The sequence below is a fragment of the Molothrus aeneus genome, chromosome 1 (assembly GCF_037042795.1).
Source record: "Molothrus aeneus isolate 106 chromosome 1, BPBGC_Maene_1.0, whole genome shotgun sequence".
Classification (NCBI taxonomy): domain Eukaryota; kingdom Metazoa; phylum Chordata; class Aves; order Passeriformes; family Icteridae; genus Molothrus; species Molothrus aeneus.
In genome coordinates, this window is record NC_089646.1 from 55,304,641 (window position 1) to 55,376,729 (window position 72,089).

The 72,089-nt window shown below is 37.3% G+C and overlaps 1 protein-coding gene across 1 annotated transcript; it reads left to right on the plus strand.

Moving 5' to 3' along the window:
* Window positions 1-7,465: 7,465 nt before the first annotated feature.
* SLC9A3 (solute carrier family 9 member A3) lies at window positions 7,466-56,991 on the plus strand. Its single transcript, XM_066544778.1, has 16 exons — window positions 7,466-7,655; window positions 32,169-32,471; window positions 37,150-37,310; window positions 39,251-39,329; window positions 40,152-40,329; window positions 41,198-41,418; window positions 43,312-43,514; window positions 44,306-44,395; window positions 46,210-46,280; window positions 48,469-48,598; window positions 51,738-51,853; window positions 52,456-52,585; window positions 53,096-53,272; window positions 53,846-53,921; window positions 55,285-55,398; window positions 56,744-56,991. Exons 1-16 carry the CDS (start codon window positions 7,466-7,468, stop codon window positions 56,989-56,991), a joined length of 2,487 nt encoding a protein of 828 aa, XP_066400875.1.
* Window positions 56,992-72,089: the final 15,098 nt, after the last annotated feature.

Consider the following 72,089-nt stretch of genomic DNA (forward strand, 5'->3'; position numbering starts at 1 on the left):
GTGTCCTGGTTGGCTCTGTTCAAGAAGGATTAATTAATACTTCTTTTCAAGTGTATTTTTACCCTTTTAAAGGGTAAAAAACAACAGAAGAAGAAACAGTGTTAAAGGACAATACTCAAGAATAAATAAGTTATGAACTTTCTGATTAAGTTTATGCTAGAAATTATATGAATATGCTTAAGCAGCAGAAATTATTTGAGATAAGGTTTCCAACACAATGTGTGACAAACGTGTGCAGGAAATATGCAATGTGGTGCCTGTAGTCCCAGGAGACTGGATTTAGTGACCAGGGCAGTCCTCATAGTCTCATCCTTTATCTCTCTTCATAGCATCATCATGTACCTCTCTTCAGTATTACCTACATTGCTATGAGGTTTCTTCCCACATTTTAAGATGAGAGTACGGTCCATAAAGCTTGATGATGTCCTGAACCAAGATTAAGCTAGTGAGGGCCCTTGAGAACAATTACCTCTGATTTTAATGTCACCTCACTTCAGCACTGCAGTGAGAAATGGCTTATCAAAAGGTCCAAAAAGGAAATAGGAGGAAAACTGTAAGAATGTGCACCCAGGGGACTAGTGATAGGATTGAATTCTTGGTCCCAGGAACAAGGTTTCCAGCAGCTCCCAAAACTGGATACATGCCTGTGTCATCATATCAAACACAGTCAACGAGGTGGTACAATAGTTAAATTTTAGAAAGGTTTCCCTAAGTATGCTTTTACTATATGGATTCTTATTTTCATCTAGGAGATGAAAATAATACTACTTCTCTGCAACTGTTCAGCTTATTTTTCTATATTTTCAATAGTGAGACTTTGTAGGAAACAGCAGTTTAAAATAGATCAGTCTGACAAAGCCTGGATCCACTGTCTAATTTTTTTGTGCAGCTTCATGAGAGTTACATTCTCATCATTTCCTTTCTTGCTTTCATTTTAAAGTTATCATGTTTTGATTCTAAATAGTATTCTTGAAAATTCACTAATTATATTTCAGTCAAAGCTTCCAGAGGCCAAAAAATTAGTCATAGCAGAGTGATGTAGTTAGTTATACAATATAATAGTGTCAAATTATTTTGCATATTTGGACAACATCCCTTTTCCTGTTTGTTTACTTAACCATTTACTGCCTTAGTCAGTTAGTTTATGACTGCTATTTTGGTAATGTGGAAGTACATGCTATGTATACTCTGCACCTTGTGGCCTTTGGAACTTCGGTGAGATAACCAGCAATCCAGTTCAGATTCCCTCAATTCAAAGTGGAGTGCCCTTCGACTTCAAAGAATCTCTGTGACTTTTTACACCAGTAGCAACAGACTGACTGTCTCTTCTCATTCTGCACACTACTGCCCAGTGGACCTCAAAACAAGTACAGAATTCCCTCTAAATTGATATTTGAAATAACACCTGCAAACTTCTCCAAATTGATTATAACTTTTAGTGATGATTTGTGTAATAATATAACAACTGTTTTTAATAACCCAAACTGGAGGAAAAGTAGTTCTCTTTTTTTTTTTTTCCTCAAATATTGAAGTTTCAGCAATTGCTTTTGCTTTGGTGCAGAATAAAATAAAATCAGAACCATGTTAAAATCTTCTGAGTCATGATCAGGGCATTCACCTGAAATATATGAAATTCAAGGTTATGTCTTTGCACTAAACTAGGCAGATTCTTGATGTTGTCAGTTCTGAAGTTTCTCCTTCCTCTGGGACTTTAGCCAGGAATACCATTCTGATCATGTGAAGACTTCCAAAGGAAAGATTCATAAAAATATATGTGTTCCACTTAAATGTTTGGATTTTAGTAAACTGGAATTAACTAACAAAAATACATCTACTACATCTAATGCATTGTTATTAAATAGCAACAGGTTTTAAAGAACACGTCAACAACAAATTAGTATTGCCTGCAATTTATGCCTTTTTGTGTTGATAAAATTGCCATAATCAATACCTTAAGCCATAAATTGTGTTGGCAGATTTTTTTTGGCATTGTAATTAATTAAGTTATTTGACTCTTTGATTTATGTGATTTAAATTCAAAGGAATTGCTAATTATTACAAGATTATTGCTGCTCCTCAGCCAAGGTTCACTTTTCCCTTAATCCCCTTAGATAAAGAAAAACCATGAAATTTTGCACTCACAAAATCTCAACTGCCTTGAGATTTAGAAATATTTTAGAGGAAAATTCCTTTATGTGCAATGAAAGAGGGGAGGTTTAGATTGGGCATTTTGACGTTGGGAAGCATCCTAAAGGTAAGAGTAGCTTTAAACTATCATCAGATCCAAGATGCTTAAGGAAGTCCTGTCCTCACAGGTTACTGAGTGCCTTCAAGCCCAGGTAGACCACCTTCTGCTAGAATTAGCTTTGGATTGCAAGAAGGAGGTAAGTTTATTCATGTGGCTAGTTTTCACATACTGGTTAAGTGGCCCATGTCCACCCCATGGCCTAACAATTGAAACAAGCATGAAACACTGCAGGGCAGTGGCTGCTGCCAGATGAGCAGACCTCAGCACTCAATTCATGGAGGGCAGGGACAGCAGGACACACTTTGGTGAGGCTGGCAGGGTGTCTCCACCTGCAGGGGTCACAGGTGATTTTGAACAATCAATCAATGTGCCTCCCAGAACAGGAGCACTGGGGATGGTGTATTGAATCTGGAGCAGCTTTAGGTGAAATCAGCTGAACTTTTTCATGTGAACATGCACACATTTAGCTAGGCAGGGGACGCATGAATGATGGATTTCACAGAGGCATGGTATATGGAGAATCAAGAAAAGGAAAGATTCCCTCTCCGTAGATCAGCCAAAAATTAAGATGAAGAAACATCAGAGCCTACTTATAAACCTAAGAAATAAATGTAAAATTATCATGCTAGCAACTGAAATTATCTACTTAGCTGCCTTTGTTATTTAAGAGTCTTCCTAGTTTTCCTAAGAAATTAATCTGTTTTGCTTTTCCTCTCAGGTTAAGCTACAGGAGGTACAGGAATACCTGTACACAGAAACAATGCCGAAGGGCACCTTTATTTTCCTTTTCCCCCCACTGTATCTCTGAAATCTGTGGCTATCATTTCTGTCCCAGTCTTCCCCCAGCTTTTTTAGCATAAAACAAAACGATGATTTTTAAACATCAGCAAAGACAACCTCACTATAGCTAGAGGAATCACTTGTGTCTTGTGTCTAGTATAAACATTTGTGTTGGTCAGGCTTATGTGAGTACCTGGAAGGGGTATATGTGGTGAAAAATGACAAAGCTGAATTGGAAGGGATAGAGAGAGAATCATATCTTAAGTACTGGGTTGAAACATCATACACAAATTGCATTTTGAGTGTTCCTTAGATCTCACTAGTAGGGATTCTTGGTAAGTATTAACAGAAGGTATGCATGAAAAGGAAAGACAGCAGAGCCATGGAGAACAAAGAGCAGAGAAATACGAGTGGCATGCCAATAACATGGGAATGAGGTGAGTACAAGACAGAAAGTGTGGAAGATGCAGACTGTCACAGTGGAAATCTCCGTGGCCATCTTTGACTAATAGCAAGCCTAGAAGAGTCCTAATAAACAATAGAAGAATATTCCTTGAAATTGGAACTGAAATAAAGAATACTTTTAATACACATGGCATTTTATAAAAATACATGGAGTTTTTTCCTAAACATATATGATAAAAAGTATCAGTCTTCTGGTGATATGTAAGAACTTTTTCTGTCCCATTCCCTTTTCACTGTTCATGACACTGAAGCTCACGCAGATATATCCCTTATGGGGGGATTCTCCTTAGTGAAGGTCCTAGGCTGTGTCAGTTTGTCATTCGTACTGTCCTACTCCTACTAGATTAGCTTCTAATCTAATATAAGTGTGGGGTTCATTAAAAACAGTAATAGCAACAACAATACACCAAAAAAATCTCACAATCTGCCTAAAATATTTTCTAATTTCAAAAAATATTGGAGGCTAAAAATGAAAGTTCTGGTAAGAATCCTTGCTATCCTTAAAGCGAGTCTTGTCTTGAAATGATTCATGAAGAATTCAGCTAATTTCCTCTTCCACCTTACTTCCCAGCCAAATCTATTTCCTACCTGTCTGGTTAATTCGTTCTCACCCTAGTCTTCATCTTATCCACCTTAACTGGTAGTAATGCATGTGGGCTGATATATATATAAAATATACTTTCTAATGTAATTTCAGAGGTTCATATTTATAATGTAACACAGTGCTATGCAACATCACTTAGTCCAGCAGAATTTGTCCAACTCCTTGCAGCATACACTTGCACAGCGGCACTCATTTCACTTGGAGAGTGATTGGCAAAATGCCAACTGTTGAATCAAGTAAATTCACTATAAATTTGTGTGTTTCTCCATTTATCTACAGTAATTTTCACCAAATTGTGCAGTTTTATTGATGCAATTCCATTCACAATAATTACTGTTCTATTTAACTTTGTATACAGTTGGCATTATGGCATAAGATTATATACTGGAACCATATTCCATTCAAATCCATTCAAGTCAATTGCCAAAAGAAAAAAGAAGGTTCAGGACACAACACCATTATTTCTTCAGTAAGTAGAAATTTTCCTTCTGCAATCTTTCTGGAAGTCAGGAAGTATCATCTGTTGTGTGATATGATATCTTTATTGCAAGCATAATACTCAACCAATGTTTTTTGTTACTGATACAGAGTCAGGTTATTGGAAACTATGTAAGGACTTCCATAAAGAACATACAAGAAAATGGACTCTGATAATAAATGCATATATGCAACTGTATGCTTGTACAAGTACGTATTTTGTATATAAGCTCATGAATACTCAGTGGATTCTTGGTTTATTGTACATGTATTGGTGTACCTATAGGAAATTCACGATTGTCAGTCCCTTTTTCTGTCCTCTCTGTGTCGTGCTGAAATATTAATGAATCACACAACAATTCCCTGATATCTACAGTCATTTGATACCCTGCCAACTTAAAAAAATTCCAAGCAGTCACAAGTGCACTTTGAACTATTAACTTCTTGTTGTTAAAAGAAATACAGTGTTGGCATTTTAACAATGTTTTAAACCTTGTTTTTACAAGATTGTAGTGACAACTTTTTTTCCCTAATACTGGTTTCCTCAGCCAGCAAACTCAGAATTGGCATGTAACTTTGGTTACTGTTGTCATGGGCAGAACATTGCCTACAGGCAATCAGAGGCTGATCTTAACTGGTGCTCCTCCAAGCCTTTCCTTATCTCTAGAAAGGATCCACCGGAGAAGGCTTTCTCATTTTTCTAGCTCTGCTGCAGGTATTCTTGATCTAAGACGCATTTAATAATAACCATCTGGACAACATGATTTTTTCTAATGAGTTAGCATTTTTTAGAATTAGATTTGGGAAAAATCATTAATATAAGATTGAACACTCGCAGCACTGGTGCCCTTTCATTAGCTGCAGCTGAAATGTTTAATTTCAGTGGTATGAGCATACTTGGAATAAGTTGTGATACTAAAAACACTGCTGACAGCTTGTCTCTAATGAAGTTCATGGTTCTCCTAATAGTAGCAAACAGAATTCATGTTCATGGCTAGGAACTAATACTCTCCACGGGGCTCAGCAACAGGTTACACAGATGATCAGCAGCTACCTAATTCCAGCTACAGTTTTCTCTCTCAACTGGCTATCCACAAAAATGGTACTAAGGCATTGGCTACAGCCACCTGTAGAAAAGTCACAGAACTTAGGAGCAAATTCTAAACAACATTTGGGTGCCCAAATCATGCTCTGAAAAAGATAAAAAAAATGTAGATAGAATTTGTTGTTAGATACTGAAGAATTCTTCAGGTCTTTGTCTACAACATTTACTGAATGTGAAGGAGATATTTTGCTGTCTGTCATGCTTCCTAAAAAGAGTTGTTAATTCTGTCTTCAGATTTACTCTCTCATAAAAAACTTCCCATATAATTCCCTTTCACTTAAATAATGAAGAAGGAAAGAAAGTCTGCAAGATGTTTCATTATTTGAAGACAGTTGGTCCAATTTGGGGCCTGCACTTGCTTTGAGGTAATAATGAAAATAACATGCCATGGAAATTTATAGATTTAATTAACTAGCTAATTTATTTATGGAGTGTCTGTGCAGGACAGATGACTATGAAAAAGTGTGGGTTTTCCCCTTAGTGAAATAATAAAAAATAATTTCTTTGGTTTCCAATAATTTTTAAAGGAGTTAAAGGAGTCCTGTTCATTTTTATCTCTAATAAAACCAGCTGTTATGTTAGGAAAACAAAAAGGTAGTGTTTTTCCACAGAAAGTCACAGAAGGAGCAGACTTCACACAGATTGTTTTGGAGCACACAAGAGTGGAGAGGAGTTGCTGCGGCTGTTGCTGAGGTGTGTGGAAGGGCGCCCTCAGCTCTGCCCGTCGGGAACAGGATGCTTTGCTGTCCTTTTACTGCAAGGTGATGATTATCATGGGTCCGTCTGCCTGCAGCACCATGGTCCCGTGATATCATGGACCACGCAGGATAGCAGGCAAATGTTATCAGCAGGAAAACAGCCTTTAGGGAGAGAGTAGAGTCTCCGAAAAGGTCTCACGGTGTAAGCATTAAAAAACAAACAAACAAAAAAAAAGGCAAACCAAGCCAGATAGCTTTTTTAATGCAGTACATCTTAACAAGCAGCTGCAAGCAGATCTAAGTGGAAAGCCGAATGTTGCACGCTGCTGTCCTTTCCCCGAGCACCGTGGGAAGAGGTGCTCTCTGGTGGACAGAAAAAGCACGTTCCTGGTCCGAGGAACGTGCCGCTGTGCCCTCGGTGAGCTCGATCGAGCTCAGAAGGGGACTCGAGGCTGAGAAGCGCAAAAGAGTGCGTTTCCTCTGTGACAACCTGTCGGGAGAGTGAGGCTGAGGGAGGGACGCTAGTACAAAAGCATCCAAAGTGCCCGAACCGAGGAGACCTGTGGATGTCCCGCGCACTCGGCTCCGCTGTGGGCGCGGACGCCGGGCTCCCCTAGGACATACCCGCGGGAGCGCTCCCAGCGCTGGCCGCTGCTGTTCGCTGCCCAGCTGTCCAGGGCCTCACGGACACAGCCCAGAGCCTGCGGAGCTGCCCGCCGACCCCCGGGCGCTCCGTCAGTGAGGGCATCGCCGTCCCCGCACGGCAGCCTCTGCGGGAGGCTCCGCCTCCGCCCGATCGGGAACAGCCTGATAAAGGCAAGTGCGGGCGAGCAGCGGGACCCCAGCTCGAAGCATCTGCGTGTGCGCGGAGCCTCTGACCCGTCCTGTGCCACCCCACGCTAGGCGACGCCTGGGGCAGCCGGTGCGGGACGGGACAGGAGGGGACCCTGCCGCCCTCGGCCGCTCGCGCCGCTGTCCCACCGTCCTGAGCCGTTGGGCGCAGGGACAAGGACCTCGCCCCCAAGAACCTCCGAAGAGGCGGGATCTCTCCGGGAAGGGGAAGCAGAATTTTGTTGTGTGATTTGAAGATGAGGCCGGTATCTGGAGTGGCGCTCCTCCTGGGGCTGATGGCTCTCCCAGCGGCGCTGGGACAGAGAAGCTCGGAAAGCCATAAAAATAGCAACGAAAGCTTTGCCATCGTGTCTTTCAAATGGGATCACGTCAAGGAGCCGTATATCATTGCACTCTGGATACTTGTGGCCAGCTTGGCCAAAATCGGTGAGTCTGGAGTTACATATTAATACATGTCCTCTCCCTTTCCCTCCCCCCTAGCCCTTCTCCCACCCAACGTAAATGAAGAAAGCTTATCATCGGTCCGCTGACCCGTTTTCAGGGGGTTTACTGTACTCTGTCCTGATTTCATAATACTGCCCTACACGGTGCTTAGCAGTGTGATTTTCACCAGCCTCGAGGGGTTACCTGGTTCATTTTCACCGCCCACGACTGTGGCTTCTGCATCTCACTCCTTGAAAACCCTTTCAATTCCTTGAGACCTTGCATTCCCCTGGCTCCCAGGAAAAACTTTTTTGCAAAAGTGAAACAAAAATCCGGCCTTACTGCTTACACAATATCTATCGTACTTTATGATATGCTTTTCTCCTGCCTATGGTTGTTAGCTATATCAGGTCGTAATATCAAAACTAACCAGTGCAAACTGCACATATGAACTTAGCATTTTCTGCTTTGAAGTGCATCGTTGGATTAGTGAAAGAGCATCGTTTATAGAGAAAGGCAACACATATTATCAGATCATCTGATGTAGCTGAAAAAAATACAAGCTTTAGAGCACCCAGAATTTTCTTCAAGAAATTGGAACAAGTGAAAAGCCAGGACTTAGCCTAACTTCTGTGTAGTTTAAATGAATTTATATGAATGCTCCAACTCTTGTGTTCTGAACTTTGTGACTTTCTCCAAAAGCGATCTTGTATCAGTAATGCAGTTTGCTGAACGAGAAAAGTCGCTGTTTAATTAGAATGCATTTTACTTGATTGATGCTATTACTTTCAGACCTTTTGCCTAAAAACACACCTTCAGTTTGGCTGACACTGTAAATGCCATTTTAATTTAAAATAAATCTTTTCTATAATCAGTCTCCTCTCAGAAGGTCAGCTGAAAATCCTACTGAAGACTTTTCTGGACTTGTACTCTTAATACTAATTTGGTATACCAGAATCATATCCCATAGATTTTTCATGCCACAGAGAATGAAAGATGTAAAAAGGTATACTTGGGTATATTCTGTCTAGCACATAAGAGAAGCACAGTAAGACCTGGATGGAAAATGTTGTCTTCAAACTCCAAAAAAGTATTTTACAAAGGAGTATGTTACAGGTTGGGGTGATATTGTACATAATTTTCCAGCAGTATTTGCATCTTGGCTTTTACTTGATTAACCATAGATATATAACTAAATACCTTTCTCTGAACCTGTTTGACTACACTATGCAAATAGTTTGTCTTCAGACAGTTGCTGCATCACCGAGTTTACATAACAGACAATTATGTTTTAATTTACTTTTATTGATGAGTTACAGCAATTAGAAAGCTGGGGAAACCATATACACGAAACAACTGACAACACTGAGTACCTATAAAATTGTACTGAACAAAGTAATAAACAGGCTGCTTGTTTGAACTGTCTTTTTAGATAGTCTTCTAAGAAAGTATAGTTATTAAGGCCTTGTGCTATTTAGGCTTTGCTGTTCTGGACATGTGGCCCAGTTGTACAGTGTAATATTAGTGGTGCACAACCATATCAGTTTGTGTCTAAAGCCACTGAACCCAAGAACAGGACAGTTAGATTGTACTATATTTAAATTGCAATTGCCTGGATTGAGATTAGTTGAGATTAATATGAGCCATTTCAGCATGAAGTCCTTGATATAAACTCTTGATAAAGCGCTTACTGTCAGGAACCAGGTGGTGCTGATTCTGTTTTTAAATTCTTTGTACTTCTTTCATAGCTGCACAGAGCATGTCACTTATTAGTAGATCATACTTATCATCGGCTCCATCACTTTTCTTCCCAGAGCTCTCAAGCTTTGTATGTTTCTCTCTTCACATTTGTATTTTTGATCCTATACTTCTCTGGACATAGTTTCTGGAGAAGCAGTGGATAACTGCTGTATTCCCCTGAGAGCCTATGAATGTCTCTGCTTTCCCCATCAGTTACAAATAACACAGAGGAAAGCAAGAATGTACACTCACTGTTCAACACCTTCTTAATGAAGAAATCATGAAGGTGTTCATATAAGTCTGTGAGAAAGGGAACTGAAAAAAATAGCTTTTCTGCCTTCTGTCTGCCTTTGTGTGTCAAGGGTTCTGGAAAGTAGGTCAGAAATCTATGAGAAGATTTTGAATTGCAAAAGTCCTGTGCTGCATCAAAGAAAGTTTACATATTCAAAAAGCAGACAGAAAAGAACTGAGAAAGAAATATAGAACATCTATCCTTGGGTTTCTTTACTACCTGAAGCAGGTCAGTTGTAGTGGAGTGAAAGTGCTGGTTGTGCTGTGGGTTTTTCAGCAGGGAAGGAGCTGTTCTTACACATGCAAGCTCACTTCTCCATGGCTACAGGGATTGGGAGTTATTTTACTGATGGATGATAGACAATTGGGTCAGCAGGAAGTGTTCTAGGAATTGCAGTTGGTACCTGGGGATAAAGGTATATGAGAATACTTTGCTTTCTCTCGAATTGGAATAGCATTAGTGGTTTAGTGCTTATTTGAATTTTTGTTGCTTTCAGGGTTTTTTTAGATTTGTTTTGTTTCATTTGTGTGGAATTTCAGGATTTTTGTAAAAAAACAAGTTTCAGTTCATGATATTATATGACTGGGGGAAGCATTTTGTATTAGGAGATTTTTGCAGATTTTCTGGGGCTTGATGTTCATATTGTGTACAAGGTATTCTGCCACATAAACTATTGTATATTAAATCTCATAAGTATCCCTATACATGAAGAAGTGACTAGTTTTGGGCTTTTGGAGAAGGAAACTGCTTTTTTAGTTTTAGTTTGGTCTAGTTACTAGTTAACTCTAAATACTGCTACAAATGAAACTGTGGAAAAGAATCTTCATACAATTGGCTTTCATGCATTATAGAAAATAAAAAAAATATGTGTCTTCCATGAAACTTTTGATGCATCTTGGTCTACTGTTTAACATATTCTAATTTATTTGGTTTGACCCTCTTCATCTGAGATATTCCAACTTTTCATTCTTCCACTTCACGTGAAACATTTTTAAGGTTCACAATGTTCTGCTTTGGCTAATGATCTTTATTTCTTCTTTTGGTAGGCTGTCTTATCACTACAGAGGAGTATCCTTGTGGGATAGGGCCAATAAACTACTTACATTTGTAAATCTAAGCCAGAAAATCATCTTATCTACATTAAGTACATGAGGTACAGCAGAGGACCCTCCTGGTGGACCTCAGGAGTCCACGTCCTGGTTATCTCAGTACTTCAGAAGAAATAAGCAAAACCACTGAAAAAGAATAACCTCCAAATGCACACGTATGCATTTATAGCTACAGACAGTACAGATATTTCCTGCTGTAGGTAAAGGATGTACCATTTTTAAACAACATGCTCACACAATGTAGTTCTGGTTTAAGATGAAAGACACTTGTACGCTGACCAGACTCTCACATTCTTTCTAAGCTCACTTGGCAATGTGCTCTTCTTCTTCTTTATATGTCTGTCATGGATAACATCTTGGAAATAAACTTTGAATAAATAGATGCATAGAAGACACAAAATATTTCAGCTGGAAAGTCTCCACAGAAAGAGGCAGGAACAGGTGGAAGATCAGAAAACTTTGGAAGTAGAAGAAGGGAAGAAATAATGAGCTCAGAAGCTAAAAATGGCTAAGAGAAGAATTTTTTAACACTGAACATTGTATACAATTTTGTGATGGTATTTCTCAGACCATGTCAATGCAAAAAAAAAAAATATGCTTTCTACTTGAGGGATATCTAATACATGTTTCTACACTTGTTCAGAATCCTAGGAAACAGAGAGAGATTGTATTTATATCTTCATTGGAGTTTATATTGGGGAAATTGTGAAATTCCTTCTTGCAGTTTAAATCCCTTTCTGTACTCTAATATTTTTATAACATTTTTTCAACATTTTTACAGAAGAATAGGTAATTGTTCCAAAGTAAAAAAAAAGCTCTTCAAAGCAGCCTTTCTGTCTGTCTGACCCGCTGGGTTTGCTCCGTGTATGCAGATAAGCAACTGGAAGAAATAGTGGGAGAGTAAGTGACTATGAACAGGAATGAGGAAGGCTACACAACCTTTTCATTATCTGAGTCAAACCTCTTGCCAACCATTTTTGTTGGTATAGGTTATGCTGAGTCTAAGAATGTCACAAATTTTTTTTTTCCTTAATTTCTGTGTAGTTGCATACAAATTCTAAAGGCTTTTATATAAGAAATCAAAAAGTGGGAGTGAAATTTGAATCCAGGGCAGCTGGTAAATCTGTCCTCAGGAATGCCACAATGCTTTGGAGGAGGGAGAAGAAATGATTCAATAACAGTGAGCAAACACATAGGAAAAGACTGATGAAGATACAGTGTCAGATGAACTTGTTGAGTCCATCAGCTCTTGAGACCCCAGGAGGACCACAAGCTTCAGAGCACAATGCATCTCTAAGCTTAGAGATATGGCTCCCCACAAACAGTCTAGTTTCTGCATGCCTGGACTCCTTCACATTGTCTCAAACTACCCTGAGAAAGGAGCTGTTTAGATTTTGTTAACACAAACAATTGCTGTGGAGAATTTTAAGTATGTTAGGGATGGGCTGGGGAAGGAACAGTGAAAGGCAGGTCTAACCATCCATCTAATTTAGACTCCTGGGGCAATATTTTCTTTGAAGAAATCAATAACCCTCCTTCCAAAGCAAACTGTCATAACAAAAGCCCATTTGACTCCAAAGTTTCTCCTCCTAGCACTCTAGCTACTGAAAAGTGTCAGTTATGTAGAGAAAGTGTTTTAGGGTATTGTTTTAATAAAATAAAAAATGTGAGACTAGCTCTTCTGTTGGAAATTCTTCAGTAAATGACATAGTTAGAAAAAATGTTGAAGGGTGCTTAGCAGAACTTTACTGGGTGTATTTAACTGAAAATGGAGTCAGAGATTCAAAGGTGATGATATCACCAGATCCTGCAAAGTTTAAAACCTCCTCATGATTGTAGATCTTGTTAAAAGTTGCCGTCATTAGCAAGTGATAATATGGAAAAAGTCTTTACATTGTGACCTAAGAAGTCTGGAGTTAGCTATCTCCGCACCGCCCACACCCCGCCCCCCCCCCCCCGCCCCCCCCGCCGCCACTCCCGCCCATCCTGACAAAGATAAGGGGAAAATGCTTCTTTTACCTTTATTGTGAAGTCAGTAGAAGCTGAAACAGGTTAGCACACTTAGAACAGAGGCATATGCATTTTCTCCCCAGAGAGTCATAGAAACACTATAAAATTGTGCTGGCAATTATTACATATCTGCTGTCTTCGTTTTTGTATGATGCTGTATTTTCTTCTCCAACGTGCTGTTTAAAATACCTGTGAACTAGGAATGTTAAGTACTGTAAAATCTCTTATCTTTTAAAAGAATTACCTTTTATATCTAATATTTTATAAGTTTTAGGCATCTGAAAAGAATATTTCCAAAACTGAATAATAGCTTTGCCTTTCCAATGCTAGGAACAACTGTGCGAGCCATATTTTAAGTGATAATCTGTGAGCCATATTTTTAAGTGACTGCCTATTCCCACATTTTAGTTCCATTTTACTTTTGTGCCTTACTCATAATTTTCCTGTACTTCCTGTCTCCCTGTAACACACATCTATCTTCTTCCACCTCCCCCTCCAAGTCTTGCAAGTCTCAAGTCTTAATTATTTAGAGCAGGGAAGAAGATATCAGGAAAGTATAATTTGACAAGATTCAGATTACATGCCCTGGCAAATAGCAAATGTACAATGGCAACTTGTGTGAATTACCTAAGAAAACAATGGCATTTTGAGAATGGCCCTGAATTGAATACAGTTCAGGCATGCATACCTAAGGAAGGATCTCTGCCATCAATTACTTTCAGGCACCTGTGTGCAAAGTGCTCGGCGTTCTCTGCAGAACAATCGAATCCTTTTAATACTGTAGTCTTAGGCTTGTTGAAACCATTGATTTACTGTCTTCAGAGCTCAAGCCACTTATTACCAAGAGGGATCTACAAATCCCCCGAAGTGACTGTAAATCTCTTATGTGGTAATGCAGCAGACCACAGCCCCACAAGGAATAGACCAAGGTGTCTCTGGGTGTACAGAGGAGGTGTACACTTGTTCTTCAAGTGAAAAGCTCTGAGGTCCCCCTTTGTTTCTTGTGGACCTTTGTGTGTTAGAGATGCTTAGTAGGGAAGCTGGTACTGGAAATCCTGAATTATTACTTTGTTTGACACATACAACCAGAAGCCTGTCAAATATCAGTAGTTTTACCACAAGTTTGCTTTAAGAAATGTTTGGAATTCAACTAAAAGAGTTCCCAGCCCTATTTACCTGAGTTTTAATTGCTCTGAATAAACGGGCTAGTGGATTACTTAGTTCTTCTGTATCATATGTCTCGTTCTGTTCCAAGATGAAATGTTGAGTCCAAAGTCAAAGAAGAATATTTCTTATCTGAGTATTCTTTTTTCTCAGGAAAATGTCTCTGATTTTTCTCTCCTCCCTGCAGCAATGAAGTTAGACTAATGGCCTGAAAAACTAGTGTCTTTAATTGTTATTCGGTTTGTTGACAAGTGGCAACCCTTTAAAACTAGAGACCATTAAAACTGTCTTGGTAAACCGAAGAGCATGGTGGATTGGCTGTGTTGCAATACTTTGTTTCCTTTTGTAAAGCAATTTGCAGAGTATTTTCTGTGGAAAATATTATATTCCCTGTGGAAGGAATGACTTGATACCCAATTGGCTGCTATGTACAGCACTGTAAAGTCATAAACATTGAAACTACAGGCTGACAAGGAAGAGCTGACCAAGATGGAATGCAAGACATCAAATGGAAACACTTTCAATTAAGGCACGAATATTTAATGTTCATTCATGGAAGAAGAAAACTGGAAGGTATTCTGAAAGGCCTGCACAATAACAGGGGTTTTAAGTAGTTGGATCTGGAGAGTTTTCTCCTTCCATTAAATGAAAATAAAAGCAGTAATTCTGGATTCATTAAAATGTGTCCAGGAGAGAAGTTCTGCATTTATCTATTGAAAGAAAAAATGCCTTGGTTTTTGCCAAAGCCAAATGTAAAATAGCAGTAATCACATACCAGGGAAGAAAATCTCAGTGTAGATTGTAGATTGATTTTTCAAAAACATGTGGTTATGGTTATTTCTGCTTTTTAAAAATGGGGGGGGGGGTAAGTTTGAACTAGTATCTTTATGGATTCAGCCAGTTTCATAAGTTAAGCTTTGAGGAAAATATTAAATATTAAGAAAGCGGTAAAGGTCTTGAGACCGTGAGATTCCACAATGAAAATCTCCCAGGTGCAAATAGATTGTAAACTGATGGAGAGACTTGCTAGCTCTTTTATTAAAATTAACTTGTTTCATTGGTTTGGTGATATAATAATATTCCAGGGACTAGGTGATACCAGTTAGTATAAGATAACTTTATGTTAATGTTATGTTGATACATTAACAGTTGTACTGGAGGTAGAGTTGTTATGTGATCATACATAAAACTAAATATAGATATAGTTTGGCGATATTACAATCCTACTCCAGTGAAATACTAAACTGGTGAATATCTAGATGTAAATTTTCAGACCTTGGCAGCTTAGATATATGCTTAGGAAATTCAGTTAATAAATGATACTTAGTGGTTTAAGTGGTTAAAATATTCATTCCAGAATGACTGAAGCAGTTTTTGAATGCTTGCTCTTCTGTCTGTGCACAGTCTAGAGTTTGAAGTGCTCTAAGACCTGGTTTGAATTAAATATCCAGATTTTCTGTTGAAATAATTCTGGCTCTAAGCTATTCCATCCTATTTAGTTCTGGGAATAAATTCGGGAGAGTAGTGAACTGGGGAAAACTGTTTGATACTGGGTCTCGTATGGAGTTCACAGATTCATAAAATAATAGTGTCACAGGCTTGTTGAGGTTGAAAGGTGCAACATCTGGTCCTATGCTCCAGCTCACCCAGGATGACCTACAGCTCATTGCCACGATCATGTCCAGACAGCTTTTGATTATTTACAACAACCCTTTAGGGCAGCCTGTGCCAGTATTTGGCCACACTCACATCTCTGCTAAGCTGCTCTGCAGCTGGGTGGCCCCCTACATATACTGGTGTGGAGGGTTGTTCCTCATCAGTTGCAGGACTCTGCACTTCTCTTTGCCAAACTCTATACAAGGTTCCTGTCAGCTCATTTCTCCAGCCTGTCAAAGTCCCTCTGGCCTATCAGCCACTCCTCCAAATTTGTGTCATCAGCCAAATTGCTGAATTGCTCTCTGCCCCATCGTTCAGACCATTAATGAAAATGTTAAACAGGACTGGACTCAGTTCAGACACCCCGGGGTTCACTGCTAGTTACCAAGCCTCCGACTATACTTTACACAACTGATCACCATCCTCAAGGTCTGTCCATTCATCCAGTTTTCAATCCATCCCACAGCGGCTCATCCAGCCCCTAGAGCAACAGCCTGAGGCTGTTCTGGGAGGCAGCGTCAAAGGCCTTATTGACTGCTCATTAGAAACTCATCAGGCACTGGTCTCCCCTCATCTTCCATGTGCATCACTTATTGTTTTCAAGTTGGTCAAGCACTTTCATGTAGTGAACCATGCTGACTCCTCCTGGGAAATTTCTTGTCCCTCATGAGTCTGTTTACCGAATTAGTTGCTCTGTCAGATCTGCCGAACCTTGGATTAGCAGTGGTTATACATGGGTAGACCTTCATCTGCATCTCACCCGGTCAAAGAAAGCAACATTTGTGTATGCAATTGGTACACTTTGGATAGCGCAAAATTGCACACTACAGAGAAGAGAGGAAAACAACGTGGTCCTATAGTAGCCACTTGATCATGCCGTCATGAATTAAATAAAGGAATGACAAGGTACCAGCATAGTTTATCTCTCCTTTAAGCTAGGTGCTCTCTGATCAGAGTGGCTTCAATTTTCTGTTATGAATGGCTTTCATTCATATATCACTCACCCTTCTGCCTTCTCTTACCTGATACACGGTGAGTTTCATCTCTTGTTTTAGCCAAACTTTGCCCCAGGAAGAATTGATATTCTAATGAGAATTATCATTATTGCTTGATGGGAATGTGCAGTGAGATCTGTTCACTGGTAGTACCAAGCTCAAGTAGCAGCTAAATGAGTCAGCAGGAACATGTGTAAACTCAGAGGTGGTGTTTGTAGTCTATCCTGTTTCCTACAAATCCCTTTTCTGCACACAAGCTGTATGCCAGAAAAGCACACCTCCGTGGCTCTCCATACTTATGCAGCTATTACTCCTGCATCTTCGACTTGCAGCACTGGCACTTTGCAACCTTGTCTCAGTTTGTCCATTTTTAATTGGCTTTTCTCAAGAAGACTGCCTTTGTCCTTCTAAAAAAAGAACCCTAAATTATGGCCATAATGGTCTTCTATTCCTTCCCGAAATTATACTCATTTAGCTAACTCCATTTCACTTCACAAAGGACTGTGAAAACTCTGACTCTGGATAGGAGGACATTTCAACTATTGAACTGGTATTTTGTCGAGAAACATTATTGAATTGTAGATAAAGATATTTTGGACTCAGTTACTTGGTCAGATCAGATGTTGTGGATGACCATTAGTGGAGAATAGTGTATTTTTTTTTTCTAAGTAGAACTACTGCTTAAATGCTGTGTTTATTCTCATACTTCTCCATTGTTTCACTTGCTACCATAGAAGCCATGTAGAAAAGAAATCACAAATAACTTCTTAGGCAAAAAAGTATTTGAAGTTGCATGCACAATCTTTCTGGTGTAATGAACTGAGAAAGATAGTCTACGTCTAAAAAAATAAACACTTTTGAATTGAGCATTGCCCTGATCAAGAATAAAAAAGTAAGATAAAAGGTATGAGATGAAGGGCAGAATGGAAGCTACAGATAAGGGTGCTATTACATATGCATAAAAACATTGGAATTAGATTGTGAAAGAACAAGAAAAACTGCAGAAAGAATCTCCATATTTACATTCAAAGCCTAACAAACACATAAATGTTTTAATTAATTTCTCAATTTCTGTTGCTTTGTTATCACAAAGAAAAGCATTTGACTGTCATTAAAGGTTTTCTGTTAAAATATTTTCTATTCATTGAAAGGATTTTGTCATAAAATACTGCCTGACAGGTTCTATCAAGACTTCTGTTAATTATAATGTCTTATCATGAGTTAGCAATGTAAGATTTTTGGAACTTTGCTCTATAGAGCTTCAAGAGGATTGCTTTTGCGCTTGGGCAATCTATCCTCAGGAGGACTCGTCCAGTAGCTCTCCGTGTTATCCTGTGGAATACACTGTATCTGCTGTACAGGCAGCATTTCTTAGAGAAGATGAAGAGGCATCAAATCACTGAATATCAATTTTTTCAGTTCGCTGTCATGCTAAGTATTCTTTCAAATGAGGGAGCCACCTTTCCACCTGCTCCTCGAAATTCTATAAATCTTCTGGGATATTTGAAGCTGGATCTTCCAATTGCTGCATGGAGCAAAGTCTTATGATCCAAGGCAAGAATAAAAGATAGGTTAGTGGCTCACTCAGGCCAGATATCTAAGTGGCTGTGTAGCATCTTTAACAGAGTCTGAAACATGTACCAGTGAAAATTTACACTGTCTTATGCAGTAGAAGTGCCTGGAAAAGGAAGGTGAGTTTTATTACTTTCTCCGTGACAAAATTTAGAAAAAAAGTCCACGATCCTCCAAAATTTTTGTTAAAAATGAAGAATATAAGTTCAGAAGATTCAAATTTTTTTTTTAGTAGGATAGATACATCACTGAAGTCAGTGAAAAATAAAATTTTATAATTCACTTTCCCCCTCCTCTACTCAAGTTAATTCAATTTTCAGACATTCTCTGATTTAAGGATGAGGTTGTTACGATTTACATGAGCTTAAAAAAAAAGGACTCACATTGACCATGGACTTAAGGAGAGCAGTAATGCCTTAATACACAATATATTAATCTTATTTGAACCTTATGTTCCCTAGCCTTTCAGTAAACAGAAGAATATATTCTCATGTCTTGAATACTTGTACTGAAGAAAATGGTAATTAAGGGATAAGCTGAATTTTTTTTGAACCAAAATTATTACTTTCAAGCACTCAGTAAGGCATCTTAATTCTTTAGCCTTTCTTAAGGAATACAGCACAGTTGATCTTACTAAAAACCATAATTCTTAAGGCATGTTCACTTGAATAATGCTGTTTGGTGTTTGAAAGTATGAGGATGTAAAAACAGCAGGAGGAAGTATGAAGTTTCCTTCTGTTTATTGTGATTTATGAGTAAAGATTAAAAGCAGTCCAAGATAAATCTGCCACTGCAAGTGGAAATTCAGCTTCTGTGGGGGTACTGAAGTGCTTGTGTCAGGAAAGACCCATGCAAATGTAAAGGAGAATGGTCTTACATTTTCCTCTTGCTGCCCGGTCTAGCATGTTTTGTCTGTTGCATTTTGGAGGACCCCAATGTGTTGAAAGTCAGTAGAATCTTGTTGATATGCCATCATGTGATAAATGCTTTCTGATTATAGGGAGATGAAGAAGTACTACTGCCAATGGTAATTTTTCTATTATAGTGCCTAAAACACAGAATCCTGGATCCAGCGAGGACAGGATTAATTTTTGCAGCCAGGAGGGGCATGCCAAGGAGGTGATTCTGTATCCCTTCAGTCATTTTCTGGGGAGGGTGGGAGGGTTCCCACTCTAGGTTGGGTTGTGAGGCAGAGGGGGGGTCACAGTATTGACAGGGGCTTTCTGTGAGGAGTGGACAATAATGTGTGAATCAGTGACTGTTTTTCTTTACTGCTCTGGCATTGGTATTGCTCCTTCTTTTATTTTGTTGTTGCTTCCTGGGCAGCATCAAAAGCAGCGTGGCCAGCAGGTCAAAGTGGAGCAATTCTCCCTCTGCTTTGCCTTGATGAGAGCCTGCCTGGAGTACTGTGTCCAGCTCTGGGGTCCTCAGCACAGGAAGGAAAGGGATCTGTTGGAGCAGGTCCTGAGGAAGCCACCCAGATGACCAGAAGGTGAGAGTACCTCTCCTATTAAGACAAGTTGAGAGCATTTAGGTTGTTTGAGAAGAGAAGGCTCTGGGGACACCTCATTGTTGTCTCTCAGTACTTGAAGGGTGTCCAAAACAAAGACTGGGGCAGACTTTTTAGCAGGGCCTGCTGGGATAGGACTAGGACTAGTGGTTGTTAACTAAAAGAATCAGGATACATAGAAGGAAGAAATGACTAGGGTGGTGAAACACTGGAGCAGATTACCCAGAAAGGTGATAGATGCTCAGTCTCTGGAAATATTCAAAGCCAGGTTGGATGGGTCTTTGAGCAATCTGGTCTAGTTGAAGATGTCCCTGCTCGTTGAAGGGGATTGGAGTAGATTACCTTCAAAGGTCTTTTCAAATTGTAACTACTTTAGGATTCAACTGAAATTTAATTCTTATATATGTGGTAATAAAAGTAAAAAAGAGGTACTACTGTGGATAGTTTAGTAATATTTGTTTCATACTGAATTCTTACTGCTCCCAAAGTTTAATTTCTGCACAGATATTTTTAGGAATATATGCAAAATCTTTCCCATGTAGGAAGGGATCTAACTATATGAAGCACATTATTTTACAATGAAAAGAATCCTATGTTGATATGACTTTTTACTATATATCATACAATAGAATCTTAGTCTAGGTATGTGGCATTCTGGGATTTTTTTACTTAGGAGAGGATTTGTGTCTGGTTTCTACCTTTCTTTTTTCTTGTAATACACAGTCATCTTAAGTACCCAGAATATTTGAGTTGTGAGCTAGCCTTCAAATACAGCTTTAGCCAGTTGTTTTGTTCCCTTCCTTTTTATTTCTCAAATGTGGAAAGTAATGTTAAACTAATCTCCTTGTGAACTTCTTTTTGCACACTGTCCTTTCTCACTTTGCCTGCACCTGCACTACAAAACACAAATGCATGGTTGAAAAAACCAGCTGTCTTACCACCTTCCTACTGCATTTCAAAGCATCAAAGCTATTTTCCATGTACTACATTTTGCAGTATAAGGACCCTAATTAAACTACAGCTCCTCCTGCTGCTACCATCGTGTACATCACCTCTCAAATGAGATAATGAAGGTATGAAAGTTAACGTGTTACTTAATTGGAGAAGCTGTAGGGACAAAAATCAAAAGTCTAGCTAAAGCACATTGAATGATAGCAGTATCTCAGAGCCATTTGCAGGATAAAATTAGAGTGATATAAATTAAAATGCATCTTGACCTTAAGTCCAAGGGAAAATAAATCACATATCTGGATTTCTGAGCAAATTCACTTTCTTATGGGCAGGAATGAGTGCATTCAGTAACAAAGCATGTCACATTTTCTGTTTTCTGTTGCCTAACCCAGAAACTTACAGGCTTGATTGGTGAAAATGGTGTTTTCTTAATAGACAGAGTACTGTGTAACTCTTGTAACATGAGAATTGTTGCCTCTTTCTTTCCCACTGATCACCTTGCTCAGTTCTTTACCATATTCTTTCTGACTAGTGCTAGTAATGTCAAAAGAGCTATTCTGTCATGAAGTAAATTCCATAATGTATTCTCCATAATAGTGTATGAAGAAACAGGTAAGTGACACATTATGTCTAGAGCATTCTTTAAGACAAAAGTTTTTACTTGCTTCTCCATTTTCTGAAAAAGCTCTGGGATCATAAATCATTCCAAAGCTCTACAAAGATGTTTCCAAAGCCCTAAAAAATTAGAGAATCGTGGAATCATAGAATAGTTTGGGTTGGAAGGGACCTTAAAGATCATCTTGTCCCAGCTCTCCTGCATGGGCAAAGACATCTTCCCCTAGACCAGGTTGCCCACAGCTGCATCCAGCCTGGTCTTGAACACCTTTAGGCATTGGGAGTCCACAACCTCTCTGGAAACCTGTTCCAGTGCCTCACCATCCTTACACCAAAGAGTTTCTTCCTAGTATCTACCCTCCTTCAGTTTAAGGCCATTTTCCCCTTGTTCTTTCACTGTGTGTCCATGCAAAAAGTCCCTCTCCAGCATTCTTGCAGTCCCCCTTTAGCTACTGTAAGGTTGCTATAAGGTCTTCCTCGAGCCTTCTCTTCTCCAGGCTGAACAATGCCAAGTCTCCCATTCTGTCTTCATAGCAGAGGTTCTCCAGTCCTGTAATCAACTTAGTTGCCTGCTCTGAACCTGTTACAACAGATCCATGCCCTTTCCTCTGCCAGGGACCTCACAGCTGGATGCAGAACTCCAGGTGAGGTCCCACCAGAGCAGAGTGGAGGGGCAGAATGTCCTCCCTTGTCCTGCTGTCCACGCTGCTTTGGATGCAGCCTGGGATACAAGTGGATTTCTAGGCTGTGAGCGCACACTGCTGAATTGTGTTGAGCTTGGGAAGAGACTTCATCTGTTGTCATTCTGGACAACTTATGTCAATAGGAAGTGTTTATCTTAAAAGTAGTTCTAACTTTTTGGTTAAAAATCTCACCGAGAAAATCTGAGATGACCAAATTTCTGGCACATATAAACAGTATATTTGAGTTTCTGAAATTATGTATAGGAGTTGTAGTCCACCATGAAATTCTTCTCTTATCAAACTGCTGGAGACTCTCCTCCAACATATGACTGGCAAAACTTTGAAGCTTTTCAGGGGGTGCAGTAGTATTTACTTTCAATGGAAAGTAGCCTGGCATATTTTGTTAATTCTCTCAAATATATTTTCAGTTTTAAGCAAGAGCTACTTGACATATGTCTGCTTGCTTCGCTGTTTTTTTTTTTTTTGGTCTGTGGGCCTCGCTAGGGAATTTGAATACCATAATGCTTATTTAATTTACTGCTGTAATCAGGAATACTTCCACTGTAATTCCATGCTATTCCACTTGTATTAATTAAAATCTTACTGGGGTGGAATGTAAGGGACAGGAAGCAAGCCAGTCTGCCAGTGCCTGAAAAAAAGTACTTTCCTACCCCATGACTTGCAGCAGCCTTCATAGCTATTTGCCCTAGCCCTTAGGGTTTAATTATGTCCCTCATGCCCTTCCTAGCAGCAACAATCCTTACTATGCCTTGCTGGAAGCAGTACAGGGGAAGAAGACAAAGTCCCTACCATATAAGGACATTTACAGAGTTTCAGCCTACTATTGGTATTCATTAAATGATTTCTTCCTCATCTTATTTTTCTTCATTTACTGTAGACCTCAACCAGGGAGAGCTGATTCTGGTTTTTATTCAGGCTTTGGCAATTCCTTACACAATTTATCATGCAACAGAACAACTGGTTCCTATATTACTAGTAACCCATTTCTGCAGTTTTTTATCTTTATGAGCGGATGCCAAAACATTCCCATGAGGATGTCTTAGTTTCAATTAATTTATCATATTAAAATGGAGGTTGAAAGGAAAAAAGAAAATTAAAATTCATGGTGTGAAACTGAGCTCTTGGCATTTCTTTATTTAACCCATGTTACTGGAAAATAGTTTGGTATTTTAAAACTAAAACAGTGCTTTCACTATCTGTCAATAACTTTCAGTGAATCTTTGAAGACTATTTTAAAGCTGGAGCTGTTGCAATATATTGCAATTTAATTATAATACCTTTACATAGCAAGTGAAGCAGTTTTATGATTCTTTTACTGTCCTGTTTTATATCCTCTACTATACTTCAAGGTGTTTCTAATGTGTACTTTGCTCTCATTTTGAAATATTATTTTTGACTGTTCCCATTTTTCTTTCAGTGTCATTCAGTTCCATGAGGGCCAAATGCTACCACACTTGCACTGCAGTGGGACTGCCCCTTCAAAAAAGAACTATTTAGCATAATTATGATAAACTGTGCCTGACTGTTTAAACTTCATTATGTTCTAAGTGCTTATAGAGGTAATAGTTGCTTACTCACACACTTCTTTGAGTTTGGCTTGAGGCTATCTTACTATGTTATGACCTATCAACTGGGAACCTTGACCTGTATGTTGGTTACATTTTTAATTGCTAACATATTTTGTTAATTGTTCACCTACAGAGACCAGCTACCTAAAATTTCCTCCTTAATGAGCTCATTACAATGCTATGCACTTTGTAAATTGTGAGCATTACATGTGCAACAAATAAAGCAAGGTTTTTTGAGCTGGATTAAACCAAACTCAAACCAGTCCTTCCATATGAAGGACTTTTGTGCCTTGCTTAGGAAAAATATGTCCAAGATTAAGTATAAATCATATTAATAGACATGTTCATGTAGTATAATTTAAGGCAGTACCAAGGTCCAATACTAAAAGTGGATTTTGCATCTTGTACAATATAAGTATATTACATCTTTGAGTTTCATCAGATATAAAATAGCTTCATTTTTTTTTTTCAAGAAATCTCTTATGTTTTTTCTAGATTGGGTAAAAGCATAAGGTACTGATTAATAAAATAATTTCATGTCTGTCTAAGGAGTATTGATGCAACAAATCCTTAAAGTCTGTTTTCTTAAGAGATTTTTGTCTGCTGTATATAAACAATTCCAAATGGCAACATTAATTCACAACACTTATTTTGTTGTTGCAAGGTCCACAGAACAGAATCCAAAGGACTATAAAATATGCTATCAGTCCTCTGAGCAGGAAAAAAAGAACTGAGCACACTTTGTTGATAAAGATTAGAAAGGCAAATATAGAATAATAATGATCAGCTTCAGTTCTGACAAGTCTGCCCAAACACTTCCTTGACAAACTAGAAATGCAATTCCCTAATGCTTTCAATCTTTGCTTCAACTGAACCACTCTTAGAACACAATGGAAGATATTTTTTCTTTAAGTCTAAATTCATCTACAGATAAAACAGGGTAAAATAGTTTCTGTGTAGATAAAGATGAGATAAAAGTATGAAACTATAAGAGGATTATTTTTCGGCCACAGGAAGTCACTAGAATTTAGTTTTTGGACAGTTGTTATGCAGGGCATTGGTTTTGCTCTTTTTTTGATCTACCATTACACAGATGTGGGCCTTCCTACTGAAGGTTTCTGATTACTCATTTCTGCAGGCATGATCAGTATTCATGTAGATCTGACTATTGTACAGGGAAAAATATATAGTCCTGATACTAGAGGAAGGTATGCAATACAGTAATAGCAAGGGCAGTTTCACTCAGAGGCCATGACAGGAATTGACATGAGAATGGGAAGGGGAAGAGAGGTACATCTCTACAAAGTGAATACAAGGTGACTGTGAGTCACCAGTGTGATAAAGAATCCAGGATGTAGCTGAACTATAGATTGTAATAGGAAATTATTAATGCTGTTGGACCTGCTTCTACTATGACTCATGCAGAATGCAATCTATATTTCTGATGGCTCTGAATCCACAAAGGCGAGCTCAGATTGAAATAGACAGAATTGAAGACTGAAAAGCAAGTGGTTTACTTTCAAAAATCAAAGACAAGCATCAAAACATGGTTTTTTCTCTGCTTATATAAGAGGAAATTAAGGAATTAATATTAGGGAAAACCAGCCAGTTAAGAAAATTGATATCACTTCTGCAAAAGAAAAGGAACATAAAATATCTGTGAACAAGTTCAGGCTAGAAATCAGAATGAAGTCTCTAACTGTGATGAGGGCTGGTGGTGTACCTTTACATAGACTTAGCTGGGGCAATAATCCTCTGAGATGAGGATCATTAAATATAATGGTGTGACAATGAAGGTCTGGATAAACAGCCAAATAGCCCTTCTAGTATTTATGGTTCTTAATGAGAATTCCCAGATACTCTGTGCAGGCTACATAAGCAGCTGTAATTACTTGAAAGGTGTGCCTATGGCTATGCAGGTAAGAAATGCTGTGTTTGCTAAAGTAGGAAACTCAGGAAGTCAAGTCATGAAGGATATGTTAACAAAAAGATCCAGTACAATTGAGGTCAATGCACTGAAGGATGCAAAACTGGTGCATCTGTGAAAATAACAAAAATTACAAGGATAGAACAGAAAATGGAAGACCCGAGATGATAAAGAAATCAAGTATAGCATGTGCAGGAAGTTTATTGGGGAACTAGTAGGTGGGCATGACTGTTGAGAAGTAAAGGGAGTCATAATAAAAGATAGGATAATTATAAACAAGTAAAACTTCTTAAACAGGAAATGGTATCAAAAACCTTCTCTTCATAAAGAGGGAGTAAGTAGAGATTAGATTTATGAGCAAAACTTCTGGAGAAATTTGAGATTAAAGTGGTAGTATAAATAAAATTGCCCAATAAACAGAAGAGAAAGTAGCATTGACGAGAACTACTTTTAGAAACTGCCAACGTGATTAAAAATGAAACCAAAAATGGTCATTATTGTTTAGCAATTTTCCAAACTGTTGCTATGGGGAAGTTTGCTAAGGATTTTGTGCTGTCCATTTTATAAGAAAAATTCACTGTTAGACTGGATGAGGTGATGTGTATGACATCCACTGCCCTCACTGTCATGAGAGGACCACAGCACACACCAGAGGAAGCCAATTGAACTCAGTGATTATATGAGACTCTTGGTAAACCAAGAGTGAGAAGTAATTTTAGAACAATGAGTGCTCAGCTGCTTTTTAGATGTCAGGGCTCCTACTTAAATACTTTATTGGGAAACAATCTCCAAATAAGCTAAGCTAATCTAATCTAATCTAATCTAATCTAATCTAATCTAATCTAATCTAATCTAATCTAATCTACATTAGTCTGTTAAAGGAGTTTGCAGACTAAAAAAGCAAAAAACAAACATAGAAAATACACAATTGTTTCTATCCCAGCGTCTACACACAGTTCCTACACCATGAATGCTGCAATCTCTTGCAGGGGTGTGTATTGGCTATATGTATTTCTACAGCACTGCTGCTTCTTTCTTGGCATGGCAGATGCAGCTGGTCAGTCTGAGCTGTGACCCACTATGTGGCTGCAGCTAAAGTGTGGGTCTAGGGAGCAAGAGCGAGCCCAGGAATCCATAACTTTTAGGCATGGGAGAAGCAAAATGATCCTTTCTTGAAAATGCATGCTGTATATTATATTTTAGAGGGTTTGGCCATGTCTTAGTCAGGTAGACCAACATAATAGCAATGAACTATTGAACTACATTATGACCAGCTAGAGTTGATACAATTTAGGTCACAAACTGGTATTTGACTATACTTTAAGCTATTATACACGCAAGATAAACCAGATTTTTCTCCAGGTATGCTACAGGAATGGGTTTTTTGTTTTGGTTTTTTTGTTTTGATTTTTTTTGGTGTTAAATAATAACAAATATCTGCAGAAGGCACCACTGAAAAATTGAAAAAATGGTAGAACTAAACAGTTTTTGAATTGAATTCCTTTATAATGCTAACGAGAATGTGAACAGGTACATAAGGTAAGATACAAAAATTTCATGCTTGCCAGTCAGTGTTCCAACTACTGGAAGATATTTAGAGGGAAGAGTTCTCTTTGGGCAGAATTTTCTCCTGTGTAATTTATTATGCCTTGTCTTAAGAAGTTTCTTGTGCTATTAAAAAAAAATCTTTTTGTGTGCTGCCTTGGAGATCCCATTTTTTGCATCTCTGCAAAGTAAAGAAGCACAAAGGAGCTTGCTGTGTTTTGCTCTCACTTTGGTCAATGGCAAGGGTTTTCACCAGCTGCAGAGAATCAAGTCTTGGAGCTCCAATTAGAAGCACCCATGGCTTGATGACATATGTTAACTTCAACTTTATAAGTGAAAATAAAAAGTCAGAACTGGAAAACAGGCTAATAAGGGAGTGTCAGTGCATATTTGAACCACTAGTAAAAATGCATTTGGGAGACTTCATGCCTGCCACCAACCCTGATAGGAGGAGCTTAGAAATGTTTATGGATTCATATCTATGCTTTCACAGAAACTATGGAAAGGATAGGCTGATCATATTTTAATTTTCTAAATTATTTTATGTGTCCTTGGATTTTATCCAAAGATACATGGAAAAAATCATCAGAGAATTATCATCATTATTATAGGTCAGTTCTTAATTTCTCTGGATGACACATTGTGTACTGTGCACGTGTGGTAGGTTTGTGATTCACTGGAACAGTAATACTAGCTGCAAAAATAATTTCACTGTTTTCAGATACTTGAATTTACACTACCAAAGTTAATAGAAATGTTATTATTCATTTGAAATAGTGTTGAAATGACTGCATAAATCCTGAAATTTAGCAGCACTTTAAATAGGTACTTTTAGATTTTTGTTTTTGCAGTGGTGTATTTTCAAAAGGTTGCAAATCTATCTCGAATTGTTAATTTTGGCTGCAAATAATACAAAAAAAATTCTAGCTCTAGCTAAATTAAAATATTTCCTTTGATAAGAAAAAATCAGTATTGATTAAAAATAGGTTTTGTTAGAGATAATTTAAAAAAATAAGTGAAAACCCTACTTCAGAAATTTTTTTAGGTGTCTACAAACATTACAACTTGAAGATGAATTGTACAGTATCTCTTCTTTATTATGTTAAAATTAATTTTTTCTTTCTTTTAACCAGTCTTCCTGACTTCATTTCTTTAAGTGAGAAAAAGCTTATTCTGTTGAATCACATCTTCCAAACCAGTCACAGATCGCCTTAGAAAGCAAGAGATAATTCACTGAATGCTGTAAATTCCACTGAAGGATTTAATCTAAATTACTGCATTTATAAAAGGCCATAAATGCCAATTTACTTCTTAAAGTATGTTTTATTCTTTGTGTCAAAAGAAAGTGGTGCCAGTCACCACATCATAGATTGCTAATTTGTTTTGTCTTTCTCATCAGATAGCTTAAATGTCACAAGCCCTTTTCCTGGATCTCAAAGGAAGCATCTGAAAAAAAATCACAGGATGTTTACACTGTGCAACTGTTTCTCAATTTTGTAGAAAGCTTGTAATTTGGTGACGCTCAGCTTGAATTTAAACCCAGTTTACCCAGTAGCCAGTCCAACCCACTTTCAGACCAGGTATAGCATGTACTGGAAGTGAGGCAGTTGTTTAACTTTTTCTTTATTACTGTATCTAGACATAGGTAGAAGAATTCCAGATGCTAAATGTTATAATGTTAAATGTTAAAATTTATGGATCACAAAATTGCCCTGTGCACAGTTTTTTCTTTTATGCCATGAATTGTCTACAGGTGTTCTTCCTTTACCTTTTCCCTCATTAAAAGATATTAACAGCGGTGAAAATAGACAATTTCATCTCTGGGTCTGTAACAGAGCAATTTATCTGAGCAGCACTGCATGCTATCCTCCTTCCTGATAGTTGAAACTTATTTCACATCAGAATCAAACTAAACTCTTTGTCCATTAGGAGTTTACAAACCTTGCTGGATTGTATTTTTCTCCTCAGTCAGGTGAAACACCTAGTCATGCTAGACATTTAGGTGTAATTAAAGCTTTCAGTTCTACTTTGTCATGGGGACACAATCAACTTTGTGGGACAGTTTTTGGATCTCTTTTAGACAAGTAAAGGCAAACTTTATGAAACAGAAGTGCTGTGTGAGTTTATAATACTCTCAGAATATATCAGAGAAGTTGCTTCAGAATAATGAATTACAAAAATAAACATTAAGGAATGAATTCGGAATTAATCTATCTCTATCAAATTCCACAAATATAATAACTACTCATAATGTACAAGCTTGATAAAATATGCTTTTACACATAGTCAGAAAATAAAAAATCAATCTGTGTAGGTGCAAATATGAGCTCAAACGTTAATCTAAGTTCCAATTGCATCTCAGTCCAAAGCTATTTTATTGAATTTCATCAGTTGTGGTATTTTCCTTTTATTTATTTCTGTGCTTATAGACGTATTTCTGTTAATCATATAGCATGTTATCTGCCTGAAGAGTTAGATAAGCAATTATTTTAAAACAAATACAGTCTGGTTGTTCAGATTTTGCTCGGGCCATATACAATAATGAAAAGAGGCTTCTCTAGACCCCATTCATGCAATAATTTTCCTGTCCATGGCCTGCATCCTTAAACTAACAGAGTAGAAGAATTTATTGCTGATAGTATTAAAATCTGGCACAGATAATCAGTGGGTTGGAGTTAAAGGGGACCAAGACAGATAAGACAGAGCTGATTTACTGGGAAAATGCAACTTTTAGGAGGAGACAATGTTATAACCAAAATCAGATTGGCTTCCCAGCATTCATAACTGGTTTTGGTTGTAAAGGGGAGAATTCTACAAAATATGAAATTTTAGCTGGACTTTGGTTTTTTTTTTCCCAAATGCCTAGTTTTGAAAAGTCTTCACAGGTTCATTTTAAATTTTTAACTTTAACTTCTCGTAGTCATGGCTTATCTGCTAATGTAAGAGTACGAAAAACAGACTTTGGTTAGTAAGACTAGCTCAGCAACATTCATTTTCAGGGATAAGGAGATAATCCCTCTCTGTGAGGTGATAACTTAGTTGATAATTCACTGACTGGAAATTCAAGGAATCAAGAATGACTAGTAGGAAGGACTTTTGAGAAGCTAAATGCCACAATTTGTACACATGGAATAGTAGCTAGTTTATTTTTCTTCATTTAATTTCCTCTCTCTCCTTCTTTTCTAGCGCAAGCCCAAGGGATTTTATAACAAAGAGAGGAAACTTAACAGAAAAACCAGTGTTTGTTTCTGTGAAGTGTCATTCATCTCCTCATTACATGACACCAATGACATAGAAAGCTGGCATGGTTTAGTCAGCTTCACTAAATGCAGTTTGTTTTCATGTCTGATTGCATTTATTTGTATTAATCCCATTTTTTAGCTGTGTTCCAACATGTTTTTTAGTCTTGTCTGCAAACACTCAGGAATATCTACATTCATGCTCATTATCAGCATCGGGAGGCTGTGGTCACTTTTATGTTTTCTATTCTGATGAGACCATGAAGGTTCTGTAGCTTAAGGAAGCACATTATTGTGGGGCTGCTGTAATGATGGATGGTGCCTGTGTGATGCAGCCAAGGCAAAAGCTGACAGTTCAAGAGTGGGGCCCTTAAAACACTCTAAAAGGTAACTAGTAAATATTTGACAAGGACAAATACTTGGATGGGAAGAAAAACAATGCTCTCTCAGTAAAATAACCTCATCTAAGATCTCTGCATGGTCATTGGAAAGATTCTTCCACTATGGCTTAAGAGTCTGGAATTAATAATGATGGATTTTTGTCCAAGCTAGTTCTTAGCTAAATTGCGTTAGCATTGTAACAGCTTCAACACAGCTGATGTTCAAACCAGGAGAAACTTGGTGGCTTTTGCTAAAATTTTCTTCCTGAAGTGTAACTCGCATTTTTAACACAAAGCTATGTAAGTAAAGCCACGTTTATTGGGTCAGTTTCACAAAGTACCAGGGTTCAGGCCATCTGGGCCACATCATTACTTAAGATAAACTGAAGGACAAGCTTACAGAAATCCCAAGAGAGCCAATTAAAGTCCTTACTTATTATAAACAACACTTCTGCCTCTTCCTCCTATTTTATGTTCCATCTTTCTTTGTAGACTTGACTTCTCTCAGTTCTTCTCTCTGCTTTTTTATTTTCTTTTATCCAATACCTATCAAATGCACTATAAATATATGTTGCCACATGTATTTGCAGTCTTAGTTGTGTTTCTGTCACCTTGAACAGTTTGTTTTTTCTGTCTGGTTGTGCCATCTCTCTGTCTCTTTAGATTTGCCTATGGAGATCAGTAATTTTCCCTCCTTCTAATCATTGGCTAGTTTATATAGTTTGACTACACCATACTGTTACATGTTTTGCTGTGATAGATACCATATATTCTTTGTCTTTATTAACAGATTTTACAGACTATTGTAATATACAAATTTTGTGACACCTTATACAAAGCAAAGCAGCCTACTGCAGAACCATTTCGCACAAATACATATTTGAAGGAACCACTAAAGCCTCAATTCCTTCAGAAAGCCTCTGAATTATAAGAAATCCTTATTAGGGATGTCTTGAAGAAAAGGCTCAAAAAGGATTTCCCATTACATAAGCTTCATTTTTTTTCCTGCTGCAGGCTACATTATCAGAATATTTACACATTTAAAAAGAGTTGTCTTGAAATTAGTTCTTGCAGCATCCTTATCACATCTTCCAATAAGCCTGTTCATAAACTGATCATTTTTAAAGACAATAATTAGGAGGCTGGATGTGTATTTTTAGTTACAGAAATAAACCATAATATCATACATTTCCAGGACTTCTCCATTGCTTTTCAGCCTTGCACTTACTGCTTTGCACAGAACATCATCTTTCCCTAAGAGATCTTGTTAAGAGAAGATAATCCAATGAAGGATATAAATGTCATGGAATATTGGCTTCATATAAGTTAAAATATGCTGGATAAAATCTGAAGATTGACTCCTTTTTTTTTTTTATTCCATAAGTGTCTGTTTCCCAAACATTCCACGCACACTTTTGCATCTAATCACAGTAAAGGCAAAAAGTTTGTGTGGATTCAAAATTGCCAGCTATCAACGGTTGTTGCTCAAATTGTTCCTCCATTTCATTTCTGACTCACTGTTTTTGTGTTTCCCTGCAGTTTTCCACTTGTCCCACAAAGTCACTCGGGTGGTTCCAGAAAGTGCTCTGCTGATTGTCCTTGGTCTTTTCCTCGGTGGCATTGTATGGGCAGCAGATCACCTTGCCTCCTTCTCCCTGACACCAACTGTATTTTTCTTCTATTTGCTGCCCCCCATTGTTTTGGATGCTGGATATTTTATGCCAAATAGATTGTTTTTCGGAAATCTTGGCTCCATCCTTTTATATGCTGTTATTGGGACAGTCTGGAATGCTGCCACAACCGGTTTATCTCTCTATGGTGTCTATCTGACGGGAATAATGGGTAAGTTTGATCTGTGAAGACACAATTATGAATGCCATCGTAGATACTGTTAGATGGGTGATAAGTTACAATGTAACAACTCTTTCTAGCAGAAAAAATTTATTTTAATGGAGCAATTTGTAATATCTTTATCAAATTTAAAAATGACCTTTTCCTTAGGGAAAAATCTTCCCTAACAAAAGTATAAAAGCTACTTGAATCCGTGTCTCTTATAATGTCCTGCTCTAAATGTGTGTGTACACTCTCAGGATAAAGCTCAGGATTCTTTCTCTAATAGACATCTGGAAAAAATACACACTAAAGGGCTTGTTTCTTTCTGCTGTGATAGAAACCTTAAAATTTACTCTGAAATGAAAGTGTCTTCCTGAAGTCAGCTTTAGTATTATGTGTTATTTTTACTGTTATTTAATATTAAATGTTATTATTGTATTTAATATTATTAATGCAATTAAGTGTTATTTATAGTAAGGGTTATCCAATATTAAGAGGCTACTGAGTGGATATATATGCATGACCCATCTATCCATCTCTTTTGCATCTTCTGAGTCTGGAAATTGTAACAAGATCTAGAAGTTTTACAGAATGAAGTAGTAGATGTCTTACTAAAAAAAAAAAAGAAAAAAAGGAAGCCATTTTAATGGGAGCAGTCCAAAGGGGCTTGAAAGGGTGGCTGACGCACAATTTCCTAGACCACAAATCCAAAATGTGAGGGTTTCCTATTGCTTGTGCTTTTCCCAGAGGAGCTGTGGATGACCCATCCCTGGCAGTGTTCAAGGCCAGGTTGGATGGGGCTCTGAGCAACCTGGTCTAGTGAAAGGTGTCCCAGGTAGTGGAACTGGAGGGTGTAAGAAGTTCCTTCCAGCACAAACCATTCTATGATTCCAAGACATATTTGGCTTAATTACACTGTGATGTAAGGGCACAGGGCTGCTAGAAGAGGCACAGAACAGCAGTATTTAATCTCTACTTTCATTTAAGACTCATGTTAGTAATTGCAGATGTTTGTAATATAGACAGCTATGATGGATACATTTTAGATATCTATTATAACTCTTATTTTAGAAGCAGTAATATTTTCTTAAGAAGATACAGAGGAGACAGCTCAGATGCAAAAATCTTTGACATTTTTTAGGTAGATAAGAGGTTTACTGTGCTTTAAGCAACATATTTAATCCGCAATATCATGTTTATAATTAAAAGGTGTTCAGAAAGAAAATGTATGACAGGGATATTTCTACTGCAAACTGGAAAAGGATTTCTTAATTTATACATCCAACATGCTTGGAACCAAGATGCTTTGGTCCTATTTAAAAATAGGACCAAAATTATTTTCTTAAAAAAACTGTTATTGGAAATATAATGTATGATAATTACTTTAAAAATATGTTGCTATAAGTCATTAAATGGAAAGGATTGATTTCCTTACAACGTGTGAAATAGAAAAGTTGACTCTTTTCCCAAAAAAACTATTTTAGCAGGAAAATTCACTTAAATTAGTCTTCTCCTCCCAATCTGTAAACAACTCATGACTAACTGCAAAAGCTGGGTTTGATGGTTATATGTTCTGCTTCATCAGTATGAGAATCTTTTAGTGACAATGCATACTAGAACTCTGAGCTTACAGCTACACAGGGCAATCAGCCCCTACCACAGGTCACAGCTAGAGCTCTACAAGATAAATATGGGGATGTTAATAAAGGTGAACGATAAATTGACATGTGTGGCAAACTTTAATGTTTAGAAAGAACATTATTTGTGTACTGTGGGGACCTGTCTTTGCCATGAAGACCTACAAGAGTTCAGACAAGGCTGTCCCTGATTCAAACCATGTCATTCTCCAGCAAAGCTGAGTAGGAGTGTAAAATATCAACATGACACAGACTTACTAATCTACTAAATCGATTTGTGTTAACCTCCAAGAGGTCAACAAGATCTGACCACCACACTGTGAAAAACCTTTCTGTTGTTACTTGCTGAAGATAGAAGAATGCTGAGTTGCTCAGTTTCTAGAAGAGTTCATAGTACCTTCTGGTTGAAGCTCCATGGCTTATATTTATTTCTATCCCATTTGTTCTACAATTGAAGTGAATAATGATAAAAGTAATATCATTAAAATGTAGAAATGTAAATCTGCTACAAACTAAGATGAACTAAAACCAAATGACATCTAGCTTTGACATTCAGTGGGGTTGTAGTACTGTCCATCAATATAAGAATGCATAATCCAAACTGGATTGCATAGATTTCCTACATAAATAAACATAAAATCAGCTCTTTGTTGGCATTTAATACCCTTGAGATATAATCATTTGCAGAAGAAAAATGGAGAAGGTGATAATGATGAAGAAATCCTTCTTTGGAACTGAAAAAAAAAGATTAGCACATTAATTGTTAACCATTAGTCATATCAGTCTGCTTCCACAGAATAGGAAGAATTACATAATTGCTGATTGCAGTGAACTGTTCACTGTCCACTGGAGAACTGACACTTGTAGTATTGTGGTTGTGACTAATTTTTAGAACAGTTTTTCCTGTACAATCTACAAGCATAGCTGCAACATGCTGAGTGTGTCTAAAAGTCTTAAACTGGGCTCAGTGAACGTATTTTAGGTGTCACTGATGAGCTGGAGGAAGCCATGGTCATGTACCAATTGAAAATAGCTGCTGTTATTACTCTAAATAAAAGTCTGATTTAGAAACTACAGGCTTCTTGACAGTGCTTTGTAGGAATTATAGATGTGTCCTAATCTCCCCATAAATGTTTGCTTACTAGATTTGCAAGTCTTCAAAGAATGTACCAATGATTATAATTGGTAACACATAAAAAAGATTAGCAATCTCAGTGAGCCAATTTATTTTCAAACCTTATGTTCTATTATACCCTGATATCTGATAGTTGTTGTCATTGGGCTTGTTCCTTCCTTAGGCCTGCTTGAGAAGGACAATATTTGGTGGAACCATTGCTTAGATTTAGGTTCAAGGCTGTTCTCAGAATTTTTGGCACAGACTTAAGGTCACTGCCTCAACCCCACTTGCACACTAAAACTGATAGGCTCAGTCCTTGTTCACAGCCCCATAGGTCCAAATGTGAACAAGACTATTTATCTTCTTGAAAAAATAAGGTAGTTATACATCTGTGCAAGCTATGAATTTCTGTTTTCAGGGCCATACCAAGATCCCTACAAACTGTACGGAAACCTTGTAGATATTCTGATTGGCAGATAGTAGCTAAGAGAATATATACATCTGCAGCTCCACCAGAATATTGGGCATTCTTACATATAAAAGGGTGTTGCTTACTCCTGCCTCTGACTACCCATACAAGTATCCTTTTCTTGAGTAAATAAGCCTATGACATTTTGTATCAAAACTATTTGGAATCTGGTTTCTGTTTCATTTACATTCTAAGCACAAACCATTTTGAATTTGAAAAATTACCTTTCAGTGTTCTTTCTAGAGGGGTAGCCATGTTGTTCTGGAAGTACTTTACAGGTGCTATTGATTCTGTGGCTATGGCTACTGACTGTCATTGTCTGACTCATCCTTCAAAACCATTTAATTAGATGAATTTATTCTTTACCTGTAGAAATCATGCCTGATAATTTTGGGCATGGGCCTCTGCATTGTGTTTTAAGGAATGAATTCTCAACCTGTTCCTTCTTTGCTCTTTCTCATATAATTTTTGGCAACATCACTTCTTCTTGAACCTTGCTTCCTCCATCCATTGATGAACACAAAGGGAATTTTACTGCTCAGAAATCTTTTCCCTAGAAAGAAAATGACTAGGTTTCCACTTTTGATTTCATGAGGAGACTAGATTTTGCTAGGTGTTTAGGAAGCTGAGCAAAGCATTTTTTGTGGCTATGCTACTTTTCTTTTTCTGCTACTTTTAAAATGACAGTGAATGCTTGCCTTGGTCTGTTTGTATAACTGAACAAAATAACATTAATAACTAAAAGCAGGTTAAAAAAAATACTGGGTTACACTGTCACCAGAGTTTTGTACCTTCAAAACTTTTGAAATCATTGCCAAAATTCCTTAGGGGCTACAAGACAAACATGTTGAGGTACATTTTGGTCCTTCATCTATTTTTATGGTCTACTTGCAGACAATTTAACAGCCTCATGAATCCTAATTTGGGAACAAGTAGCTTAACCACACCTATGAGTGAGTAAGGAGGCCACAATTGGTGTTCTGTTGTACTGAGTGCAGTTAAACACCACTGTAGCAGTTCTTAGTAACCAAAACTCAAATTTGACCTGTGACATGAAATATTTTGGAACATTTACTTCAAAAGTGCTGGTATGGTCCTCTTAACATATTGTGAGTTCTCAGCTATCTTGGGATAATTTAGTCAAGTTAGACAAACCATGCCACACACAAATAGAAAGCTAGTTTGGATCTGGAACCGTCTTGTAACAAGAGCAGGCCAGTACTGGTCCTGCTTCCAGAAGTAACTTTGATCCACATGGGTCAATGCTGAATCCAATAAAACTTGCAGGATAAAATATGACTCAGTGCAGAACTTTTTAAGGAGTCACTGTAATACGCTTTCAAGTTGATACCTTGGCATCTCTATTTTCCAGTATTTGGCATTATCTGTAACATCCCAGTCTGTCGTTGCTAATGATAATACAGAGATTATTCTGCTTATAATTTGTTTGCTTTGGTTTTGAAGGTGAACTGAAGTCTGGGCTGCTGGACTTCCTCCTTTTTGGCAGCTTAATTGCCGCTGTGGATCCTGTAGCTGTTCTGGCAGTGTTTGAAGAAGTCCATGTCAATGAAGTTCTTTTCATCATTGTTTTTGGAGAATCACTTCTGAATGATGCTGTAACTGTGGTAAGTAAATTATATATCCCAAAGTCAACGTAACTCGAAGGGGATTTCTTCTGAAGTGCATTTTCCCCTTTAAAGAAACACTGTACCTTCTATGTGTATCTACTTATGGGCTACTGCAGTGCAGCTCATGGTGTTTTCTGACTTGCTTAAAAACATCAGATATTTGAGCATGAAAGCTATTTGGAGCTGGTAAGTGACATAAAACACACAGTCCTGGGTTAGACACTCCAAATGAAGTTTCAGGGGTGCATGGTTTATTTGCCTTTGCTCTTTAAGTAGGGCTTTCATGACTTAATGAAATCAGTTCCAGGGATTTTAAGCCTTCCTTTGCTCTTATTTTTTAATGCACATACATTTTTCTCTATATTTGTGTTATGCCCATAATTTATATACATACCTCAGCCAGTGAGAGAGAGAATACTCTCCAAAGTGTTTATGCTTCTCCCTTAGTTTTACTTTGATCAGATGTTTATCAAACACATATATAATAAAGAGCCAATTTGGGGAAAAATAAGTGTGACATTTTAGAAAGTCTCTGATTTTTTTTTTCAAACATTTTTTTAAATTTAGAAAAGCTTTAATAGATGTAGCAGAATCACAGACGTCTACTGATTTTTATTTTGATTGAAACACCTTTTCACACTTTTTTTTTTTCCCTGAATAAAATTGTCAATAATTTTGTAGTGGAGTACTAGTGGTCAGGGACCAGGAAGTCCTAAGGCAGAAAGATGCTACGCAACCAGGTTGCTGTGCAGCTTCAGTTCACTTTTGGATCATTTACAATTCCTGCTCCTGCCTGTCTGCAAGGGAGGGTAAGACATGTTCATGAGGCTCAGTGACTTAACTTTTTGCAGCCAAGGAGATAAGGCACTCCAAGGTCATTGACAGCAGCCTAACTGTTCACATGAATTTGAAGATGACAGTATGGCTTCCAGAGAAACCTAATTGCCCTTGGATATCAGTATCATTAGTGCTTCTGAGGTATTGCCAAAATTAAAATAAACCTCTGATGAACTCAGGTATCAACATCGCTGGCTTTCAAAAGGAAAGGAGATTTTACTGTGAAATGAACACAAACAGTCTACAAATAAAAGAAAGTTTGCTTGTTCATTGATGAAAAAACAGAAGAGCAAGTATGATCCAGAGGTAGAAAGCACAGCCTATAAGGAAATTTGAAACAGTGGAGTTACTACTCTGAAAAATGAATGACTGGAAGACAGAAGAAAGTGGACGGTATAGCTTTCTTTAAACATAAATATGTAAAAGACTACTATTACAGAAGAAAAGTAACCTGTATCCCGTGACTGGGTGAACGCGATAAGAATTATCAAGTTTAGCTGCAAGAAGGAAAGCTGAGAAAGCCATAGTAAAGTTCTCATTCACCACTGGAAGAACTAAGAGCAGATAAAATTGGTATGTCTCAAAAATGATACTCATAAACCTCCTTAGGCACAGGTATGGATAAGGTGAATTCATTACTTTCAGCTCAATCACTGTTAGTCAATTATTTAAAAAATTTTAGCAGAATCATTATATTCTCTTTTTTGTTCAACTTAGTAATCATATTTCAATTCAGTATCTTATTATTAGCATCTTATTATTGTCTTATTAAATATCTTATTTATCTTATACATGTGAGTAAATGAATCTTCCAAATACCTGGATTTTACAGTGAGAAGTGCTTTAGAAAACACATCTATATGTAACAATGCTTCTTATACATAGGGGACATATTGAAGGAAGAAATGTATTGCTGTGAGGTGTTTGTTTTTCTTGGCCTACTGCATTTCTTTTATTTTGAGAAAATATAAAATTCTTCTTCGAGAATTTCCTTCAGTCAAACTCAATTTCAGACTTCATAATGATGAGGCCCCTAAGGAGATTATTTTAGTAGGCTCAATTCAGGAGCAATTATTAAATTGGTCTACTTTTCTTTCCAGGTGCTGTACAATGTGTTTGACTCTTTTGTTGCGATAGGTGAAACAAATGTGACGGGGATTGAATGTCTCAAAGGCATAGGTGCGTAGAAGTGAATTCTGTATCACACAATTGGTGTATATATGCAGTACTTTAAACAAAATATTACTATTATGCTATTGGTAACTGTTATTTTTCAGCCCTTTTGATTATTACTCATAGTCACACACTCTTATGGCATAGGCAAATGTCTTAAGAAAATAAATAAATAAAACGCTCCTGAATATTTGGGAAACTTAATCAGATCTGTTTTCTTTTGAGGAAACTCAACAGATGTGGAGTTCAGTTCTTGAGAATACCAAACCTTACAGCTATATATCTTTTCTTTGTATTTAATTGCATTTCCCTAATGTCAGCCTATGCTCTCCCTGCATTCCAGGGAAGTCCATACTGCATACAGGCATTGCCACTCCCTATCACTGATCACCATTAAGCAACGTTTGCCAGTAACTATCAAGAAATTTTCCCGGAAAAATTAGTCACTCTTTCTCATTCCAAGCATTGCATGAAATGAAATTGAATTATCTTATGAATAAATGTTTTAATAGTGACTTTGTCATATTCTATAATATGTTTTTGTCAAAAACAATTGTTTACAGAACATGGAAAAAATAGTATACAGAAATGCAGTGGGTTTGAATAAAAGTAAAATGGTGAGGCTTAACAGAAGTAGCCTTGTTTTTCTACAGAACTCTACATTCATGTACCAAGTGCTCAAAAGCCTTGAGCCTAGAAATTAATTTGACATATCCTCCAAATTTTTCTGTGATTTACTGGTCATTTGCTGTCCTCTCTCTGGAAGAGAACTAGTTCAAACCATTATATTTCTATGGTTTAAGTTGTGTTAGGTGTTTTGTTTTTCAGTGTCATTCTTTGTGGTGAGCCTCGGTGGGACACTGGTTGGCATTATCTTTGCATTCCTGCTCTCATTGGTCAGTCGTTTCACCAAGCACGTGAGGATCATTGAACCTGGATTTGTGTTTATCATTTCCTACCTATCCTACCTCACAGCAGAGATGCTTTCTCTTTCTGCCATCTTAGCGTAAGTCTCTTTTTATTACTGCCTACAAAGGGGATGAGAAGGGAATATGGTTTTTAAAAACATTGAAAGGAAAACCTAAATTATATGGGAAAACTATAGAATATGACATAAAATTTATGCAGGACAATACTATGTTCACACTGCACTAGATTATAATTTACCAATCCTGTCATTCAGCCTTGAAAAGGAATGCAAGTTTTTCAGTATCTGCTGAGCAACACAAGAACTCTTGCAAAATACAGACATGACTCTTTCCTCTCTGTTATTAATAATACTTCAGACTTAACAGTTGTCCATTTGTGCTGACATCTTTCCCTATAACTTGAGACTAAAGCAATATTTTTCTAAGGCGCTGTGTAAATGTCACTATTCTCTGTCTTGGCTGGCCATTAAGGTTTGCCTAAATGTTGCCTGTTTTGGCTTGAGTACTTCTGTGGTCTTTCTTCTCTTAGTCTACATTGATTCCCAGCATACCTTTCTTCTCAGTTTTGCTTGTCATGTTTGTAGATGATACAAACATGACAAGCAAGTGTATTCAAGTTCTGAAAATCTTTCTGCAAACAGATCATTAGTTTAAGATTATGTCAAATGTAAACAAGGTTTAGAAATTTGCATTGAAAGCAGTATGGTAATCTGAAGAGAATTGCATCCTGTTATGTTCTAATGAAATGCTGTCTTCAGGCCACTTGAGGTTACATCAGCATGTATGTTTGAGATATGCTTTTTACCAAGGGTAGACTTCACAAGTGCTCATGAATGTATCTTTTCTTAGGAATTAATAGTGGGTTTTTATCACTATGTGACAGACAGATGGAAATAATATTAAATGTTGCAACACATATTTTCTGAACAATGCTTCTTTTTCTAGGATAACCTTCTGTGGCATTTGCTGTCAGAAATATGTCAAAGCTAACATATCTGAACAGTCTTCTACAACTGTAAGATATACTATGAAAATGCTAGCCAGTGGAGCAGAAACTATCATCTTCATGTTCCTGGGTATTTCAGCTGTGGATCCAGAGATCTGGACTTGGAATACGGCTTTTATTCTGTTGACTCTGGTCTTCATCTCAGTATATAGAGTTATTGGTAAGAGAGTGACCTTCCTGTTCTTGCATTGTACTGCTGATGCAATCACATATTCTTTAGCCCTCTCCTCAAAAAATATTTGGAGTTCTAGGTTTGTTCCTTTTAAAACATTCCATTTATTTTGGTTGAATTTATTGTTGGATTTGGATTAGAGTAGTAGAGTAAGCTCTACAGTAAGTTCTGTCATATGCTGAAAATATAGCAGAATTTAATTTCTGATGATGTTTGAGAACATGAGTAGCCCAGCCATTAACACGAATCATTCAGTGGCTAACCTTTGTTGACCCAGCAAATGGTACTGGCAAAATCTCCCAGTAAAATGGACTTTGTTCTTTAATTTGCAGCCTAACAAAAGATGTGACTCTTGTCAGCCATATCTTTCCTTCAGCTCTTTCAATTTGGCACTAAAGAGATTGTCTTAAGCTAATGTTATGGTTGACTTCAGGTTTTGGGCACACAGTGATATCAGACCATACATAATAACATTGCAGGTTCTCTGGCTTAATAAATAATTCTCAGGGACTGATGAAAAACTGAGTAAATAAGGCTGTGGCAGGTAGAGATTACCTACTGTCAATTTACTGGGTTTATATAAGTTCGCAAACATTTCAAAATACCAACGACGATTTGCCCAGCTACATAGTTCTGCTGTAGTTTTGCTAAAATCCCAAAAAAGTTGTAGAATGAAATACTTGTAGAGAGTAACACACATGGCAATTTGGTGTATGTACTTATGCCTGGGAAAAAAATTAAACCAGCTTATTTGCCTATTTGCCTTGACTTAAATTCAAATGACAGGTCACACATCTATCTAGCTGGCAATTTTCCTAGATTCTGTGCTCTTATTCTCTCTAGAAGCTCCTGAGCTGAATGAACTGCCTACCTCCCTGCCCTCCTTTTCTAAATATTCTGCAAGCATTGTTCATTTAGCTGCCTCTCAGTAACTGCAAATGTGCCTGAGGTGTTTTAAAAGAGTTTTCCGGGTCTTGTCTTTGACTCTTTTTCTATTCCTCAAATGAGTGATTAACAATCCTGTAATAGATGTGATGATAAGTAAATAGAAAATATTCAGCAATAACAATAAGCACCCACTAAAGTAATTGATCTTGGACATTGACAAATTACTAAATACTGGATGATATTGGGCCTTACATAATTGCAGTTCTCATTCCCTGGAGGAGTCAGATTGGTAGAATTTCCAAGGTCCCCTCCTCGGAGGCCCTTCTTACAGTGAGAAGTTCAAAGTTCTCTAAAAAGAGAAGAAACTGTTTTGCACTGGTTAGCAGCCCTGGCCTGCTGCAGTGGGAACCACATGCCATGCCAGTCACAGGAGTGGTGAAGCTGTTTTCCCTCTGTATGGAGGGAGTTCTGGGATACAGTGAGATAGCTAGAGCCTTAGGTCTCCTGCAGCAGGCAGCATCTCACCTGTAGGTGTGGAGACAGTGTTAGCATAACTAAACAACCCTTCATAAGACTATGACTTGTCTTATAAAATGTAATTTTCAGTGATTTGCAAAGGGTACTTACTCCCTAAATCAGTGCTGTTTTAACCTGTTTCTGTTAACCAACCCTGTGCATATCACCGATTACAGTGCTAGAAAACCTAAAACTGAATTTCTAAATGCCAGCACATGGCAGAACTTTCCCTGGAGTGCCTGTGCCAAAGGGCAGCACTCTCAGAAGAGCTGCTGGCTCACAGAAACAGCTTCACCTAATTCCTTCGGCTCGATGTAATGAGAAGGCACCAAGTGGACAACACAGTGATAAAAGGGGGAATTAGGTGGTGAAGATTGTTATAATGGCAGTCTGGTGGCACCATTTCTGTTACTCACAGCTGGGATACTGACATTCCATAAGGGTATTTCTAGACATGCTGAAATTTGTTTGTTATAGGCGTGGTTATACAGACGTGGATTCTTAACCGCTACAGAACCGTCCAGCTGGAGATAATAGACCAGGTGGTGATGTCCTATGGTGGGCTACGAGGAGCAGTGGCTTTTGCTCTTGTTGCACTTCTGGATGGGAATAAAGTGAAAGAAAGAAAGCTGTTTGTCAGCACAACTATCATTGTTGTGTTTTTTACTGTTATATTCCAGGTAATTTTAACTTTTTACACATGCTTCTTGCAAGGAGAAGGAGTCCCCCAAATGTACTGAATGCTTAAAGCAGTTCTCAGCTGAAGGTTGCATATTGTTTCACTGAACTGAAAACATAATTGAATTTGTAATTTTAGTAACAAAGATCCTATTTTATGTTTTGATGTGGGACCACATGGGGCAAAACACAATTTCCTCTGTCCTAAAAATTGTTCAGTCTTGGCAGCTTGGTATTAATAGTGCCAAGTTAATATCTGATTAAACATCCTTCACCTCATGTGAATAACTATAGGGAACAGTGCTTTTAACGGGCAGATACAATCATTAAGCTGATCTACCTGAGCCTCAGTCCTTGTTTTAAAACATAGCAGCAAGCACTGGGACAAGAAACTACTTAACATCCAAACAAAATAGCACTTTCTGGATGAAAAAAAGTAATTTAAATGAAAATATGTCAGTTGATAGCAGCTTAGAATATTTTTTGAAGTGTATTACAGAAAATTTAGTTCTGTTCACAAACTCCTGATTTGTGGAGAAAAGATCACATTCAGTGGCATAGGAAACACTTCTTCCACTACCATATTTTTCTTATAGATTATATATTTTTCCACTGTTTTCTTTTCAAACCTTTGTAATAGGAACTAAGGGTACCATATTATTTTATCTTCTAGAAGGAATATAAATCAACTGAGAAAGTATGAGAACCACCAAATAAAACACAAATGTGCTTTATTTCTGTTTAACCAGCTGGAGGAAAGTCCAAGCATTTATTGTCATGTTTCAATCCTCAGGGACTGACTATCAAACCTTTGGTACAGTGGCTGAAAGTGAAGAAAACTGAACACAGAGAACCAAAACTGAATGAGAAACTTCATGGCAGAGTAAGATGTTTAAAAAAAAACCTCATGGTATCTTTTTCATTTTTACAGAGCACCTTAAGAGAAAAAAAATTGTTACTGAAAATGTCTTTTTTTGTAAAGGAGTGGGCTATCAAATTTCAAGAACAAAATCCTTCAAACATTTCAAAACTTATTTGTTCATTGCTGTTTCTCTATGGTTGAAGTCCTGTGAAAGGATATTAATATGAAAGTTCTGGTCTTTCATTTGAGAATTCAATGAGGCTGGGAGTACTGGGGAAACAGCACAGATGGAATATGCTTCTTTGTCTTCATCTAAAAGAGGAGGATGATTGATAATTGCTAGGGCAAAGCATGTCCAAAAAAATTCATTTTTCCTTCTAAAAAATTTAATTTTTGGAAAAGGTATGAAAGCAGGCTTTTTAGTTTGCATATTACATAGAAAAATACTCTGCTGCCCAGTACAGAATAATTATATACTGAAATTCCAGACTAATGACAACAATTTAATTCAGAGTGAATGTTGTGTCCCAGGATTTCTTTACCCTTTTAGAATATTTTCAAACACAAACTCTTCCAATTGACTTACACACCACATTATGAAGTTTTCTTTAAGTAAAAGAAAACATAACTTTTCAATATAAATATTGGTTAAAGGATGGGAGACTATAAGACATCACAGAATCATCAAGGTTGGAAGAGGTCTTCAAGAACATCCTGTCCATCCATGAACACATCACTACCATAGTTACTTCTAAATCATATCCCCCAGTACCATACCCAGACAGCTCTTGAACACTCCCAGAGACATTGACTCCACCACCTCCCCGGGCAAATTATTCCAGTGCTTACCACTGTTTCAGGGAAAACTTTTTTTTCTGAAATCTAATCTGAACTTCTCCTGGCACAACTGACGACCATTTCCTCTTGTCCTTTCACTTGAGACATGGCAGAAGAGGCCAACACCCACCTGCCTACAATATCCTTCCAGGTAGTTATAGAGAGTGCGCCTCCTTTTCTCCAGGTTTAGCAACCTCAGCTCTCCCAGCTGCTCCCCACAGGACTTGTGTCCCAGACCTTTCCCCAGCTTTGTTGCCCTTCTCTGGACACGCTCCAGCACCTCAATGTCCTTTCTGAAGTGAGGGGCCCAGAACTGGACACAGGACTAGAGATACAGCCTCACCAGTGCCAAATGTCAGTCCTGCTGTTCCAAGCCTTGCACCTGTATAATTCTGCAGTAATCATTCCAATGTTCAGAGTGAAATGTTGTAACTATACACAGGCCAAAAGGCCAAATTGTACCTGCAGCTGCCTTGGTTTGAATCAAGAGTTCTAAGCCTTCAGATTTCTATCAGCCAGATAATATACTCAGTATGAAATTTTGCCCTAGATATTAAAAGAATGTTGCCTACTTCTACTCTGAAGGGAGTATCAACTCCTGAAACATCTAAAAAGAATTACTGTGGAAACTGCTCAACTGAAATAATCACCTACACTAATAGTGGCAGATGTACTTAACAGGGCAGAAATGGAGAGGGTAAAATGAGTCCATAAAAGTTTTAAAATTAAATGTTTAAATGGGGATTTGAGTACCTTCTCGTTGAGACCCTTGTAATTCAAGAATATTTAGTGAATTTATGAAGAACTCATTAGAAAGTTTAGGACCTTCGAAGAAAAGCTTATACTAGTTAGTACTTCTGTAAATGGGGAAAAAGTTTTATATCAGCCATAAAATTATTCTGCATAGTCACTTGGTACAACTTGAAATAAATAGAGCTATTTTCTAATTATGCTTTTTTATTTCTGTAAAAATATTAATTCAACTCTCACTTTCCTAGGCCTTTGATCACATTCTTTCTGCTATAGAAGACATTTCTGGACAAATAGGGCATCATTATCTGAGAGACAAGTAAGTAGTAACCAATTTAGAATCTGGAAATACTGCTAGGAAATATTATCTGTAAATTATAACTTTTTAAGCCTGTGAGCTTAGCGAAAGCAAGGATGCTAAACGTAGTTAAAGAGGCAGAAAATACTGGAAATGTAGCAAATGTCAAAACAGTGTATTTTTGTCCCCTAACAACTAAAATCTTTCCTTTCTCTTCCACAGTTCAGGTTATGCCTTTGTAGGTGCCTCAGTTCACATACAGGGGTCATTCTCTCAAGATTAGAGAACTGATTATTTGCAGAAGTTTTCACCTAGAATGTTAATGTTGGTTTTTCTTTGTACTACTACATTTCATGAACACTATTTATGTGTGGAGGCACTAAAAAAGCTCATCTACAACTATGCTAGATGTTTCTCCTATCTCTACAAGGATGTGTTCAACACCTGTGAAAGTTATTGCAGAGGGTGCTCTGAAATTGCTCTGACAGTTTCAGCCTATTAGTCTGAAACCAACAGTGAACCATCTCCTCTGTTTATAGTTGATTCATCTAGAGAGAAGCAGAATTACTCAGCTGAAAGATACACCATTTCCTTTAAAGTACATGTGAAGATTTACCCTTGCAATGGACGCACTTCCATACCTAGATGAATAAATGTGGAAAAAAGGGCATTAAATCTGGATATCCTTAAGAGCGTTATTTCAAGTTAGGCCATTCTCTCCCTGGAATCAGGACATTTCATAGGTGCAAATAGTCACAGTTTTGACCTGCTAGCCTCTTGCTGACTCAACATGCCAATTCCAATCCAAAAGCTGTGTGGTTGTGTTAGCTTTCTGTAGAGCACACCCCTAATGCTTTCCGAGAAGCTGAGTCTGTTAGCTTAGGTTTAACATTATCATGCAGAACAATACAGTTCTTAGGCTGAAGCTAGCTTGTACTGGAACTCAAAAGAGAATTGCTCACCTGCCTCCAGTTATAGAGACATTCTCCTTCTTTTCCTTTTGTTCTTCATTTGTTTATGCAATAAAAAATTTTCATGAGGCACTACAGAGAGAACATCTTCTTTATTTTGATTTAAGTTTGTAGTTTACTTTTTGGGAATAAATTTCAGTAGGCTATATGTAATATAGGCAAATACGTCTCCAGTTTTGATACATTGCCTCAAAGATATACTTTTAAAATGGCAGGTTAGCATGTGACCTCTTGCATGTCAGAAAGTAATCCCCTTGAGTAAGAACAGAAGGAATAGCTGGAAGTTGATTAATGGTTGAGTATGTGGCTTGATGACAAATGTATTTTGAATGAGACCATCTTGAACCTGCCTTTTGGACTCTTATGTACATAAAAGTGCTGCTTCCATAAAGAAATGGCAACCCCTAGCATCCTCACCAATGGGTTCAGGTGTGGAAACCTGAATTAGAGCCTTTTGGTCAGATGTTCTGGCCAGAGAAGAGGAATAGTTATCAATTATGTGAATAATATTTAACAAAAAATGGTTTAAGCAATCTGAATCAAAAGCTGTAAACTCAAAATGGCCATTGGGCGAGATGGATAGAGTAATTCTGAGCAGTAGTCTCCAAAGCTGCCTCATGCCCTTTTGATGAAGTGTTGAGGAAGTTAGAAGAAAGTACAACAGCATTTAATCTTTTGGACCCTAAACATGACAGGGCAGATATTCTACTATCAGACAATCTTGGAAGTGGAAATAATTGAAAATACACATGGCTACTATCCCCAGAGCAGAGCACATCAGTGGCATGATTAAGGCCCTCTGGTAGAGCTTCTGAAGGGCACTGTCATTCTGGTCTGGCTGTCTTACAATACACCTGGGGAAAAGCAGATAACTTTCTCAAAAAGGGAAGAAAATTGAACATAATCAGAAGTAGAAAAATAATGTAGCATAATATCCCAAGGTATAAAATGTGTTACTGACTCTGAAACGGGATACTGTAATCATAGCACTCTTGTAGTAGTGTTGGGTAAGTGACCTGATTAAATGCTTTGTGACAGCTGCATAAGTCTGTAGCAGGCTTTTCCTTGACTTTCTTTACACACTAATTAAAGAGCTTCAAGACACAAATCCCTCACATTCCATCGTTCACCCTTTTTTTCAAAGTGTTTAACTAAAAAAATATAATTTATACTAAATTAAAAATGCTTTGAAACTAAAATTGCTTGTTGCCATTAACACAGTTTGTTTAAATTATCAGGTGGTCCAATTTTGATAGGAAATACCTCAGAAAAATACTGATGAGAAGGTCTGCTCAAAAATCAAGGGACCAAATCCTTAATGTTTTCCATGAGCTCAACTTGAAGGATGCAATTAGCTATGTGGCTGAGGTACTTATGAACACTTGTTGACATATTATAGTGTCACTTGAAATTTGTTTTTTTAAAATTTGTACTATAACCTAAAGTTGATCTGTTGCAGGAGATGCCTAAAGGAAAACTATTCCCATCTCAGCTCTGCTATATTTATTTTTTAATGTGTTTTGAGTGTCAGTATTGCTGTTTTGAGAAGCTGTAGTTCTCAATATTGTGCCTGATTGCCAAATGCTAGTATATTGTACTTCAGTGTATGTTTCTGTTGCATTTTACTGAATATCTTTGTTTATATATTCATTACATGAAAAAAATACTGTAATTCTGGAGGGGTGTTGTCTTTCTAAATGCGTCAACAGGGTTGACAGGACACTGGCTCCTGCAGGATAGTGGGTCTATGTGATGACAAATCTGATTTGAAGAAACTCACTTCTCATATCACAAATGATGTGCATATACGGCCAAAATGTGGGACTGCTAATCTCGATCTGCCAGATCACTGTAACATGCACAAAAGAAAAAAAAAAAAAAAAGAGTAACTTTATTCAATGAAATCATAACCCCCACGATTCAGTAATTAGGGTAAAATATACTACAAATATCAATTGTAATCAAAGAGTTGTGAAATTGGGAAACTTAACACTTGTAACAGGATAAGTTTTTAAAGGAGATTTGAAGAAAGTTTCTGACCTTCTGCAGGAGTAGTGCAGTAATGTTGCCCGATTGTGTAAGTGTTCCTAATCTTCTTCAGTATGAAACTAGTCACCTCAGTTCAAACAGCCATGAATGTGCAGTACTGATAAAGTGTAAAGGTTAGTTTTAAATGGAATATTTTTAAAAGTGGTCTTTGAAATTATAATCTATCCATGCTCATAATCTCCAATGGAATTAATTTTCACAGTTAGGTGATATATCAGTTAATTTCTTTAATTTAAATAAAAACTTTTACTATCATTGATACTACTCATACTGCTAAGCTCTTTTTTTTTTAATGACCTACAGCCAGGCAGTCTTCTTCAAATGAAACATATCATTTATGGAGATTGAATTCAGAAAACAAGAGGAAATTCAGAAATTATGTTAGTATGGAAGATGGAGAATAGATCAACAAGACAAGCAAATTCTTCCTTTTGAGATTTTGAAAATTATCCATTTGGTTTTTTGACTATCTGAACTCAAGAACTAGTTTTCTTTCTTGTGATTATTTCTGGGTCACACCTCAGAGGAAGAAAGTTGGATAATGACTTTGAGGTGGATGACCATGAAACTCATGTTCAGAGTCATTGCAGAATCTGTTCAGTAGATTCATTACAGTGTTTCTTATCTTTAAGAGATACAAAGGCCTTTATAGATCAATAATACGTGCACATTTAGAGTCAGAATTTTTATCCAATAATGTCTTTGATCCCATATAGTAAAGACAGATTTCTAAAAGTTAGTTTAATAATTTTTTTAGGAGATGAAACACAAGGGAACTGCTTTTTGTTACCTTAGTCCAAATTCTGTTTCTGTATATTGTTTCTTGCAGATAAATTCTGTTGGGCAAATGTCTACTGATCTGATATAAATAGAAAAAGAAATTGAAAGTTCTCCAAGTTCTACAAAAGTTTTGCAACATATTTTCTTCCAGTAGAAATTAATTATGAGTTGTGAATCCTAAAGTCATTTCACCTTTCTCACTTGAATATTTTCTTCAATGATACATTGCTTTAACAACTAAAAAATTGTTAAAGCAATGTATCAAAAGAATGTATTAAAAGAAAACTTCACTTTGCAAATATATCTTTGAACTAAATATCTATGAATTACAAGCTGACATTGAAATTGAAGCTATTTCTTCCAGGACAAGTAAAGACCTGCCTCCCCCAGCTACTCACTCTCTTCTTACTTGCAAGAAAATGAGAAGTTTAAAAATGATTTTATATCTTTTTCTTTCTTCAACTCTGCTGCTGTGGTGCATCTGTATAATAAATAAGAATAGAGAGAGTTCGGTCTCTATTTAAGTAAATTCCTTACAGTTGAGAGGGGAGAACCTTAGCCAAGAAAAATGAAAATAACCCAGAGCAACTGAAGGGAAGTGACTTAAAATACTCATGGTTCGTAACTTGTTCTCGCTAAAATACCTTCACTGCTGATATGGTATGATGTATGTATGAAACATTAAACTTGATTTGAAAAGAAAGTCAGATTCACTTACAAAAATGGATGGGATGATGGTCTCCCAGAATTTAATTTTATTAACCTCAAGTTTTCTGCCTGCAGAGGCCACAGTGTATTTCTTAATGCCATTGGTAACTCACATACCAAGATACGTATATGGTTACCACATCAAAAGAAAACATGTTTTTGGTTTGCTCCATGAATATGAAAGTGTAAAGGGTGCACAGTACAGTTAAAATTGGAGAAATGTAGATAAAATCTCTGTTCTGCAAGGGAGGTGATTTTTCTTGATTATTACTGCTTAAAATCTAGACACCTGCTATGTGATTTCACTCCACTGATTCAAAACCATAGATGTTTTCAGCCTGTGTAACCACAATATCACCCAATAGATACCTTTTAGCTAGGTAAGAGATTACTTGCTTAGGGGAAAAGTATGAAGACATAAAACTGAGCTTTTCCAGCAGTTCACTTCTGTGACAGTTTTAAAACTGAAAGAAAATCTCGTCTCTTCAATATCTCATCTTGTCATGTCATAATCTCTTTTTAATAGTCTTGTAGACTTCTATCACCACTTAATATTTGCTGTTTCCAGTCTTGTAGAGAACAGAAAACTTAATGTTGTGTCTTTGAAAATGCTACTAATAATGTGTTGAAACATAAACATCCTTATGTATGTTCCTATGCTCTTGGCTTGCAGCATTGTACAAAGTAAAATTGCAAATCTATTAAGGCATAGGAAATCATTCACTTCTTCAAAATCAATTTCTAAGAGTGGAGTAGATTTTCTCTTTGCTTTGTTTGTTGAGATAATGTCACTCAACATAAAGAAACCATAAAATCTAAAAATGGTTTTTATTTGTTACCTAAATACAACTCTTCCCATGCCTCTTTTTCCATTTGCATAAATACAATCTCACAAATTATCTGTATTCTGATATGCATTTTGTCCTAGGTTTTTACAGCTGTAATATGTCTTGTTTCTTTCCATGACCAGGGAGAACGTAGAGGTTCGCTGGCATTTATACGTTCTCCAAGTACAGACAACATGGTAAATGTGGATTTCAGCACTCCACTCCCAAGCACTGTGGAAAGCTCTGTCTCTTATTTATTGTAAGTAATGTGGAATGATGGGGTGGTGTATGAGAAGAAATCTAAACACTGCTAAAAAATTTGAAAAATGCAAATTACAGGGGCTTCAGTCACTATTTTTTTGAACTTTAATTAATATTTTCTCCCACAGAAAATGGGTATATATGGATTTATAATGTCATATTTTGCACACAGTTTTTTTCGGTAAAGGCTGGTAAGATAAAGCAGACATCCACATTAGAGTTGTTTCATATGCCTTTGGTTCACCAGCTGTTATATATAGGGCTAGATGTTATTTCTGCATTTGCTTCAGAAAAAGTAAGGAGAGAGGCAAGGAAAAAATTTCCCCTTCCTTAACTTTTTCAATCAATCTGTTATTGAACAGACCGTGTGTCATGTAAACTGTGAAATTAATTAATGCCACATCCCCCTGAAAGACAAAAACCAATGGTCTTTTCACATTTCCCATTAGGCTTTTACTCATTGTCATTTAGCCAGTTCTTACTCTTCCTTTTTTTTTTTAACTTCATCTTGTTTTTTCCTTTTCATTCCTCATCTTCCTGTTTTTTCTTCCTTTTCAGCAATTACTGATTTTAAAAACCACTGTTTGTGTTTTTCTTCAGGAGAGAAAAAGCTGGACCAGTTTGCCTTGACATGCAAGCTTTAGAGCAGAGAAGGAAAAGCATACGGGACACAGAAGACACCCTCGCTCATCACACCCTACAGCAGTACCTGTATAAACCCAGGCAGGAGGTGAGAGCCAGAGGCTAGCATTGGACTGTTTTCCAATCTAAAACTAAGAGGAAATAGGAACAAAAACTTGCGAGTAAAACTCAAAAGGAGAGAACCCACTGCAAAATCTGCACCCTTGAGGAAGATAGGCTCTTTGTGTGATTTCTCATTTAAGAACATGGCATTTTAAAAGAACTAGTGCCTTTGAAATCACTGGGGCCAGTGGAATGCAGAAATGAGTCCAGCAAAGGTTCTGATCAGGATTAAATGAAGTGCATAAACTGAAGGGATTCAGACACTTTACAGGGGAGAAGCTTACTTTGAATGACAGTCCACTCTTACACACTTAAAAATCCTGGACTTGTTTCATGGAGAAAAATGGGAGTTTCATTAATGCCTTCAGGCTAATCTTTAGTTCACTCTTTCTTACAGAGTTGTTTACATTTTTGTGACACTGATTCAATGCATTGATTCAGGGCTTTCACCTGTATTTCTCAGTAAATGAATATTGTCTTCCCTTCCTGGCCACAGCACAAACACCTGTACAGTCGACATGAGATCATGCACAGTGAAGATGACAAACAAGACAAGGAGATTTTCCATAGGACAATGAGGAAGCGCTTAGAATCTTTCAAGAGTACCAAACTAGGAATAAACCATTCCAAGAAGCTCAATAAAGTCCACAAACGAGACCGGGGCCAAAAAAGGGTAAAAACACTTCCACAAGGACCCAGATGTAGCCACCTATTATACAAACTAATGGGTGGGAAGGGTAGTGAGGACTCTGATGGATCCTATGTCCTGCACTTGTCTCTGTCCTATAGAACTTAATGAATTTAGAGGACTTAAGCAAGAAGAGAAAAAACTAGGAGGTAACTCAAGGGGCATCTTCTCACATTCTGCACTTCTCTATGCTTTGGGACTCTTCTTCTGGGTGAGAGATTTCTGATCACTTGAAAAACAACAGACCCTGAACCATGCTACTACACTGTGGGGAGATTTTGCAGGATAGAGGTAGCAGGATAGCATGGAGCATTCAACCAAATTTGTGTGAAACTAAGAGAGAACACACAGTATAAAAAGAGCCAAAGTTTCTTTTTATACTCTGTCTGTACACACTTCAGGTGCAGGTGGAAAATTAGTGGCATCCACATTGAGCTTCAAACAAAGATTACGATGGATTTTAGGCTTATTCTGCTGAACTTGTCATTTCAAAGGGTATCACTGCCATTGCTATCTGATGACATCAGCATTTTTGGTCACTTTTTGCTTTCTTTTCAGAGAAATAGCAGTGTCATACCAAATGGAAACATTCCTTCAGAAAATCCAGTACAAGATTTTGCTTTGAAGGAAAAAGGTAAAAAGACACAGACTGTTTTTATTAACTGAATTTTACCAGCTACATTGCCAGTAAAGCATCACTAAAAGAATTTGTGATATGGCATAGCAAATCTGGCATTAAAAAGGGACTTCTAGTCATAGCTCAGAACTTGGAGTGGTGCTCTGCTTTATGCTTAAATGTAGTGTTTAGAAGCTGTTTTTTAGGAATCTGGATGACAAACAAAATTTTAGTTGGCCTTTTTGCTCACATTTTAAAAGTATGACATTTATATTCTGTAAACAAAACAATGCAGTGGCTACAATAAAAATGAAATTTCAGCTTCTGTTTGGATAAGGTACACAGAGCTGCTAATTTTTTTTCATCACAGCAGGATATGTCTGCATAAGATATCAGCCATATAAAATTCAGTAGCTGAGATTGCATTCTTATCTGAGTTAAAGTCCACTGTTTTAGAAGGGTCTGAATCAGAGTTGAGGTTAAGCAAGCATGATATAACTTAAGGAAGGCATAACTTTGGAAGGAACATGTAGACAGAGGTCAGTTCCAGCACTGCTTCACCCTCCATGAACAGACCTGTCACATGGATCAGGCTTGGAAGTGTAATTGGAAGCTGATCAGCCTGAAGACTATTCCTAGCAAAAGCTGATTTTGCATATAAAGCCCAAAATTCTTTCCTGTTTTAGCCATTTTTTTGGCACTGGTGTCAGGCATTGCCAGATGCAATGGTTGCTAACATGTTTGTTATACAATTTTAAATTACATGTGTAACTTCAAAACTGAAATGTGGTTAAAAGCTGCTGGACGAACTTTGATTTGTGTTCTTTCCTCTGTTTATGCCTGTAACTCCTTGATCTCAAAGACAACTCAAGTGAAAATAGAGAGGGATTTATCTTTTCTCAGTAGCTCCAAGCAAATATATTTTTCCTTATGTACCTTTGAATTCTTTACTAAGTGTTATTTTTGTTTGACTGAGAGAAGCAGTACAGGTTGGCTCCCCAAGTGTAATATTCTAGAACTACTTTGCTTGGGAAGAGCCTTCTGAATACTCATTAGTAGGTCATTCAATATTGTCTTATTAAAGAACACTGCATAGAGATATCATCATCTACTTAACAACAAAAAAATTTAATTGGAAGGCAGACTTAGCAAGTGGTTTAGCAGCTATTACAAAATTTATTCTATTGCAGTAAAAGCAGCAATGACCTCATTAGGTTTGAAACTAGTCATTATACTAATGCTCACCTGTGTCACAATGAAAATCCTTGTTAAAGATGTATTTTTAATAATCATGACAGCATCAAACCAGCAGGAAATAGCATTTTCTATCAGAACTGATACAAATCTCTAATGAAATTGCATTTTTTTTCTTTCCCCCTAGATTTGGAGTTTTCTGAATCAGAAGAAAATAATGATTATGAGACTTTGCATCTAGGCAAAGGAGTTGATTTCCTGGCTAATGTGACAAAACAAAATTTCACAGATGCTCCTGCTGGTAAAAATATTTATTACCTACAAAGATTTTTTTTCCCCTCAAATATAACAAAATGTAGTAGAAATGCTGATGAGTTAGCCTGGGTTTGTTTGTTTGTTTGGTTGGTTGGTTGGTTTTTTTTTGATTGAGTGATTTTATGTGTTCAATCTGAAAATACATTTGCTGAATATTAATGTTAACGTACAGATTTTTGGATATTTGGAGGTATGGAGAGCACCACATTTGAAACTGACAGCAGTTGTGAATATGACTACCTAAACCAGTTTTAAAGCCATTAATTATTTCTAGCAGCAGAAAATGTTATTTTAGAATTGTCTTACCTCATAAGACCTGTCAATACTAGTCCTCTGGAATTGTTTTTCACTTGCATTGGAACTTCATTGTGATAAATTTTGTTCTTCTTATTTCAGGCAAGATTTCTACTTTTATGTTCACAATCCCATCAGATCCTTACAGGCTTATAGAAGTCACTCAAAAGGACAGATTGCAGCATTTCTGGAGCACTGAGTGCTCTTGATTTCCAGCCTTGAAAGACTCCAAAATATTAGATTGGAAGCTTATAACTATATATAACAGGAACCATATAATATGATTTATGGAGTTATAAAATTTGGTATTTCTCTTTAGCCCTTCTGTGTTTAAGTTTTTTCAGCATGCCACTGTTTTCTTCATGTGTAATTGGTACCTACAGTGAAGAAAAACACTTGTGTCCGTACTCTTGTGGCAGACACACTTAAATGCAGTTTATGCATCACACTGTCTCTTAAATACAGTTTATGCATGACAAATTCTATGTTTGAGTATTTATAAATACACCTAGAAATAAGTGGATTGTAATATGTAAAATGTATATGTAAAAGCTTGTCAAACTTGATAACTGTATGAACAGGCTCTTGTATCTTCCTTTTGACTGTTTCATGGCCTGCCATAGCTATTTCACACTCATCTGTTTATGGTCAAGTGGTCAAGTTGGGGTTTTTTTAACATTTTTTAATGTATTTGATTTGAATTTTCTGCACTTATTTTATGCTGTGCTATTTTTTTTTCTTCCTATTGCTCAACACTTGTGGACTGATTAATTCTTTTATTGATTTTATTTTTTGTCTCAAAATATCCCTAACAAAATTGCAAATTTGATGTGGCAACCAATTTTTTTTCTCTTTATTGGAATCCAGTATATGTCTAGCTATAACCAAGTGTGCAATGGTCTGTGTATTGACTTAGTCACACACATACCAGCATATCAGCCCATTTTTTCCAACAGCCTTTTATAAAGCATCTTGCTGTATTATGAAGAAATTATTTTGATTACTTTTATTTGTCACTCATGAATTTTTTGTTTTAGGAATTGATAACCCAGTATTTTCAGCCGATGATGACCAAAGCATCTACATGAAGTTCTCACCATGGTTATCTGGTGAAGACACTGTGGTACCCTCACAAAGGGCCCGAGTGCAGATCCCATATTCTCCAGACAACTTCAAACGGCTCACTCCAATCCGGCTCAGCAATAAATCAACAGATTCCTTCCTGCTAGCAGATGGCCCAGAGGACCAACCCAGATCTTTTCTCCCAGAATCAACACATATGTAATATTTTAAAAGATATTATCACCTTTATTTTTTAACCAGACTTCTTATCAATCCTGAGAAGTAAACTTAATCTTCTGTTTTTCCTTCTTTCAGAAAATGTCTTTCTTTCCTGATTTCTTTGTACAACTAAACATCTTTTATTTCCCTCTCACTTAATTAACAAAACACTTTTTATTTTCCTTCTGCAGAAGAGCTGTTCAACTATTGCAGTCCAATGCCTTGCTACTTTTACAGCAGATAAGGGTCCTTCTCTTTGTTTTCACTTGAATATTTTAAATGCTAATAAAATACTATTCCAAGTACCAGAATATTGGGCATACATTTTCAAGAGGCTTCAGGCTTCCCAGTTAATCAGTCCTAGATGATAAAATTGGTAACAGAATTCCCTCAAAGGAATAAAATTTTTTTACTCTGTTGCTAAGAAGCCTTGAGTTAGCTGTGAACATTTTTCCAGATTATTTATCCAGTTCCAGGAAGAAAAAAATGCCCCACTGCTACAGTGCAACTATTTAGTGACACTACTGATGTACCATTAAGTTACATAAGAAAGGGGTTTAAAAGGAATTGTATTTACTAAAATGCATCATATTGTTCTTGTGGGGGTAATTACACAACAGAATCGTGGAGAAGCAAAATTTCCTTTAGAGCTTTATCATTAAACTGTGAATTTACCTTAATCCATATCTTATTTTGAAACTAGAAAAAGGCTTAGCTTTCTGATGCATCAAATAACTTGTTGCTTCTAATGTGCTAGAGGCTTAAAATTAAATTAACTCTGGGTTTAAATTAATATCCCAGTTGCCCTTTAACTTCTGCTGTGTGGAAATTTTCCACATCATAAAATCAGCTTTCATTTTTATAATCAAGTCAGGTAGTGCTTCAAACAAGGTGGGTCAGGTCCACAGTTCAGATGTAATTGAGTAGAACACAGGGCACTTCAGGGATTGTGCAATGAAACACAAAAGTCATTGTCATCAGGAATACACTTTTGTGGAATCCATGGTCACAAATATGTGTCTTAGTGTCCTCTTAGTGTGCATCAACAAAAAAAATGAGTTGAAAGTATTCTGTACTGGTTGATGAAACTTTGTTCAGACAAACACCTCAGGCTAAGAGTGAATACTGCTAATTTTGACATAAGAAGAATTTCACACCTCTTAAGAAGAAGTAGAAAAGGTAGTTCCATTTTTCTTCTGTTCTGGCTTCTGTCCCTTCAGAAGACGTGCTAGTTCAAGGGTAATTAGAGGAATTAACTTTCTTTACTGGAGTGGCCTGTGGGTCTGTGTTTGGTTTCAGTACTGAGTTTCTTAATGATGCATCTTTGTTTATTTTTTTAAATAAACAAAGATAAAATAAATGAGTTTTTTTAAAACATCATTGTTTTAAATGATGTTTTAAAATAAACACTGGATTAGTTAAAGGACTGTGAATTACAGTCCAATATCCTGATTAAAATTGTGAACAATGAGCAGCATTCCAAAAGGAAAATTTCACCTTGACACTTATCCACGTTGAAATTCTCTTCACTTTTTCTTCCCCACTGAGAACATAGTCACAGAATACTGACATATGACCTGCAAAACATTTTCTTGCAAGCCTTTGTTCTTTTCCTCCATTCAATTGCTTTATTTATAATTAACTTTATTATTAGGAAGTGGTGTGTGTAAGTTCATTTGTGGGTTTCTTTGATATGTCAAAATCACTGGATTTTTGGACTACTGTGTTTCTTAGTAAGTGGTTTGCAAAGTTAGATTTCCCAAGCTAATAAGCATACGCCTTGATTACTGTCTGAAACAGTCCTCTGAATGATCTCCTTAACAAAATTCTCCCAATAGGAGAATGATACTAAAATTTCAATTAAAAGGTTTTAAAAAACAATGGAAACTGGAAGCCAAGAGTGGAAATGTTAAGTTTCTCTACATAGCTAATGTATACAGAAAACTGATCATAGATTCTGATCAATAAGAAATTGATTCCCTGGAGTGAAACCCTCTGCTACTTGATTGAAAGAGTACAATTTGTTTCAAAAATTTCTGAAATATTTTTTTGCTGAGAATCAGGACTGTTTCAAGATACACCTTAATGACCAGATGATGGCTCTGTCTCCTAACTATCTGAAACAGGCAGTTATTCTTCTAAACACTGAACTAAGTTTTGCCTGACATTCAGTGAGGATAAGAAGTTTAATTAACTCACTTCAGGTTGTCCAAGATAGAATTGGATACACAGTAGAGTTCTTCAGGGAAAAAAAAATCTTTAACCACTCACATTCATAAGACTTTCATAAAAATAGCCAAAAGCAAAGCCCAATAGCCAGCATACTAACAGATAAACTGCGTACAAATAGAAAACAAATGTTTCCATTTAATTATGCTTTCTAGGTGATATGGACCACGATGTTGAAATGACAGAATACTCCTCTTCAGATGATCAACTCAACCAAAATGGAAGTGTTTCAGTGAATCCTCTCCACTTCTTCCCCTCTTGTCTTCAAATGCCTTGGACACAAAACTATTCCTCATTGGAAAACAGAGGGAATATATCTCTTTCTGCTGTCTCTGAGTACATTGCTTCATGTGACCCAAATGTACCCAATCTCTTCTGGGAATCAGGTACAGATATGAATAACAAAGAGACAGTAAACTCAGGTTATTGTTCTGAAGTTAGCTTCAAATCAGAGAATTCTCAAGAAGAGAATACTCTGCTTATGTTTGAAGGGCTGGAAGACTCTTACATGAAGGAGCCCCAAGAGAAGAAAATGTTGCTTGATATAGAAGGGAATTACAGGTCTGCTGCAGCCAGACGTGTACAAAGCCGACGTTCTTTCCACAGGCCAAAACCTCTGCATCACCCAAAGCTTCAGAAGCTGGCATCTCTTCCAGCATCTTGCCATGTCCCTCCACATTCCTTGGAACAGGAGGAAACACAGCTGTGAGGCAGAACTTAATTGAAAGCAGAAGATTAACAGAGGGCTTTTGTAAAAATAGAGAGCAAACCTATTGGGTTTTCATAGGATCTGCTCTAGGATGGCTTCAGATGGAAAGGGAGTGGGGTCCTGTGATGTCAGAAACACTTGAGCTTTTCTGCTGCACTTACATTTTCAAGTTCTTATTCATAACGAAAGGGTGCATATCGAGAGGGAATTATGACTCCTTGTTATTTTTTCAGATAGACTGTTACAAATAATCTATTCTTTTTGGAGGGCTTAACCAAGAATCTTTTCAAATGGTAAATCCTTGATGTTTTTTGACATGGAGATGGTTTATTATGCCATTATGCCCTAAATACATTTAAAGGAATAGGCTGCATATGCTGCTTCAGTAATGGAATTAAGCATTTATACTATATGAAATTAAAGTAGAAGAAGCCAATGGTTAGCCTCTTCCCTGCTAAGTTGACTCTGATTGAAATGGATCAGTGCCTTTTATAAGTGCAAGCTACAGAAAAATATTTTCCTGCTCTTGAATATTTTTGTCACTGAGTAATTGTGGAATATTGACTCTCATGTAAAACCTTCCAGGGAGAGAAAAGTCCTGGAATCTTGACATTTAATCAAGTACTCTAGGAGGGCCATTTCCTTCCTTCACCTTCACTCCCTCAACTTGGTAGTACTGGAAAGAAAGAACATCCAGAATTAACTCAGAATTTTAATTTTCGTGGTCAGAAGCAAATAATTTAATGTTCTTAATTAAGCTGCTCTATTTTAAATAGCCTCACTCAGACAGAAGTGTAAATATTTGCCATTTTTATTGCTGCTTTGGAAGACACCTTCCTAATACTGTTAGATTATCCTGTTAATTTATGTATCACTTTCAATAGCTGGTCAGGATAGTGGTCTCTCAGATGATGTTCTGCATTTTGCCACATGATTTAAGTGCCACAAAGACTCAGGATGCTGATGGTTCAAAGTATTGTACAGAGGCAGTTTGGCTACTGTGCATGTGTATACCTACTTGTATTAGGAATGTCCTTTATTTTTGTACGTGGTTTCCTGTCAAATGATAGTTATGGTTGCACTAGACACTTACTGCATATGAATTAGATCTACATCACCTTGAAGACAGATGGAGACATCAGTGAAAGCCAATTCAGATGAAGACTATAAATAAAAGTGAAAAGTCTGAGATCTCTCATACATGTATAATACTACATGTAAAGTCCTCTGGCCATTTTGCCTTGGATGATTCCAGTCCTGAAATTTTGGCTTGAAATCTTCAGTGGTATAAATTGTAAAGGTTCTATGACATTAATAGAAGGAGAGTGCTTAGCTACTTCTGTGGTCCTAATGTTCCTACTTTCTATTTAATATCAGTGTAAACCATTTGTAAATGAGCTGTCACCTTCAGGGAGGTATCTGAATTGTTTAAGACTGGATCCTGGACAGTGGCTTTATGTGGTAAATTTTACTTTATCTATAGAAGTTTCACTCTACCTACCCAGATTTTGAATGGGTTTGAGATGATTCTGTGTCAGATATCAAAACTGAGATTTACCCAGACACCCAAGAAGAGTGGAGCAATGTGTGAAAACTCATGCCCACATCCTTTTTCTATCTTTGTCCTGTATCCAAAATCTGTATGTTAGGCTGCTGCAAATTGCAGAGATGTGATGGTAAATTCCATATACAAACCTAGACAGATACAAAACGTACACCTCTAGATACTACACTCAGAGAGAAGTGGTTATTTTGGTATTAGCTGCCACAAGCAGCTGCCTGTTTGGTTATCATTGTAGGCAATGATTCAAATCAGTGTCCCTAACTGAAAAGCTTCATCACTCAGAGCTACTCTCATTAAAATTCAATAATATAAATACAGTTTTTGTGAAACTGAGTACATGTGAACATACTATTTTGATGAAGTAGAGCATATTAGTACAATTCCAGATATTATAATTGGAACAAGTATTTTAGTAATTGACATAGATAGGTAACAGAACCATGACTGATCCCAAATATTAGTACAGGTAAAGTGCAATGAGCCAAAAATCTACCCCTCTCATAGCATAATGCTGAAGTACCAATACCAAAATTGGCAAGATGCTCATCAGGTGTTGGCTTTTAAATAAAACTTTCATTTCTTATTGGTGACAATTTCCAATTGGTGACAATTTCAAATTGGTGACAATGACACAGAAGTCATTGCTGTGCTGCAGAGAACCACACTGTGGACTGTTTTCTGCATGCTTGTTAGACCATTACCAATCTGGTTTTGTACACCTCAAAGGTGTACACTGAAGGTAGGAACCTCAAAGAAACATTTGTAAGTTGTCATCCGCAGATGGGAGTTTTCACCGCATAACTGTTGCACAGACAAGAGCATGCAATTTTGGAAATCACATGATATGTTTTTATTGTTCTTGTAAGCATTTAGGCTACAGAAAAGAGGATCCAGATACATCACCATATTTACAAACATAGCAGTCTCTGTGAAAAGTCAGCATGACCCTGAATGTTTTTGAGAGGGCTGTGGGCTGTAGTATTATAAAAGAGAGGAATATCACACCATTTCAAATAACAGAAAGGGAAAGACTATATACAAGGGGCTTACCTCTCTGTTTCAAGGGCCTTAGGCATGTTCTGTATGTTGCATCACTACAGCTGAAAAAATGATGGATAAAATGGGCCATTCTGATAACGAAGAATCTTGCATATCTGGAATATCTTGCATAATTCCTGAAGCTCTTCTGCCCGTGGAAGAGGTTTTCTAGTAGAATTGATTCTACAGCAAGGTTTTATTTGTCCTAATTTCTCAGTTTGAAATGTGATGAAAAAAACTTTCATGTCCCCAGTTTCCACATTTGAGAATGTACTCATAACTCATAATACACATAATAGTGGATTATAATTCCTTTTTTTATCAAGGGCAATTGATAAAAAGACATTCCCTTTCTCTACCAGGGTAAACAGAAAAAAGCAAGTTATAACAGTTGATCATTTGTCTATTTTTTTTGTTTGCATTCTCTTTAATTGTACATTCACATTTTCTGTGGTATGTGTACCTATGGGTGAAAGTGTTTGGTTACTTCTTCAGCACACTTTAATCAGTCAAGCACCACTGATTTCTATCACAGCAATATAAATTCAGAGCTGCTGAGGATACAGCCGTAAGTATCAGCTATTTTTGCCCTGGTTTATTAGATTGGAATGATCAGTTGACAACTCATTCACTTCTGATGAGGCCAGTTCAGTTTTCTTACTTCCCTGAAAACTCTGTCTGTAAATTTTTTTTGTAGCATGCTCTGTAAGAAAAAGGAAAGCTTGGCATTCCACAGTTGCTATTTATTTAATAAGTAACTATGGCCTACCTTCTTGCAAAAACATGAAATTAAGAAATATTTTTTGTTCCTTCTACATATTTTGCTCCATGAATAAAGTTGGTTTTAACAATGTTTATTATGCTGCACTATGATCTAGCAATGTTAAAAAAACCCAGAAGTGTTGCCTGCATTGAGGTGAATTCTGTCTCTCTGAGATGAGAACATAGTTATTGAAATATATGAGATTATGTTTTACAAATACATGGTCTAGTCAGAGATTTATGTAACAAAGGTTGCAAAACAATTACGTGCCTTAAATTGTCACTCTTTGGAGTGCTGTTGTTTGGAGATACTTGTGTGTACTTTCCAAAAGGTGTCAACTTACTTCATATATTTTTAAACAAGTCAAGTTGTTCTGCTAATGTCTTTATAGAAATGTTTTAATAGTATATCATAATGAGAAGTTTGGCAATAAATTGTATCACTTTGGTGGAATCACACTGCTTTGGTGATTTAGAAAATAATTTATTTATTACACTTGGAAAAGACTTTGCATTCAAGACTTCTGAGAAGTTAAAGTTAAAAAGGACAATGGAGTGCTGCTGATAATTCATGTAATTTATAAAAGACAAATCATTAAAAGCAGCAACTGGTAGATTTCCTGAGGTTCATTCTGACAGCTGCAACACTTTTTATATAGTTCTAGTCCACTGTAGTCAATGACAGAATTCCAATTGACTTTATAAGCCACTATTTTCATCCATAGAACAGATAGGCACATATTTTGTCAAGTTATATAGAGAGATGTAATCATAACAATGATTTATGATTTAAAATTTACATAAACAACATATGACATCTCATTATTATTATGTACCTTGACTGGGGCAATTCAACATCATAGAAGCAAAGTTCTGACAAGTCTTAGAAAATTATTTCATCAGTTTCAGCAAAGTTTCAGGAAAGCTAAGTGAAAAACTGGCTCTAGGAGGTATTTATAGTTTATTTTAAATCGTGATCCTCCAAGTGTTATCAGCAAGGGAAGAGGCTTCTCAGACCCATCACTGAATACTGCAGTGCTTTCAGGAAGCACATGTGTGCAGGCAGGAAAGGGATCCTGGAAGGCAGTGTAGCTGTACTCACAACTGAAAAAATGAAGGAAGTCTGAAGCAGAAGGATCACTTTAGTGCTGCTAAGATGTGAGTAGCTAAGAATGGGGAGAAACCTTATGTGTGTTAAGCATGTGCATGTGAATACTCATGATAGAAACTATGAAAACTGAAATGGGTAAAATTGACCTCAAAGGAAGATAACATAGAGAGATGCACACACACCTATATCACCTGCCTAATAACCAATGCTTAATTCCCACCCACATATAAATCTTTTAAAAGAATAACTCTATAATGTGCAATTTTAACTGACATCTTAATACTAACATTTCCTTCAGTGTAAAACAGTAGAAATGACAAATCATGTAGTCACAAATAATCCTGGATCTACATCCAGGTGTGAGAAAAATAATTCACAGAAGTTTCAACAAGAACATAAAACTCACTTATCCAGTGACTGCAGGAAGGTACCAAGAAACAATAAATAGGATGATTACACAACTTGTGGTCATCCCATACTCACTGGCTCAGAACATTACTGTATAGAGTAGAGAGAGTTTCATCTAGGAAATAGAAATGGATTTTGATAAGACAGGATAGAATGCAGTGACCAACTGAAGGGTGTGACCAGATGAGCAGACCAGCAACCTGTTCACATGCAACCAGTCCCCTAAATACCATCATCTCTCTATCTTCTTAGAGTTGTTCATCCTCAAAACACGTTAATTTCCGCCTCCCCCTGTCTCTGCTTCCTATTCAAAGCACTCTTATTCACAATGTCTTGCAGAATCCCAAGATGTATCCCATAGGCAGTAACCCTCCTTATTCTGTAAAGTGATAGAGAGAGCCCATCCACTTGACTGACCTCAATGGCTTTCACTACGCAGGCAATGAGGCTGGTTGTCCTCCTGTGACAGCCCTGGAAGAAGCCAGATTAGAGTGCTCCAGTTTCTCTTCTTCACTTGTAATGCTTAGGAGACTATCACTGTCTCTCTGCGCTCCTCTGTGTGTGTGAGGATGAACTTTGTGTTTCATAATCTAACAGTTTCATTGTAGTTTCTGGGAAAAAAAAAGTTCTATTGCCATCTGCTCAGGTTTAGTGTGTTATAAAAAGTATTTTTTGAGTTGGTAGCATTAACAAGATAAATAGTGTTACCTGCACCAAACTTTTTTTTTGCTAAAAATTGGTGAATTCTATCCATCACCTGACATGCATAAAGAATAACAGCATCTTTTCAAAAATGGCAATTATAATTTAGTCAATTAGCCTTTTTAGATAAGAGTCTCAGTAATACTTTTTTTAACATCACTCCAGCAAACTCCTACTTCTTTGACAAGTTTAAAAGCTGGACCAAGCTGCCAGGTAATATACAACCCTAAATTTAATCCTCTGAACACTGCCTATATTTCTTAGGACAATGAAGCTGATCAGACATTCAGAATCATAGAGTCATTTAGGTTAGAGAAGAACCTTAAGATCAGTGATTCCCGCTGTTAATCTAACACTTTCAAGCCCACTACTAAACCATGTCCCTAATCACACATCCAGGTCTTTTAAATACCTCCATGGATGGTGACTCAAACACTTCCCTGCACAGTCCCTGTCAGTGCTTGTCAACCCTTTCAATGAAGAAATCTTTCCTGTTATTCAATCTAAACTTCCAATCTGCAACCTCATGGGGCAACTTGTTTCCACTTGTCCTATCACTGAGGAATGAGGCCACAATGCTAAGCTAAAAATGTTTGAGACACAGGTATGTTGGAGAGCATCAAGTGTAGGATGACTGTAAAGTCTCATGCCATAACACAAGTAGGTCTGCTGTAGAAATATATTTCACAGGACAAAAACAACACCAAAAGTGTCAATGGAAGAAGATCTGAGTTAGATGCATCATTGGAGTGATTGCTGAACCACATGGGATAGGTAACATTTCTGGAGCAATGTAAAATAGACTTTTTTGGCTGCATTGGCGTGTGGTCTAACAATAGATGTAAGTGTGCTGAAGAAACAGCTGAAGTGAAACAGCCTTTATCATACAAGAGTAAGCAAAATTTTGAAAATATACATAAGGATTACCATATGGATACAAAAACGGACCTAATTTGGACAGAAGATAATTATTTTTTCCAGTGCTGAAAGTCTTTTTACTGCTTTTAATCCAATTTTTACATTGCATAATTCCTTCTTGTTTTGGAACAAATACAGCTTTTAAAGAAATTCTAATTGCTATACAAATCATTAGGGGACAACCTTGTGTTGTGAATGTTTAATTTCTTTAACAGGCTTGCACTGTAAAACATTTAGACTTTTTTTTAAATGGCAATTTTGAAATTACCAGAAACTGGTTTTGCTCATGATTTTGCTTGATGTTAGAATGATGCTTAATTCTAACATGAAACAGTCAGTTAGTTTAAGATAAACAGAGATAGTTTAACCTATCTTCCCAAGCAAGCACTGCCCTTCTAGACAAATAATTTCATAAGGTGGAAAAGGAAGAGGGCTGTCTTCCCCTCTTTTACCTTCCTCCATGCCTTGAAACATGTAATTAATATCTTCAAGAATTTCCAAATCATTTGGTGATTCCCACCTGAAAAGAAATCTGAATGAATTTGTCCAGCTGTGTTGGATCTGGATACACTCTGGACAGGCTTAGAAGAAAAGAAAATCTATTATGAAGGAAGGTAATGGTACTTTTGGTATACACATGGTAAATATATGAAGAAATAAGCAGTTACTTTTCTGGGATCAACTGAGTGTGACCAATAGGCTCTTTTTTCTAGATTTTACTAGGATTCCTAATACCTATAGCTGTTAGCAACACTACCAGTTTGCAGGAATGGAATAATGTGTTTGAATAGCCAGTGACCAGTAAATCAAATGTTGTGACAGTTTGTAGGAACCTTTGTACAGCAGGATCAGAAAAAAAAGAAAAAAAAAAAAAAGACTGGGACTGAACACCCAGAAGTACTTTGTGCAAATTATCAGCTTAAATACCTGTCATGAGAGAATACAGGCTCTTGACTACATTTCTGCCATTCCTAATGAGGAAATAGTGGCACATTTCAAGCATTCACCTGAACCACCTGAGCTCTGAGTCCACTTCATGTTATATTCATATTCAAACATCCTTGAATAGGTAAATAAGAAGCAGTTATGCATTAAGAAACTACCTACATCTAGATTATGTAAAGAAATGAGTACTTAGACTTTTCTGCAAATAATGAACCTAGTTCCACATCCTCGTTGTCAGTATTTTCTTTTGCTTTATTGGACTTTTTAGTTAGGCTCACTTTTAATGATGATAAATATGTATTGAGCAATAGGGAGGCCTAGACAGCAAGATCCCTTGACAAGGGAGCATTGCAGAAGTACAGAGTACAGCATGTGACAGGTGTTAGCAATCTATGGACAGACAGTTTCAGAGAAACACTTTTTGAGTAGCTTTACAAGTTTATGTTTCAGTTTGCCTTGCAAACCGTTAGAATTTTATTACAGGAGACTGTATGAAAAAAATTATTAGATTAGATTACAAAATCAGATTAGATTTGACTAGATTAGATTACAGGATCACTAGGTTGGAAGAGACCTTCAAGATCATTGAGTCCAACACATGCCCTAACACCTCAACTAAACCATGGCACTGAGTGCCATATCCAACCTTTTTTTAAACACATCCAGGCATGATGACTCCACCACTTCCACGAGCAGACCATTTGAGAACTTTATCACTCTTTCCATAAAAATCTTTTTCCTAATATCCAACCTGTATTTCCCACAGCTTAAGACTGCGTCCTCTTGTTCTGTCAGTTGCTGCCTGGTGGAAGAGACCAACCCCCACCTGACTACAACCACCCTTCAGGAGGTTGTAGAGAGTGATAAGGTCACCTCTGAGTCTCCTTTTCTCCAGGCTAAACAACCCCAGCTCCCTCAGTTGTTCTTCATAGGGCTCATGTTCCAAGCCACTCACCAGCCTCGTTGCCTTCCTCTGGGTGCACTCAAGCACCTCAATGTCCTTCCTTAACTGAGGGGCCCAGAACTGGACACAGTACTCAAGATGTGTCCTCACTAGTGCCAAGTACGGGGGAAGAATTACCTCCCTGGTCCTGCTGGCCACACTATTCCTGATACAGGCCAGGATGCCACTGGCCTTCTTGGCCACCAGGGCACACTGCTGGCTCATGTTCAGCCGGCTGTTGACCGGTACCCCAAAGTCCCTTTCCACCTGGGCACTGTCCAGCCACACCATCCCCAGCCTGTAAGGTTGCAGAGGGTTATTGTGGCCAAAATGCAGGACTCAGCACTTGGATTTATTAAACCTCATCCTATTGGACTCTGCCCATCCAACCATCTTGCTGCAGATCCTTCCTGCCTTCCAACAGATCGATGCACACTCCCAGTTTAGTATCGTCTGCAAATTTACCAATGGAAGACTCAATCCCCTCATCCCTGTCATCAATAAAGATATTGAACAGAACTGGCCCCAGCACAGACCCTTGAGGGGCACCACTGGTGACTGGCTGCCAGCTGGATGCAGCACCATTCACCACCACTCTATGGGCCCGGCCATCCAGCTAGTTCCTAACCCAGCAAGAATGCTCCTGTCCAAGCCATAGGGTAAAATTAGATTACACTAGGTTAGATTAGGTTAGATTAGAAGCGTTACTGGACCTGCTGCTCACAGAGATGGGCTCTTTAAAAGAGATGAAGTTTTACAGGAGGCCTGGGCGGTATCCCGGGACCCGCCGCTGGTCCAAAGAGGAGGGATTCTGTCCCGGACGGATTGGGCTGGGGTCCAGGAGTGCGGGCAGGGCAGGGCTGGGCTGGGTTGCTCGAGAGTCCGCGCCTCTCCCCGGCGCTCCGCGCTGCTCCGGCTGTGGCCGGGGGTAAGGGCATCCTCCGGGCCGGGGCTCCGGCCGGCCCGGCCGCCTCCCGCTGTGCGCCCCGCGGCTCTCCGGCCCGGTAAATCCCGTTGCGCGCTGGGGGCTTCTGACCGCTGCCTGCTCGGGCTCCTCCGCCTGCTCCTCGCCAGTTTCCGGGAGGAAGGCGCTGAAAGGGTGGGATTAGCAAATTTTAGAAAACAGTCTTGTCCTAGCTGGCAGGGTTTCAGCTCTGATAGAAAAGCTCTGATAGAAAAAAAGGATGGCAGGGCTCAAACTGCCTCTGTGTTCCGATTTAGCAATAATGATAATAATGAAGTTTATTGATCACAGTGCTTCATTTTGCATTCTGAAGTGATGCATTTATGAGATAATCACTTTCCTCCCATCTTTTACACCCCTTTTTCATTTGGATATTTCAGTTTTTATAACCTCTTTTATAACCTTTTTCTTTTATAACCTATTATGTGATTGCTTTCATTCAAATAAATCTTCTTTTTAGTGTCTTCTAATTACTTGGAAAGTAACTATAGAATATACTTTTAAAAACAATCTAAAAGTTTGAACTGTTAAATTACAACTGAATTTTAAGATTTAGTATATATAGGTTGACTCAAAGGATTCATGAAAACCTGCTAGAATTTGTAGATTTTTGTATTGCAAAACGATTATGTCCAGTGACTTGACAAACAAATGGGTATGATCTGAAAAACCTGAAACATATTGTGCCTTGAAGTAATCTTAAATGGTAAGTAGTGAGTGGCAAAAGCATGAAAGACCAAGCAGATATCTATACTGGGAAAAATCAGATTAATGGAATAAGATATTAGGCTAGGAACTATAAGAGGTAATTATGTATTACTTATTCATTCACACACTTGGTGTGGAGAGGGTGTATCTTAATTTTAGTATAATATAAGATAATTCCATGCACTGGTTTGCAATAGGCTTTTTTAAAACTCCCAGACCTTTGGTTCCTGAATGGTAACCTTGCATCTTGGTTTTGCCAACAGGTTTGACTGTGTTGCTGAATTCTTAAAAAAATACTGTAAACAGGATGAATAGTCTTAAAGAAAATTTTAATTTCCTTTTCTAAAAAGTAAAATTTCATAGACTAATTTGATGTATATTTTTAGAATGTGTCTATATTGTGATGCAAATCTGTTTCTGTTTCATGCCATTGACACTTAAAGAGGATGTTATGTGCCTGGTACTTTTTATGTCATAAAAGAGTAAAAATTTTGATGAAGGGTGAAGTTTAGCTGTCCCTGACCAAATGAAAATGTGATACATTTAGATGTAACGTGTTACATAGTTTAAAGAGTTTAAAAGTGCAGTTACCTTTGTCACTTAGATGTGCAAGGGAAGGAAACCAGTCTTATGTGCACATAGTGTTTGTTGAGACTGTGATACTAACAGAATTTTAGAATAATTAAATTTTCAGTGGTCGATTACAGATGTGATTCTATGTTCTAACATCAAGTTTTTAGATTAAAAAAATATAAAATAAATTTGATTAACTTTGGTGCCTTCACATAAAAGAAAAACTGTTACTGATGTATACTTAAATTGCTCAGATTGTAGACTGGATAACTGGTTTATAAGGCTGGCCAAATTTTTCAGATTAAAGTTTGTCATATTTTGATAGTATAAAATCCAACTCGCCACCTTGTGCCTTAATATTAGTCATCATTGTAAAGTGGACAAAATCACAGGCTTAGTGATAGTGAAAACTGTTACCTTCCATTTTCTGATTGGTATATTGCTCTTGGATCATGGAAAGATTTTTGTATCATTCCCACCTAAGGCCATGTTTAATGCACATGGGTATCAGAGGTCTGCATGTGCAGATGCATTTCAAATGCACTTGTATTTCAAGGCCAAACTGATTCTTTTATCCTCTTGTCCCCCTAAACTTTTCCCTGCCCTTTCTCTTTGCCTTTAGCCTTCCCCTACCTTTAGCCTACCCCCTACTATCCATCCCCCAATGGTTCTTTTATCTCCTGGCCAGGCAGTGGAACAGCTGTTTGCTGTATTGTTGTTGCTGTCTTGTTTTTGTTTGTCTGTGGTGTATTTTTTGTGTTTGTTTTGAGTTTTTTTGTAACTGAGAAAGTTATCTCAGCATGCATCATGAAGCAGTAGAAGAGCATTTTGCAGTATTTGGAAGCAGTTACTCTAATCTAGTGGAGGTGTGTGTGATTGGTGATGAGAAATGTTTCCTGGGAGCAGTTAGCGTTTATAAGACTACATAAAGAAGGGTGGTGTAAGCTGAAAGACACGTCAAATGAAATTTAGAGTGACATGGATATCAGTGCTTTGCATTGTCTTGACAAAGTGCCATTTATGCAATTGCTTTTTACATTAAAATCAGGATGGAGGAAGTCTCAAGGAACTTTGGAACCCAAGCTCCAAAGACAAGTGTTGATAGCTGTTGAAGCAGAAAAGTATGTTGAATGTAAGTGCAGTCAGGGAAGTGATAGCAGATGTGTGTGCCCTTAAAAAAGACCTTGAGAACAACAAAAAGTGTTTTGATGGATGTAGGTGATAATTTTATGATCATGACAAGTAATCAAGAGATTCAGGTAGCATTTGATAAATCCTGCATTTTGTATCCAGGTTTCCATTCTTCTATAAGAGAAAAAATAAATATGAGTAAAGATTCGCATTCTTTAAGAGTAACTTGATCCCTGGGGTCAGTTCTGAGGGAAGGGGCAACACACCATCCTTCCTTCTGCCTTTTTTCCTCAGCTTTAGAACTGAGTACATTCAACAGGCTGCTTCTTACTTTTAAAAAAGAAAATGGAGATTTTCACACTTCAATTACAGCCATTGTGTTTTATTACTTAGGGAA

Excerpts from the sequence above, each read along its gene's own strand:
- SLC9A3 (XM_066544778.1), top strand. The coding sequence starts at position 7,466 with ATGAGGCCGGTATCTGGAGTGGCGCTCCTCCTGGGGCTGATGGCTCTC. Across the intron at positions 39,330-40,151 it reads TGAATGTCTCAAAGGCATAG|TGTCATTCTTTGTGGTGAGC; the intron begins GTGCGTAGAAGT and ends TTTGTTTTTCAG. Across the intron at positions 43,515-44,305 it reads TTTTTACTGTTATATTCCAG|GGACTGACTATCAAACCTTT; the intron begins GTAATTTTAACT and ends TTCAATCCTCAG.